General features: G+C 36.3%; 1 protein-coding gene, 1 long non-coding RNA gene and 1 pseudogene across 2 annotated transcripts; 2 read left to right on the top strand and 1 right to left on the bottom strand.

Moving 5' to 3' along the window:
* Nucleotides 1–27,721: 27,721 nt before the first annotated feature.
* Nucleotides 27,722–49,520, top strand: LOC149264255 (calcium-transporting ATPase, endoplasmic reticulum-type-like; annotated as a pseudogene).
* A 7,180-nt stretch (nucleotides 49,521–56,700) lies between these two features.
* LOC149264254 (uncharacterized) lies at nucleotides 56,701–57,561 on the bottom strand. The gene is made up of 2 exons (XR_016250063.1): nucleotides 57,136–57,561; nucleotides 56,701–57,010 (listed from the first exon to the last, which is right to left on the bottom strand). It is a non-coding gene; the product is annotated as an uncharacterized LOC149264254 (long non-coding RNA).
* A 1,697-nt stretch (nucleotides 57,562–59,258) lies between these two features.
* Nucleotides 59,259–60,964, top strand: LOC149264253 (uncharacterized). Its single transcript, XM_089397705.1, has 2 exons — nucleotides 59,259–60,249; nucleotides 60,699–60,964. Exons 1-2 carry the CDS (start codon nucleotides 59,259–59,261, stop codon nucleotides 60,962–60,964), a joined length of 1,257 nt encoding a protein of 418 aa, XP_089253831.1.
* The last annotated feature ends 11,125 nt before the right edge of the window (nucleotides 60,965–72,089 follow it).

The following is a 72,089-nucleotide window of genomic DNA, read 5'->3' as shown; positions in this document are numbered from 1 at the left end:
TTTGGCAAAATCGTAATGCTATCATTTTTGAGAATCACAGAGTCAATTGGCAGCTCCTTTCGGCATCCATCTGTGCTGCATACATAGAAATCCCATTCGAGCATAAAACCATTTCTCCTAGGAACATTCAGCCTGAACATATAAATAAGGATTTGCCTTGGGCCTACTTCGATGGGGCTGCTCCGCTGCAAGGATGTGGAGGGGGGATTGTTTTACATTTAACTGATTCACATTATTATCATCTGAGACTGGGTCTGGGTACAGGCTCAAACAATTTTGCCGAGCTTATCTCCTTGAGACATCTCCTTTATTTTGCCCTCACCAAACAATGCAGACAAATACAAATCTTTGGAGACTCAAAGATTGTGATTGATTGGGCAAACAATAAAACTACTTGTCATGCATATTCTTTGAAGCATATCTTGGAAGAAATTGTTTTTCTAAAAACACATTTTGACCAGATCACTGTTTCTCATATCTACAGGGAAAGAAATGCGCTTGCTGACCAGCTATCGAAAGAAGCGGCGGATCGCCCTTTAGGAGACTGGCTGATTGAAGAGTACACTCCAGAAGGGATGCACAGATACTATCACCGCCCATACATAGACGGCCAGATGCAGGGGGATATACCCCCTCCTTAGTTATTTTGCTGATTCACGGTTTCAAAATTTTGTATATAATAGTTTAGTTCTTCCGGGTTTACTACCCTGCCTGAGGATGTACATACCTCAACTCTGTATAATTTTGTGAACTTTTGGGTTTCTGGTATTATTGCTTCTACTTAATGGTGGTATACAACTCCTGTATACACTCATGGACATTTCAGGATGGCACTATGTAACTCTTTTTGAATCCGTGGTTCATACCACACTACTGCATATGCTTCGGCATCTACAACATGTAATATCTATTATCATCTTTTTAATAGAAATTACGAACTCTATTTTCCTCGGAAAAAAATGAATAAATATAATATAAATAATCATATAATTGATAAATAAAGGAATAAATACATTAAAGTAAAAGAAAATGACAATAGTACTTATATAGAATAATAAGAGACAATGAAAAAAAGAAGATTTTGGCCTTAGCTAAATAAATGAATAAAGAGAGAAAGGAGGGGGGGGACAATAAAGAGGAAAAATATAAAAACACATAGTCAAACCTCAAATAAAAACGACAAGGGAAAGGATTAGGAATTACTTCAAGAGGAAGCAAAGCTAGAAGCAAGCGCGGGAACCCGTTTTTGTTGATTTTCTATATGTCATCTCTATTTAGATTGCCTAAGCGCTTTTCAATTTCAATGGTTTCTTTGAACTTCCTATGATAACAATGTTATGTTTTGGCTAAGATCTTGAAGTTTTCAATGCAGATGTGGTGTTTGGTTTTCTTAGCGTGCTCAGCTAAAGCTGAAGAGTGGGACCAACGATATTTAATGCTTGCCACATGCTCTTGAATCCTTAACTTAATTGATCAAGAGAAAAAGATAGAAAATGATACTCGACACCTTTCAGTTTTTAATGAGTATGAGGATGACACAAAGGAAGCTTGTCCCATAGGAATGAGTGGTATAAAGGATAGCAACTAGTTCCAAGCCTATGGAACCATTCTAAGCATAAGGAAGTAGAGAGGCTAGCAAGTATGACCACTCATCGCACCAACAACCCCTCCAAGAAAGGTATGAACACCAAGAGAAAGCAAGCAATGGCTCAAGCATAATATAACAATGGTGAAATGAAACTAAGGCTTATCAGTATGCATGAGTAAGGCTAAAAATTTGTAGCAATTACAAGGTATAAAAGCGGTGGAATCCTCCTGAGGTAAAGCTATAAGATGACAAAGAAGAGTAAATGAGTCTTAGATTCTAAGTCATGGCGGGACAAAAGGATGGATTCTGAGATAAGAAAATATTACTGCTCGGAAACAAACATGAAAAGATGTGCTAATCTAGGGCATCCTTGTATTTAAAAGCTCTATGACCAAGTTATTGCATGCACAAAGAGACAGATTAATATCACAACTTGACAGGGCCAGACCTAAGGCACAATAAAGATGGTAATGACAGTAAAAAATGCAATATGAGTATATTGGAATCAAATGGAAAACCCATGAATGAATACAAATATGAGTATATTGTAATCAGATGAATAAATCATCAGTGGTTATGGGTATGACTATATATGGTTAACATAACAATCTACATATCTAGTTCGAATCGGTAACCAAATGGTAAGATCTATCTATTTGCCAAAAAACCAATACAACGCTTAGAGGTAACAAAAACTTAAATTCTTTATGTTAACCCCACAATTGATATTCTCATTAACTATGCATAGGCATTTTCTAAAACAGGTACAGCATGCAGATAAACTTGAAAATTTTGTGTAGTCTATGTTATTGTAAAACCGAAACTAAATATCATCGACCATCAAACTCTTTGCCCTGTAGGAAGCAGATTTAATCTCTTGCCCAATAATTAAAAATAAATCAATTGAAAAACAAAATGGGTGGTACTGGTAGCAAAATAATAATGCCGTGATGTCCATATGCAACCAATCTACCCTATTTTCCATCATATATTTGGCTTCCGAAGCCAGATTCGCAAAGTCTGATGACAACATCAATGGGACAATTTTTGGGTAGCCTCCTTCTCTGTGTTGCCTTCCTTTTTCACGGATCCCTCAATTGCTCACTGCCCCAAGATACACTCACGATTCAATTCACTCAAACCTCAAAATCAATAAATTAGGCCAACACAACAATTTAATCCGTATGAATGACAGAAATAAAATGCTTGCGCTACAGTAGACCACCGAAAGGAATTAGAGTAACTTTGTGTTGGCCAGGAATATCACCACTCATATTGTATGATAACCTAATAATGTGTTGTATGATGATGAGTGTTGCATCTTGGAGAATACTGCATGAATTTCATTTAACATTCATGTTGTAGCCATATTCTTTGAACCTGTTACTAAAATGATGATTAATAAATTTTATGTTCTCTAGTTCACACCATATATTATATGTTTGCCAGCGAAAACCATGATATTATTCCTTCCAATTTTGTAGTTCAATTTTCTGCCAACATTATTTATGCAAAGATATCTACACTATTAATAAATCATTCAATTACATAATTCATATCCTTGTTCAGTGAGCTAGTGCCCTTGTTGGTACATGTAAAGGGAGAAAGAGAAAACATGTTCATTTCTTTGCTTACTCCTCTAGTTTGTGTGTTTCCATTGTATTCTGAAATGGAAAGCATTCCGAGTAATTTTGAGGGTATTAATATTGCCCGGGCAATTTTATGTAGCTCTATTTTTGAATGAATTTATTATTGGACTCTCTGAATATCCAGAGCCTTGAGTTTGAATTGCTACCTACTTTCCTCTCTGAAGAAGTTATGCAATTTTTTTGAAAGTCTTATACAAAATCTGGGCTTTTCTTCCTTGCTCAAAACAGACTTGACATCTCTGACTTATTAGGTTGGCGTTGCTTGGCTAGCCATGCCATTATTAATGGCACAATGTTTGAGCCAACAGAAGAGTTGTTATGCAGAGTGGCAAAAGTCATGGATTACGTGGCGAACAACTAGAGGTAGATGAATCTAAGATGCAAGGTGTGTTAGCACCTAAATTTGCCTTAGGCTGAAGGAAGGCAAAATCAGCCTAAGGCAAAATTTAGGGTAACCACAAACCACACTTAGTTTGGTAGCTAGCCCTACCAGAACAGGAGAGGGCTCTCTCCGGGTCACACTCAAGAAAATAAATAATAGGGTCTGAGATGACTCAAAAATGAATATTGATTTTAGGCTAGGTAAATAAATATGATGGAGGTATTTTTATAAATGACTAAGTTTTCTGGGATGTGTGGGGCCAAGGAACAGCATGAGCAGAGAATTTAACTCAAAGACGCAGGTTATTTCGTGAGGCAAGACAGGCGGAAAGTCTAGCAATTAGATTTGAAATAATATGAAGTGGAGAGATTGTTTGAGAGTGTGAAAAGGGCATAAATACATGAATCATTTTCAACAGAAGAAAACATAGAACGTGAAAACTATCCCAAGGCAGAGCAGCACACTGAATTCTACCTTTTTTACTTAGAAAGCTTTCACTGGAAATGAATATGAATGAAAATATGAAACATAACAAAATACATATGAAACATAAAGAAGATACATTTGCTGAACTCACGCCACAGGAATCTCATTAACCAGAGCTGCAATCTTTCATTAATTCTCTGTCAAAATGTACAGTGGGTGACTGGGTTTCTCTCCCACAATTTCCCAGAAATTCCAACTCATTACAAAATTACTCTCAATACAATAAATAAGCTTTGCCATGAGAAGTTCGATCAACCCAGGAAGTGAAGAGCCAACCATCAGCAGTTACATTCAATTTTCTATGAGGACCAATTAGAAAAAGGCAAATATGAGCGCAAATTTTGTGGGTGGTCGTTGGCCTTCATTTGGCCACTTGGATAGAAGCCAAAAATGCTTTTTAAACTTTGCCTTTGATGCCGGGAAAAATGTATTGTAAATGAGCGGGCCCACTTGGAGAAAATTGTGAATCAAAATTTCGCGAAGCGGGAGCGATTTTGGCTTTTGAGTCTCTATGTGCTGTGCCAAAAATTGTATGCGTCGCACCACTTTGGAGCTGGTTTTGAGGTACTTTACGAAGTCCAAATTGAGCCCGTGTGCTTGTTGGAAAGCCCTACCTGTCTACTTTCCAACCCAAGTGAAATTTCTGAATTTGGTGCTCATTTTCCCCTCCAAAACCTCAATCTCCCAACACTGCTTCCTGTGTGTCAAAATAGGGGCAGAAAGGTCATTTTTTGGGTGTTTTTGACCTCATGAGGACTCAAAATTGGCCCAAACTTCTTGGCCATGCACCAACAGTCATGATTTTCCATGGAAAATCCAAAAATGCAAACCTTTTGTCATTTGGAGCTTCCTATTGTAAGCGCGCGCCACGTGGCGCAGCGCACAGGGAGAAAAACCCTGTTTTTTGCACAAAATTTCCAAAAATATAAAAAATGCCCCAAATTTCTTGAAATTTGGGCTGGAGCTTCCTTATCAAGTGTTATGCTAGGCCAAAGAGGCTTTGGCCAATATCTGAAGTCGATCGAGCTCCCTTTGCCTCTTTTGCTTCTTGATTGCCTTCCTCAATTTCACCTTCAAATTCCTAATTTGAGCCTTGCATACTTTGTTTTGCGCCATGTAGTGGAAAGCCATGTGTCTCAGCAATGCATGGTCCTTGTCGGACTTTTCCAACAGCCTCTCTAAGTGCATGTTAACTCTCTCGAGATTTGCCTCCCGATCCTCATTAATCTCTTGCTCCAATGACGTGAGCTCAACTCTTCTCCTTTGTGCAGCGTGGTGATGCTCAAGAATGTTTTGTAATTCCATGATCACTTGTTGATCCTCAAGCTGTTTGTTCCTCTGCTCCAGATATTTCATGTTCCATTTGGCTCTTTCCAAATCAAGGGACAAGGCTTAAATCTCTGCTTGCTGCTCCTAGATGATCTCTTTAAGCTGTGCACTTGGATCTGTATCTGTATCATCAACATGAAGGAGAATGAATTCGGTCTCTCGTTCACCTGATGGCTCACCTAAAGGCCCCTCATCCTGCATTGGCTCCTTGCCTTTGTCCTGTTCCTGTGATTCTAATGGAGGAAGCGAGGCCCCTTCCACCCCGGGTGGAGATAACACTCGCTTTGCCGCTACAAACAAACGTCTGGTGCCTTTCTGATATGTGATGAAAACCGGCACATTAGCAGTCTCATGGCACTCATACTGATGAGAAGGTTCACCCTCATGCTTAACCTCTGATACTCCTCGTGAAACTCTAAAGAAATCACACGAGATGAAATCATCCCAAGTGATGCCCTACAATCCAAGCTGATGAACCACCAAAATCTTCATAAGAGCAAAATGATAGACACTGTTAAGTTGCTGCTGAGGTGTTTTGCGCTGTATAAAGGTGGTCATCCTCTCTAGGTTCCTGCAAATGAAATACAGAATGTTCATCATCCGTACCCTGGTGAAATTCATGAGCAACCTGATGTGGTAAGCATAAAGACGAGAGAACCATCCCTCACAGCTGAAATATTTCATGATCAATCTCATTAGTGGAGCATATTCATCCTTTAGATATCGGAACGGGAACACTCTTTTGAGATGCCTTAAGAAACTGGTTTTGATGTATGGCTCATAATGCTGCCGATCAATCTTTTGTTTCTTGTGCCATGGTTCACCAATGTTCGGTATACCGGTTGCTAATGAGACAGATTCTGGTGTGAGTGTGAAGGTGACACCAGCCAAGATAGCTTGATCTCCGTGCAAGTGCAGCACAAAAAGACGAGCCAACTCATGATGAAATTGGACACTAGCCACATTTTGACAAAACTCATAGCATGACTGATGCTGAAAACATGACATAGCAAGAGGGCAAGCCTGCAATTCTGTAAGGGTGGTCGATTCCTCTCTCACATGTCTGCCACTTTTATGAGGCCTCCGGGGTGCCTGTTCTTCCAAGGGAGAGTCACTTTGGGTTTCCACCTCATAGTCTGATGAATGCTCAGATGCCATGACTGCTATACAAAATACCCTGAAGACAAGATGACTGTTGTGTATGAACTGTGCTTGAACTGCTCTTTTGATGTGTTGAAATCTTCCAACAAGGGGAAAATGCAACAAGGGAATGTTAGGAAGGGGAATAATATGAAGGAATTAGGGACTACGAGGAGGAATTTTATTTAGGGACATGTAGGGAGTTTAGGAGCTTTTATATGGGGTAGGGTTTTGGGGTTTTACCTTTGACAAATGTGAGGAGGGGATAGGGAATAGTATTTTAGTAGAATTTTAGGATAGGGATAAATGTAAAAATTGGAATAGGGAAGAAGGAAATGAGGGCAAGAAGGAAAAATGAAATGGAGGAAGAACCTTGGCACCAACACAATGACTTTGTAACCCTAACAACATTTGCTTTGATGATTTTAAGTGGTAGGGTTTAAGAGTTTTTGTGCAACCATAAGCCGCCATTTACTATCATCATACTAACATAAAAATGGATGAAACACTGAGAGATTGACCCCACCTGGAAAATTCAAGGGATTGAAGGTGATTGGTTGCAAATTCTGAGCAAAATCGGGCTTCTGTGTATATGCGCCGCGCAACATACCCAGTGTGCCACGCCCTCTATGTGCGTCGCGCCCGTGTTATTTAACACTGTGTGGAAATCCCCAGTGTGTCACGCGCTCTATGTGCGCCACGCTCCAATCCTTTGACACAGTCACGGCCTTTCAAGCTGCGGTTTGTTTTTCAACCTCCAAACTCGACTTTGCTATGAGATTTTATGAATGTAACTTGGTACAAATGATTTATATACTTGGAGAAATATCTTGCAAGAGTTGGATTTGATTTTTCCTTTCTCCAAAACCCATTTTGTAATGTTTTCACTTTGGCATTTTTCACAATTAATACAACTCTGCTTTTCACACTTCCTTTTGATTTCTTTGACTAAAATGATGAAATTTTTGGTGATTTTTTGCAGGGGTAGCCGACATGGAATTTGGCTCAGGAGACCATGGCTGCGCTTGAAGAAATCCACTGAGAAACTTTTGAAATTTTTTACAAATGACAAACTGTTGACTTTTCTTCAAAACAGAGTTTTGAAGAACAGTCGTAATCTATCAACATGACGATGAAAATCTTTGAATCACAACTTTATAAGAGCCTCCCTCTGGCCTTGCTGGCTTTATTGGACATTGTTTGAAGACCAAATGACTAATCCGTAGAATTAATGACCGAAATGACTCTTGTCCATTAAAAGATCAACATTGACTGTCATGGACTTTAATACACATTGATGAAAAGACCTAAGCCAGTAGGTACAAGACATGAGGGGAATGAATATTAAGGCCCTTCCGTCAGCTTATGGCATGCCCCTAGCGGAATGCAGCTGAGTGAACGGAGCGAGACACCTAAAAATGAAATGCAAAAAGAGTTTTGATCTCTGACGGAGGACTGACAAGACCGACTCTAACAAGGTGGATAAGGACAGCACAATGTGGATTTGATGATACACGTCATCATTGGATTCCTTATGGATAGCCAAGGTGGTGGGGAACTCTCACTTATAAAAAAAATCAATTTAAAAATTTAGAATGTATGATAATATAAATAATATAATTAGTACAATTATATAAAATAAATGTTTCCGATTAGGGTGTGAGCTGGATCTAATGGGTACGCTTTTGCCCATTGTTTAACATGTAAATCCCAGGGTAATTTTGTGCCACCCTTCACATGCACGAAGCACATGGAGAGGTGGTGGTGCACATTCAGGGTTTTAATGCTGATCTGGAAGGTGGCGGAACCATTAACAAGGTGGTGGCTTTCAGTTTTTCCCTTGCAAATTTTGGTAAGTTTGTTTGTGAGCCCAGTTTGTTGTGGATCTGGTCCAAGCTGCTCAACGTCATGGGGAAGGAGTCCATCGAGAAGCTTCACTGGGCGCTGGCTCAATGTTTTTTAGTTCAAGGTTCCTGTTGCGAGTGCCTTGGTCTGGAGCGACCCCCGAAAACCTCTTGCTTCTGAGTATAGACTTTGTTCGGGCCTACTTCCAGACATACAGTTAGTCAATCATTCGCCTTGCAGGTTCATCAGCGAAATGACTCATGTTGCCTCTAGTAAAGGAAAGATTGTTCGGGGAACCCACAGATGCGAAAACATAGGAAAGTGCCCCTTGTGACTAGTCATCCTATTTCATCAGGGGGGACGGTGCGTGGGTGTAAGTCAACCTCTCTGATCATTAACGAAGCGACCCAGGCTTACCACTCGGGCAATTCTACCTCGGTCAGACAGAGCATTGCAGAATGGGAAGAGGAGATCAAACATGAAGAGGAAAATCTGGAAATCGATTTGGACGATTGGCAAACTTTGGTACCAGACCCTAAACATACTCGAGGAAGATCCACCCAATACAAGCAAACAATTCACTTATATTGGACGATGAAGATCCTTCTAGCTAAAACTATGGAGCAGTTCCCAATAAGCATGCCTATGTCATCCCATCGGTACTTGTATTATAATAAGGAGTTTCAAAAGATCCAATTTCAATTGCAACAACAAAATGGCTGCCTCAGCCGCATCGAGCAGCATATCCCATGTATCCCTCACACTGAGCAGTCAAGCTCTAGTGTGAAGGACCCTGCTCTTGTTGATTCAGTTGAAGATGAATAGTGTGATGACACACCCCTTGTTTTAGTTTTTGTATACAATAGCCTCAAACTTTCAAGAATGTTGTTAGTTATGTTTATAGTTATCTAGATTGTAGGAAAGATATTTAGTGTGGCTAGCTAGATTCATTATATTTTGTTTTTGGATGGTTTATCAAGTTGTTAGGTGGCAAACAGACCTGTTTTCCCAATGGGCAGGTTGATGCCACATAATCATATGAAATGTGGATGTAACCTGCTTCTTTTTGAGAGAAAATTAATAGAAATGACCTACAAGCTTACAAAAAAAGGAATTATAAATATTGATAGACATCAAAAACACTTATTTCATAATACATCTCACTTTACCAAATTTAAAAAGAAATCATAAAAATAAACTAAATTATAACATTATTTTAAATTGTTATCACTATTATTAATTATAAAAATAATTAATATATGAATTAAACATATATACATTTATTCTGATTCAACTCCATTCTTAGAAAACCATAACTCATGTTCATATGACATTTTTGATTAATTAACGAATTTAATTAAAAAGACAAAAAAGCCTATAACCATTTTTGAAATAAATCTCAATCACTCATTTATAACTATTATTCTAAAATATTTTATGGATATTAAATCCCTACTATCCACCTAATAAATATTAATAATCAAATTAAAATTTTGAAAACTATTTCAAAATAGATATATTTATTCCAAAATAAACACATCTATCAACATAATTATTATTATTAAATCATTTTTATTTTATTTTATTTTTTATTAATAATAAATTATAAACATAATAAACATATACTTAAAATATTTAAGTTTATATATTAATATATTATTCAAATTCCAATGTTAATGGCTTAAGAACTTGGACTGTTAAATGAATAGAGATGGTGAGAAATTACTTAGTAGGGACATCATATTAATATATATTATTCAAATTCCAATGTTAAAATGGCCTAAGAATTTGGAATGTTAAATAAATAGAGATGGTGAGAAATTACTTAGTAGGGACATCATATGTAGGATTTTTATTTATTAGGAATAAGCATTGAGTTTATAGTTATTGTTAGCAGAGAAGCAACGAATTCACTATCCCCTTATGACATTGCAAATCGATCACTATGATAAGTAAACCTCAAACTAGCATAAGAGTTCAGAGTGCCAACAATTGAATTTGAACCTATGACCTCCCAAAGTCATAGAGCTGAAGAGGGTTGTGAAGCTAATCCACCTACAACATTGACACACAAATTTTATTTTTAAATGCAAAAAGTTCAAAAAACCATGTAACTTTATATTTTCATGAGCAATAACTAACTTTAATATTCCTCCAATGTATACATTGGCTAAGGGCATGACCACCCATAATAGGAGAGTTATTAAAATTGGAAACTAGGGCCAAATTCCACTTTGGGCAGCTCCTTTGAAGAAGATAATTATGGCATTAGATTCCTCTCTTTGATAGGACCAAAGTCGATCTAAAAATCATCAAATTTGGATAAGTAAAAGTGGTTTTTTGAATTTATTCTCTCACACGAAAATTACCAAGGGCGACCTTATCTCTATGTCGGCTCAACAGGTCAAATAGACACGTCTCTTGACCCCTACCGAATTGTATAAATAGGGGTGCCTCCACCCTCATTTCGGTACAGCCCTTTTATCTGAAATAACCACAAAAGAGGAAGTTCTCTAGCATGGATACCAAGGGCAAGATTAGGGTCTGTTTGGTCTTCTTCATGGGTTGAGTTCCTTAGGAAGGAGGCCGAGGTCAGTATGATGGAAGTCTGGGCTTGTTTTATACAGTAAACCCTTCCCTTCATCATGCCAAGTATCTCAGGGATAAGACCGAGGCTGGTTGTGGCATGTTTGAACTAGATCGATGGGTGTTTATGACAATTTTGGACCATATTCAACTTACCTTGTTGGCTACAAAATTTCTGTGGAGTATGACAGGTTTAGACCTCCGTTGAATGGAAGAAAAGAGGATAAGTGATTAGCCTGGCCTAAGATGCTTTCATTGCTAAGAAGATCGTATGCTTTTGAGGTCCATATCGTGAGTTTGATGTTGTAGGTTAAGGCAGATGTATGCCCTAGACAAATATGCATTCAGTCAAGGATCAATCTACTTTGGGTTCCTCATCTTTAGTAAAGAAGGCCGCATATATGTATCCATAATTGAGCTGCTTTGGAAGTCCGCTATGTGGCTACATTATCTGTTATGAACCACTGATGAGATCATGAAACAAAAAGTCCATACTTGACTGGGTTAGAGTCCTTGACATCTGGATAGTGGTATTTCTCAACATATTGGCAAGTCAATTTGACTTCAAGTGTACTCTCTCTCTTTCTCTGTTCAACATTTGATAATAATAATAAGATGAATTGATCAAGGGTTCTCCCTATCTTGGGGTTTTTCCTTGGCTTGTGCCATATCCATGTGTACTCTTGTCTTGGCTTGTCTTCTACATCTTTTGTCTATGTTCTTTCGTTAGTTACTATCATGATAATAATGCCTTATGTGATTGCTAACGAAAGTTGGGCTAATATAGATCTATGAAGTAACTGTACTATGCAAATAACATGTTAACTAAAAATTAACATGGTTTAAGAGCAAGGAGAAGTCAAGCCCAAGCAAGAGTTTCGAACGACAGATTCTTTGAGGTTCATATGGTATTGTTCTGAGGTAATGAGTTTGGGAATTTTGCATGGATCTCAGATTTAATCGACTTTGTCTCATATAGTGTTGTCAATCTGACTTTCAAGCTACACTGGTTTTGGCATGGAAACAATAGACAACAGGCAAGACACACTTGATTTGAGTTTCTACAACACTCTGTAAAAAGGATGCCTTGAGTTTAAAAGAAAGTGTTGAACCCCTTGTATACAAACATGTTCAGAGCAAAGGAGATGAAACCTATAAGTTTGAACACTTATTTGATGATGAGAGAGACCAGAAATCCCCAAAAGCTCGTAGGAAACACCTCAATTCAAAAAACATGGAAAAAAAATCTAATACTAAAGATTTCCATAGGAGTGATAGTTTCACAGAGGATGGAGATGTTATAGATTTCACTGTATGGCATCTTCACTTAGGTTAAAGTCTATGTTTGCATGACTTGGCTTAGGGGATTATCTTCACATGACAATATCACAAGATCTTACCTTCACTTATGGCACTATGGCACAAGTCTCATATCATTGCGTTTGGTCTCGTATCTCTCCATTTAGTAAGTCAACGATCATGCTCTGGAATGTCCTCACTATAATAGATATGTATGAGAGAGTATTACTATATGGTCTCACTTGTCTTTCCACATTACTATAATACATGATGACTTATGAATTTGCTTTGATATGTATAATATCACTACGACATTTTACACTCTATTTTGAAATCATGTTGTCTCTATGTCTCGTCTCACAATAATTGGTCTCACAACAATATTTCAGTCCATCTTAGATCAATAGTATGGTTTGTGTTGACACTACATTAATCTAATCATAGTCGTATGGATGGCCTTCATTGGCATTGTAGTTATGAATTCACTATCATCATAATTAAGACTTGATTGGCAATATAGTGATATGACATCTCAGTTGTATGGCATTACAATATGGAATTACATGTCTCAGTTTTGAGATTTTGAACTATCTAATTTTACGAAAAGATTCAGGGTTTCACATCTCTTCTTGGATCAAGAATTCACATCTCTTTCTGGCACAACCACTCGCATTTCTTATTACCTTAGACCTTTCGCCCTATGACATTTCTTAATGGATTTGGTCTTTATTGAATGAGGATTTAATTTTTGTCTTCAAATGTTGTTATCGCTCCTTGTATATCTTGCATATCTAAATTGTAAATGGTCTTGTTTTGGAACCATTGTATATGACACAGGTTTCCATTTATGGTCTTGCACTGATATAAGACACAATTGGCACAGTTCTCCACTATATGCATCATGATTCCTTTTCATGGCTCAGAACATTGTGAGATCTAAATGTTGTACACAAATATTATTATTGGTTCCTCATCTTGATACCTTTTTTAAGGCTCATATTAAAGAATCACATCTGTTATCTGAAGAATTGCACTGTCTCCATGGTTCAAATAAATTATATTATCACGTGGGTCTGTGGCTCAGTATCTTGCTCATTCTAAGTATTTTGATGACTTGTTTCAGTTCTCATGGTGTCATCGCTGCCTATTATGGTTTTATATACTCTAGGGAATCGCTTTTCTAGAAGGCTCGACATCCTATAGTAGCTCACTCATTCTTTATGACTTGTATTAAGATAAATATATAGTAACATGAGACTGTGATCTCTACTATGGTAATAAAACGTTAAGGATGATCTCGTTGCATTGATTATTGTTTCAATGGACGAAATAACCCTAATTCTGTAAGGGATTTTGTTAATGATATACATGTATGATGTTGTAATCTCTACTCCTTGATGTCAGTGACATGATTCTCTTATGATTGTGGTGACATGATTCTCATATGATTGTGGTGACAATGCTCTTGTGATAGAATTGACAGCATTAGGTGACATCAATATGAAAATGGTACAATGTGAAGTTATATATTCAGTTTTTAGATCAAGCAAAGATTTGTGAATCGATGTCTGCAATCAAATTGTATCCCTGTTATGGTCTCAGTAAATCTCCAGCTTGTCGCCTCAAGGCAACGCTTTTCCTAAATAACAGTATACATGATCTGAAAGGTATTATTGGAAGTAAACTAGCTTGACATCTCAGCATTCTTAGAGTATCAACAATAATAAGTGCATGGCATAACTTAGTACTTCTATGACAGAAATTTTGTGCATCATCTCCATGATTCAATATATCTTATCGATTAGCTAGAACTATGTTGAATTGAATTGAGGATGGTTAACAGTATGTCTGCACCCGTATACTCAGTTCTTATATGCAGTACCTTCGACTTTGGCATCTTGGGAGAAGTACCTTAGGAATATTATTTCTTGAAATCAAGAACTTGGTATCCCATTACAGGCCTTCAATCATGAAGTACAAAATCATATGTGATAACAAATATTTTCTTATGATATTGTTCACAATTATCTTTACAGGCTAAACCGAGAAAAGGAGATGGCTGCAGTGATCTTGTCCTTTCTCTATGATGATGCGATTGAACCTGAGCAATAGTTGATGATAGTATTCCTCCACCCTTTTTGACCATATCTTCAGGAGGATAAAAGGAAGTAGAAAAGCCATGTGTTAGCTCCTCTTCATGCAAAAATGGTTGAATGGATTAATAACTCATTGATTATTTCAAGAAGGTTTTCCATGTGGACTAATAACTAGTTGCATATGTCTCATTAGGAAAGTTCTCTTTTCAAATATTCAGAGGGAGCTATGATTCAGAGGGAGTTGATTTCTTCCTTAGCTTTAAGGTCTGACATAATGGAGAAGTTGTTGATTCAGACATCTTGTAAATTTGCTGAAGCACAGTATGGTGAACAGTAAGATGCTATAATTCACCTTATTTCATGAAGTCCAGAGCTTCGTTGTGGCTGAATGCATAAAGCAGTAAGCTGGGCTTACTATTAAGACATTTGAGTTAGCACTTCAGTGAGTTATTTGAGCACACCTTTGTTGTATATTTCAAAAGAAGATGTACTTCACATACCACTTTATATGGTACAACAAAGGACATTCCTATGGCATGCTTGAGTGGACAGATCTCATGATGAGCAGGTTGTCTAATGGACATTGTGCACTTTGGAAAAACAAGTTTAGGCTATGGTCTCCCTGAGTAAGAGGGAGCAGTTAAATATTATCTTCATCAAGATATGCAAGAAGCAGAGGATTGCTAAGTGCTATCGAGATCTCTGCTGTAAATCAATATGTTTACTATATACATCTATATGTTGCTAAATGAAGCTATGAGGCTCCCTTTGATCTAGTCTTGACTTTCAGAAAAAAACTTGGCACTATTCCCTATATGAAGGGATCCTTGGTTAAAATTTAACATTGAGCTCTAGGAGCTCCTAGGGGCTTGGGGTAATTATTGAGCTATGAGAAACCACGGGGTGAGTGGTTCACCTTCCCGTATTGGTGCACTGTGTATAGGGTGAGTGCTTCACCTTCCCTTGTGATACCCCATGGTGGTTGACATGTGTGTAGGGTGAGTGGCTCACATTCCCCTACGATTGCGGACACATGTATGTAGGGTGAGTGGTTCAGTTTCCCCTACTGTTGATAAAATATGCATAGGATGAGAGGTTCACCTTCTTCTCTGGCATATGAGCAGGATGAGTGGTTCACCTTCTCCTGCGGGTAACCCAGTGAGATATGCATATAGGCATCTATTGAAATGTCGGCGGGACGTGGTTCATCCTTTCCCCACATGTAAGATGTTTATTCCCTACGATATGTGGTTGACATGTCGATGGGATGTGGTTCATCCTTCCCCATGTGTAGGATAATTCCTACTATTTCTAATTTACATGCATGTAGGATGTGGTTCATCCTTTCCCTACAATTATTGTGACGTGTTTGTAGGATGTGATTTCTCCTTTCCCTACAAGTGGTTGTGAGCAGGATGTGATATATTCTTTCCCTGATGATGTTCTTGCATCATCTTACCCATGTAGTCCGAGACACATGGGAAGTACCTCTCATCTCGCCAATGAGTTGGGAAAAGTGGATAGGGACCATAACACTACCAATGGACGCATCGTGTACTGTCATATTCCCTATGTCTAGGATGAATGATGTTTCTTTAACTTGATCACTTGGGATCAAGTCCATTTGGTTCATGGTTACGTGGAATGACTTTTGTTAGTGGAGAGTGGCAAGGTCTTATGAATCACTCTCGATTGATTCTTCTTTATTATTCATATCACTATTCAGCAGAGCAGAGCAGAGATGTGATGGGATGCAGAGATGGATCATGATGATAGGATGGCATGGATTGGCAGGTGGAATTCTCCCTAGTTGAGAGGGAGTGTTAAAATTAGAAACTAGGGCCAAATTCCACTTTGGAAGCTCCTTTGAATAATATAATTATGGCATTAGATTCCTCTCTTCGATAGGACCAAAATAAATCTAAAGATTGTCAAATTTAGATAAGTAAAAGTGGGCTTTTGAATTTATTGTCTCACACAAAAAATTCCAAGGTCGGCCTTACCTCTATGTCAGCTCAACATGTCCAATAGACACGTCTCTTGACCCCTACCAAATTGTATAAATAAGGGTGCCTCCACTCTCATTTCGACACATCCATTTTCTCTGAAATAGCCGCAAAAGAGGAAGTTCTCCATCATGGATATCAAGGGCAAGATTAGGGTTTGTTTGGTCTTCTTCATGGGTTGATTTCCTCAGGTAGGAGGTCGAGGTTAGTACGATGGAAGTATGGGCTTGTTTTATATGGTAAACCCTTCCCTTCATCAGGCTGAGTATCTTAGGCAGAAGACCAAGGCTGGTTGTGGCATGTCTGAACTAGATTGATGGGTGTTTATGACAGTTCTGGACCGTATTCATCTTACCTTGTTGGCTGCAGACCTTCTATGGAGTATGGCAGGTTCAAACCTCCGTTGAATGGAAGAAAAGAGGCTAAGTGATTAGCCTAGCCTAAGCCGCTTTCACTGCTAAGAATATCGTATCGTTTTGAGGTCTATATCGTGAGTTTTCTGTTGTAGGTTAGGGTAGATGTATGCCCTAGCCATACCTTCATTCATTCCAGGATCAATCTACTTTGGGTTCCTCATCTTCAGTAAAGAAGGCCGCATATATGTATCCATAATCGAGTTGCTTTGGAAGTCCGCTATCTGGCTACATTATCTATTATGAACCACTGATGAGATCATGAAACAAAAAGTCCATACTTGACTGGGTTAAGTCCTTGACATCTGGATAGTGGTATTGCTCAACATATTGGCAAGTCAATTTGACTTCAAGTGTACTCTCACTCTCTTTCTCTGCTGAATATTTGATAATAATAATAAGATGAATTGATCAAGGGTTGTCCCTGTCTTGGGGCTTTCCCCTGGGTTGTGCCATATCCATGAGTACTCTTGCCTTGGCTTATCTTCTGCACCTTTTGTCTATGTTCTTTCGTTAGTTAATATTATGATAATAATGTCTTATGTGATTGCTAATGAAAATTGGGCTAATATGGATCCCTGAAGTAACTATGCTATGAAAATAACATGTTAACTAAAAATTATCAAGAGTAGACTTGCATATTAACAACCAACCTACCATTCTCTCCAATTTGTAGATTTCAGCAATGTATACTTCAGTTAAGGGAATGACCATTCATAATTAAAGAGTTTGTTTCCATATTAACGACCAACCTACCATTTTTTCTTAATGTTACACACACATACTAAAAGAGTAATATCTTCAAGGATCAATTTGTTATTCGTATCAAAGATGGATTTAGTTGAAACTTCACATTCACATTGTGGTTTATTTAAATGTTCCACATGTTAGGCTCAATGACTCCATGTTAGTAGAATGTGTAAAGACCTTATTCTTAATTCATTTTCATCGACACACTCAAAAAGAAAATTGTATAACATAATGTTTTTAAGTGGAAAGTTTTAGACACGATGATAAAATACATTAAATGCGCTTCTAAAAGCACAAGGAACGTGGAAGATATTTTCCCAATGTTGCCTACGAGTGAATGCACTCATATATAAATTAGTTTGATAATGATTCAATAGGAAATCTTGTGAAAGGTTAAAACCTACTATTCATCTAAAAGGGTTGTTTGGTCCAAAGTTGACCATATAATATCATTCAACTCTATTGATCTTATGACATATTACACACATTTTCACCATAATCAGATCTACTTTAACACAAATATTTTGTTTCTTTTACTTGAAGAAAATGTGATACCTAGAAGAAACATTCAAAAATTTATCCTTCATAGCTTTTTAATGGGTTCAAACATGTCCTAGATAGGTAATTCAAAAAGAACGTTTAAAAAAATTAAAATTTTTGAAATCACTTGTCATTTATGAAGGATAAGAAATATGACACATTTCAAAAGAAGTATCTCATTTTCAACAACCTATCAATCTCATTTCCAACTCTTGGATGCTTAATACCCATTATACCCATTATATTATATGAGGATGAATGTCAGTCATGAGAAATAATCATGATTCAACATTTATTACATACCTTTGGCATATAAAGTAAATCACTTCTTTTCTTGTTGGTTCTCATATATTCCTTGATATGGTGGACTTTTCGACAACATAAAATCAATCATAAATAACATGTCTATAAATTATATTATTGTGTTGGTATATAAAACATTTTAAAGCTTCAAAGAGAAGCTTCAACACTTTATCTGTTGAAAATGCAACAAGAAAATCCTAATTTAATTTTGTCCCTGAATTAAATTAGGTATAAAATTGTAATTACCCATCACAAGACAACTTGTAGGAGTTAACTAAGTTAATTTGACTTATTTGTGTTAGTTAATTCGAGTTGAGGGTCTAACTTAAGTCATTTAGAGTGTCTCCTACATCATAGGAGCCCTGGTTGAGTTTATTTTGAGTTGTAATTAATTAATTCAGTTTAACTGAGTTAAAGTAAGTTAAACTAGTTCCAACTGATAGAGGAACTAGTATGATGTCAGACAGTGGGGTGTTGTTTCATGTGTTCCACCAGTTAACTAATGATTCAATCATAAATAACTCATGCATGTCAAATCTGAGAGTTACCTAGTTGATACTGGAGTTCAGGGACAATGTACTATCAGTTGTATAATCATCTGAATTGTACGGGTGGTGCATACAGTCAGAGGAAGGCCTCTGAGGATTGTGCAATTCGTATTGAGGAATTTCCCTAATTATTAGGGGGCTAATTCGCAAGGAAACAACACAAGGAAATAGGGACTTGGGCAAGCCAAAATTTGGTTTAAGTATTGGCCTAGGCTTGTCTAGGAAGCTGTGAGACAGATAGATATAGTGCAGAGGTTGCTCGAGCTTGAGAAAATCATTTTAATATTCTCATATTTTATGACTAATTCAATATACAAATAGCATGGGTTTTTAGTTGTGGCTTTCCCTAGGAAATCATTGTGCAATGTGTTGATTGAATTCTTTCTCTTGTATGCTTTGTGATTTCACAATCATTTAATTGTTTCCGCTAATGAGTAGAGTAGATTCAAGTCTATTGTTTTAGTAAATTACAATTAGTAGTTTGAATCTAAAAGGAATTTCTACATGGTATCATAGCAGAAATCACTCTAGAAGAGGAGAATACAAGTTTTTCTTTTGCAGGTGAAATCGAATTTGCAGTATCATTCTTCAGAGCTAGCAGGATGTCGTTCTACGGATTGAGACTCGAATATGCCCTTGAGGGTAGTTCGAACTATATTGCTTGGAAGGATAGGATGGAGGCAATGTTGGAAGACAATGGGCTTAAGGAATTCATAGAAAAATATATTTCTAAGCCTCCAACAACTTATGCTCAAGATCTAACAGAGTGGAGGAAAAGTGTTGCAAAGGCGAGAAGAATCATACGAGGAAGAGTTAGAGACCATATTGTCTCGAACCTCCATGGGAAGGCTACTCCATATGCAATGTGGAAGGCCTTAATAGACCTATTTTAGAACAACAATGACCATAGGAAGTTAACACTGAAATATAAGCTCATGAAAATCAAGATGGAGAAGGGTGACACAATACCAAAGTACTTGACCAAGTTCACCCAATGTCGGGATGAGATTGGAAGTGTTGGTGTTATAATTGCTGAAGATGATTTGGTCATCCTAGCACTTATAGGCCTTCCCAAGAGCTGGCATAAGTACCAGGATTTGGTAAATGGGAGGGAGAAGATACCAAAGTAGGAGCGTTTGTGGTCCAACTTGGTGCAAGAAGAGATTTGACGGAACACCAGAGATGGATCCTCATCCAAGCATGATGATGAGGAGAACTGTGCCTTGGCTGGAAAGGCAAAGAAAGGGAAAGGGAAGTCATCCCATTCCAAATCATATTCTAGTCAGGCAGGAAAGAAGAAGGACTTGTCGAGGATTAAATGTTTTCACTGTCATGAGCTAGGGAACTATGCCACGAATTGTTTGCACAAGAAGGCCGACAAGAAGCTCTCAGGAGGAACGATAGGTCAAGCTCACAATTCAAGTTGGATTTCACCCTCATTTCTTGCATGGTGACATCAGTGATGGGTAGTTTATGGTATCTAGATAGTGGAGACTCATTCCATATGACTGGAAACATAGAATTCTTCAGTGACTTGGAGGAGAAGGACCTCTATATGCACATCAAAATGGGAGATGATGGAAGGTATAACACGATTGAAAACTATACTGTTACTTTTTAGAGGGAGTTTGGTTCTCCTCTCACATTAAAAGATGTCATGTATGTTTTGGGTTTGAATAAGAATTTGGTTTTAGTTTCTATGTTTGAGGACCGTGGCTGTGATGTGATATTTAGGAAAGGAAAGGCTTTCCTTTGTCACATAGCCTCAAGACAAGTAAAGCGGATCAGGTTTTTGGTGAAGAACCTCTAAAAATTGGATGTAGAAGATTGTGTTGCTTTGAGCACAAAGCAGAGAAGGTGCAGAGCCAAAACATCGGTTAATTGTGGCATAGAAGACTGGGTCACTTGCACCACAGAGCTTTGAAAATCACACAAAAAATTTCTATAGGACTTCCCAATGGTGCACTAGAGAAGATATTTACATGCAAAGGGTGTACATTGGGGAAGTACGCCAAAGCCACCTTTCATGATAAGGATAGTCAAGTGCAAGCGATCTTTGAAAGAGTTCACTCAGATGTGTGTGGACCATTCTCGACAGCCTCCACGTTCAAGCACATGTATTATGTAATATTTGTAGATTATTTCTCATGTAAGTGCTATATTTTATTCATGCAGAAGAAAGATTAGACATTCTCTAAAATTTGTGAATTTAAAGCGCTTGCTGAGAAAGACACTGGCAGGAAAGTGAAGTCTCTAAGGAGAGATAAAGATGGAGAATATGTGTCAAATGAATTCAAGAACTTATGTCCATGAGAAGGAATTTGATGGAAGTTAATAGCACCCCATAATCCACAACAAAATGGGGTGGCTGAAAGGAAAAATAGAAGTATTGTGGGAGTTGCACGGGAATTGTTACATGATCAGGGCCTACCGTTTCACTTGTGAGATGAAGCATGCAAAAAAGATGTATATGTGAAAAACATGAGTCCACTACATATTGTTTCTTACTCATCCAACTGACTGCACATCCAAATAGGTTAAACACATACCCACTTGTAGATATTCTCTGATCCAGATCTCCACCTCAGTCTGCATCAACAAAGCCACGAATATCCAACACTTTGTCCAATCCTGGTCTTCCTTGGTAGCACAAACTATAATCACTAGTGCCACGCAAATATCTGAAAACCCGCTTCACTGCTGTCCAGTGCTCCTTCCCTGGTGTTGACATAAACCTCCTCAATACTCCCACTGCATGTGCAATGTCTGGTCTAGAACAGATCATTGCATACATCAGGCTACAGACTGCACTTTCATATGGAACACGGGACATATCCTCTTCCTCTTCTTGTGTCTTGGGACACTGTTCAGCAGATAACTTTACACCTACAGGAATAGGAACCTTCACCGGTTTACTGTCCTGCATATTAAACCTCTGCAGTATTATCTCGACATACTTCCTCTAGTTTAACCAGAGCTTCCTCTTTGCCCGATCTCTTTTAATTTCCATCCCAAAATATAGTTTGCAGTGCCAAGATCTTTCATGTCGAATTTGGAGGACAATTGGGTCTTCAAATCATGGATAATTTCTTTGTCATTTCCAACCAGCAACATATCATCCACATACAAGACCAGATAAATAACACGGTCAATTTAAAAGACACACAGTGATTTTCTTTGCTTCTAGTGAAGCCAAGTCCCCGTATAAATGTATCAAATTTCTGATACCACATCCTTGGTGATTGTTTTAACCCATATAGAGACTTCTTTAACTTTTACACTACTTCTTTCTTACCCTTCACTGCAAAGCCTTCAGGTTGCTTCATGTAGATCTCCTCTTTCAGATCCTCATGAAGAAATGTTGTAAGCCGGAGACGGAAGAAAGCCATCGAGCCAAACCTGAAAACAAGCAAACGTTGAGTTGCCAACCAGCAAGAGCAATATCAGTGCGTGAGTTGACATACGGCGGCCTGTAGAACCCACGGCAGAAGGAACCTGAAACACAACAGAGGTCACTTACCCAGGCAACCACCGGACGAACCACAACTGTCAACGAACCAAGGATTAAAGACCAACACATTCATAGCAAAGAGAAACCAGAAGCACACCTAGGACTTGCAGCATAGCTGCCTACTAAACCTTGCAGAGCATTGTGGAGTAAACCCTCGACGGGCAACAACAAATGACCGAAAAGACCAACGAACAAAGGGAACAAGCATAGGGTTGAGCGTGAAACGCAAACTCCAAGGCAAGTACCTTTCATTATCGCCTAATTGAATGCCACATAAACCAAAACCCAAAATATCTGATTTGCATTTCATCCATGTGTAGTCACTACCATATGATTTAATCAACCAAATAAACATTACAAAATCATTCCCATACGACAGTTCATAAAAGTGTTGGGCTGGTCCCATCACCAACTCTCTCTATATCCTACGAGGAATTTTCTTGGCTTGGGCTCCTTCGCTGTCTTTGTCTAATCATCTCCTAAGACGATTCTTAGAATTTTTGTTTTATTGCTCGACTCTTCTGGATATAGCCTGGTATCCATTTTCGTAGGATGTTTAATCTCATGGATATGGCTGCCCTCTAGCTTCAATCTTGAGTTGACTATAGATGTTGACTGGATACAACATGGGACCACCTTTTACTAATTCTGGTTTTCTTGGAATTGATGAATCTTTAAGTACAAATTAACTGATCAATCTAGATGGGACCCCTCAGCATAATGTCTTGAAGATTCTCTAGTGGCACTATTTTCAGTTTTTCGTGGCGTTTCCATGGAGGGTATTTGGATGGTGTATCTTCTACGAATATTTTTATTGTCCCTATATTTATTGTTATGGTACAGAGTCTACATATTATATTGGTTATCTCAGTATTATCTCCTGCAGAAAGGAAAATTTGTCTCTAGAAGTGTAACTGTTACATGGTACTACCCTAGATTTATTGCACCTCTACGACTAGCCTTTTCTTATTCTAGCCATAATGGTAGCATATCTAGATATTGTGGTCCAGTATCGGCATGTCATCATTTGACTCATATCCAAATCCTTTTTCACTATTATCTTTATTAGTCGTGGCCATTCCAATTGTTTGCGTGGTTCTCTCAGGGGATTATAGGTACGGTGTAGTGTGGACAGATCCGGTGGCCACATGGGAGGCATGTAGGACTACATGTCTCCGACTCCTGAAGAACTGATAGCGCACTATCTAGGCGAAGTGAGAACCATTATTGGTTTCTAGTTTCAGGTCAAACACCAGTGAACCATTTCTGCAGGTTTCTTCATTTAGTGACGCACAAAACCATATCAATCTCTTTAATTTGCATCTCGATGTGATTGAAAGGGTCCCTAAGTCTAAGGGGAAACCACTTAAGATGGTGATAGGATACCCTCCATTATTTTTGGGTGTGGGAGCATATTGGGAGAGTATTGAGAGACTAAAGAAAAAAGCACTGGTGGGCCAGTGGTATCACCTGAAAATGTCTGGCGAGTAGGTGAAGAAGTGGGTTGAGGATGGGTGGAATCTGATTTTGAAATATAGGCCAAAGGTTAGTAATATGTTTAGTGGGTATTTATGCTTCCATTTCCTTAGTTATGATTGATAAACCATGATTTATGTTTTTATCATTTCACCATTTTTAATTTTTAGTTTTTACATTGCATAATGATGAATTTACAATGGATGAATTGTTACATTTGGATTTTTTTTTATTTCTTTTAAGATGCCCCCCCCCCCCCCCCCCCACCCCACCCAACATGGGGGCATCTACATACATTGTCCATGTATGTTACCCCACTCCTGTGCTCCAACATCCCAGAAACATCATGGAACATTGGTAACTCTCTATTGCTTGATGAAAAAACATTCAATATCTTATTTCAGGGAGTATCTGCCTCCAATAAAAATTCTATACAACACAAATAGAGTCCCAAACCCTCCAAGAAAAAAATGTTATTTACAAAATAATCAAATCTCTCTTTTGCAAGTACAGAATGATCCCAAACATGAGCTTTTATATTGGGAAAGATTTGAGATTTTGTTTTCCATTTTAGTTAATTTTTCCCTTTCTTGGATTTTCTCTTATTGCTTCTCAACAAGAAACAACTAAAAACATTGAGATGCAATCATTTATGAGGCTCAAACAACTAAATTTCTCAATTGGTTCTCATGGGAGAAACATGTTTCTCCTAAAAAATGGACATGAAACATCACTAGAAACATCAACCCATTTTGTATAGTCCAAAAACCAAATGGGATCAATTCTGGACACCTTTTTCAGTACAATTTCTGGGAAAGATATTATTATAGTACCCAGGTAAGAATATGCATAAGCATACTCCATTTTGAATCAGAGCCCTTCTTTTTATCTAAAATCAAGCAAGTTTAGAAAGGAGTGCTAATTTGTAAAAGGTTACCTAAAAGTTCTGATACACTATACCAAGATATTTTCAACTTGTTGAAAATGGAAAAAATTGATTGGAATCGTATCCAAGAGCTTGTGACAATTTGTGTCTTGAATTCTAGATTTTTTTCTTGTGGGAAGTTGTCTTTCCAAAAGTTGGTCCTATTGGTTAGTTTTTCTTGATTATTTTCTGGGTATTAACTTTTGGTCCTAGGGCATGTTTTGTTACAATATTATCATAGGGGTTTGCTTTTATAAAGCTTCTTATTTATGACTGAACAAATATGAGTGTGATCATCCCTTGATAGTCTGGCTTTTAGTTGCTTGTTGTTTGCATTGAAATAATTAGTGTGATGATTGATGAGCCCCAAAAATGGACAATTATTTGGGCTCATCCAACCTCCTAATTTGACTTAATCCACCATTCTCATTGGTTTATTGCATGTTTTTTATTATTTTTATGTTAATAGAGTGAATTTGGTTAGTCATTATGCCAACAAGTCTAATGGGTGCTTTGTGTAGCCTTTTTGGTCAACTTGGAGACAAAATTGAAGGTCTTAATGAGCACTTGGCAGCCAAATTCGTGGGAGAACAAGCTAGAGGATTTGTAGGAAGGTGTCCCCCTCATTTATGGGCCCTTACCTCGAATTCTCCACCATTAGCTCGGAATTCAAAGGCCACCAAATCAATGAGCACAAGGGCAGCCAAGCAAGTCAAGTAGGACTGCTGTTAACTACAAGTCTTGGGCAGCCAAGTCCCTAAATTTTAGGAGGACTGTTGGGTCCTCAAATTGTATAAATAAGAGGGCTTAAGGCCTCATTTCAGTTAGTCAATTTGGTTAGCCAGTTAGTCATTTTGTTTTAGCCATTAGTTAGCTAGTTTGTAGTTCGATTTTTATGCAATAGATTAGCTTTGCTTTCAGCTCATGTTCAAGTTCTTCTTGTGGACAGTTTTGATGTAACTCTTCATTTCTTGATCAATAAAGATGAATCCAGCTTTGTACCAGCTCTAAATCTCTCTTAGGAGGCTACAGCTCTTGGGGTTGGGCCCATCTCAAGCGCCCAATACCTCCTTTGATTATCGTTATGTGTTTTTGCTGCATTCTCAGAATAAAATCTGCTATTTAGATCTAGATCTTGTTTTTATTTCGTTTGTCTTTTTGATGAGTAAAATAGCTTCTTATGCTCAGATTTATTTGATAGTTTGTTAACAGAAAAAGCTTCAAAAAAAGGGCCAACAAACATCTGTGGTTTCACCTCTCCCTCAGTGGGATCAGGAGCTGTGACTAAGATGACTTTGCTGCCCACAAAAACACTGACTTTGCTTTGCCATGCAATCATTAGTGTTTGGTTTTCATTTGCAGAAGTTGGTTACATGTTCAGATCTTTGAATGCTTCATTGCATAGTTAATATACATGGTTTCCTTGCAAATAAAGCTGTTGTCCATTCTTGTTACTATTAGCTAGATCATATTAGGGTAGCATAACTAGATCTTTGTTTTCTTGCATGTCTTTGTTGGTTCAGATTGGAAAAATGACTTGCAGAGCACCTGTACCACTCCTTCATCTGCTTATTCTCCATCAGCACCATCCACTCCACCCTCTACTTAGAACCCTTGCTTCACGTTTGCCATTCGCTCCCAAAACCCTAATTTTTGTGCAACATTGCTTCACTTTCCCTTGAACAAATCCAATCGCTCCTTAGCCTCATCCACCAAGTCCTAGACCTCTTCACACCCCTATGTCACCTCCATACTCGTTCCTCCACTTGTTTCCCTCCATCCATCCTCCAAAATCCTCGTTTCATAACATCCTGTAGAAATCCAAGAACATCCTGTAGAAGCCCCTGCAGACTTCCTGTAGAAGCTTGTAAACACGGTTGCCAAGCATCTGAACTTTATGAACTTCTCTGAAAGGATGCTAGGGATCCCTTAGACCCTCTCTTAGCCTTCCTGACCTTCCCCAAGCATTTCCCTCCTTGATCTATCCCTGCACAGTCAAGACCCAGTTAAAAGCACATGCATGATAATTCTAATAACTTAATCAAAAATACAAAAAGATGTTTTCTTCAGATAGTGATAACTTAGACACATGCATTTTACCTTCCTAGAAGTAATGGCATCTCTTCTCGTAGTTTGCATTCTCATTTTTTGCATCAGTAGGACTAGTTGGTAGAATTAGGGTTTGCTAGGGTTTGCTAGGGTTTGTGTTTCTTTTTGGCTTTCAATTTCTTTTCGCAAGTAGATTAGCTTCCTTTGAGTTAGCTTTCGTCCATCAGTTAAAAAGCTTCTTCTAAGAGCTCATAGAAGTTGGCTTGAGCCCCTAGCGGACTTGTGCCAGCTGACCAAGTGACAGCTGTGGCAAGAGCTAGTACTTGTGCATACAGCACCGTCGCTTCCAAGTTTGTTACGAACTACCGGGTTGATAAAATTAAAGAAGGGAGTTCCAGGAGTTGTAGCATTATTGCTACAATACTGGGGCCCACCAATGATCTTCTTATCCACATTGTATTATGACTTGTTTTATCGGAAACATTTTATCTATGAGCCAAAATTTTGTTTAATTTGAATATTAAGGTCTGTTGTTGGTTGAGATTTTAGCTTATTAATGTTAGAAATGGAATTCATTGGTATGTCGACAGTAAGAGAAGTTTCTTCAAGTTGCGTACATTGATATCAAATTTGAACTTTGTTTTCACCCTAACAACCTTGTCATGTAAAACCTTAGTTGAAGCTTATGTCAAAGGTTATCAACTTATCAGGATTCTTGAAAGTTTTTCAAGCACATTATAGATCTGTTAATGCTAGAACATTTTGTTTGAAATCAAATCATGATCATTTGTTCATAATCCATGGAGGAAAAACCATTCGCTGCTTGGTCCAAAACTGTGGAACAATGCATGAAAGAATATGATGTGCCCTTAGAAAAGGGTTTAAGTTCTCATGAAGTGGAGAAACAACATCAAAGGTATGGATGGAATGAGCTACAAAAAGAAAATGGAAAACCTTTATGAACACTGGTTTTCGAGAAATTTGATGATACACTCGTCAAAATACTTCTAGTGGCAACTAGAATCTCATTTGTTCTTGATTACTTTCATGATGATGAGTCATCTAAGGTAGTTATAACAGCCTATGTAGAGCCCCTCATCATTCTCTTGATTCTCATCCTTAATTCCATTGTTGGAGTACAGAAGGAGAGTAAAGATGAGAAGGATTTGGAAGCTCTCAAAGAAATGCAATCTGAACAAGAAAAGGTCTTGAGAGATAAATGTTATGTTCTAGATTTTCTTGCCCAAGAGTTTGTTCCAGGAGATCTAGTTTAAATGAGGTTGGGAGACAAGGTTCCTACAGACATGCGAATTTCATCCCTCAAGACATCGACTTGTAGGATGGAGCAAAGCTCCCTAACTAGAGAGATCATTCATGTGCTTAAAAGAACATATCCAGTTCCCATGAGTGACTGCGAGTTGTAGTCAAAAGATTGCATGGTGTTTTCAGGGACTGCAGTTCTCAATGGTTGATGTACTTTCATTGTTGCGAGCATTGGCATGTCTACAGAAATAGGTAAAATTCAAACACAAATTTAGGAAGCTTCTATGGAAGGTGTTGATATGCCTTTGAAAAGGAAATTAGATGAATTGGTGAAAGACTGACAACATTGATTGCTATTTTTTTTCTTGTTTGGATCATCAACAACAAACATTTTCTCTAATGGGATGTCATAGATGGCTAGCCAAAAAATGTCAGATTCTTATTTAAGAAATGTAGATACTATTTTAAAATTGTTGTAGCTCTGGTAGTTTGCTACTATACTAGAGGGCTTGTCTGTTGTCATTACTACATGTTTGTCTCTTTGGACTTGTAAGATGGCAAAAAAGAATTCTAATGTGCGCAATCTTCCTAGTGTGGAGACATTGGGCTACACAACAATAAGTTGCTCTGATAAGACAGGGACACTTACGACTAATCAGATGTCAGGCATTGAATTTATAGCCTCAGGGAGCAGTGCTGGTTCACTTAAAGAGTTTCATGTTGAAGGAAAAACATATAATCTCAAGGATGGTAGCATATTAAATTGGTTTGCACATAATATGGTTGCAAATTTGGAAACTCTAGCAGGAATTGTTGCAGTTTGCAATGATGCAGGGATATCTTATCAAGATCACCAGTTCCATGCTACTAGAATGCCAACCGAGGTAGCTTTGAAGGTTAGTAATTAGATAATTTATTGATTTGTATATTGGTTTTCATGTCATCTTCTACCATTTGAAACTCTTAGGGTCAATTTGGAAGTACTAAAATAGGTATCGAAGAGAATTCTACAGAGGATTAATGGGCTAATGAATTCTCTATTTTGTAGTAACGATAAGGGCATACTAAAAGCACCCTAAAGTTTGGATGACACTTGATTGAGATATAGAATTTTGATTTATAATGATTCGTGGATTCTTGAAGAAAAAAAACATGTAATTTGTTCTTCCATTTGTTGTTCTAGCATAACCTACCTGTTTCTTTCTCGCGACTTGTATGAAGGTCTTGATTGAAAATATGGGAGTTCCATATCCAAAGGTAGGCAATCAAAGTGCCATTGCCAAAAATAGTGAAGTAAAATTACGCGAGTGCTTATGCCCATGTTTTGATTTAATCATGTGATTTAGAATTTATCATTCTCATCTTTCTACAGTAATGAATTGTATACTAGAGTTATATTCTCTAACTTGTTGAGCCTCATTTTTGGTTTTGTATAGGTAATTGTGATTGGTGGATACATAGATCAAAGAGGTCGTCTTTTTTTTAGTTTGATTGCTATCAGAAATCATTGAGTGCTATTGTTAGGGAACCTTATGGAAAAAATCATGTCTTAGCAAAGTTTGCAATTTTCTAAAAATGTTTTGTTATTGTCCTTTTCAATCCAACATTAAACTCTGTTTATCCAGCATGTGGCATGCTTCTATAATTTCTTGATCTTCATTATATATATATATATATATATATATATATATATATACTAAAAATTGCTCAATTTTGTTGATATATCTTAATTTTTTTGTTTTCCCTACATGTCAATCTTAATTTGAAGCATTTGTTTTGTGTTACTTTTTATTATCTCTTACTTGTAAGTTGTACCAAGTACCTTTCTAATGTTAAGGCTTCAGATATCTTGTTAAAGGTTAACAATAAAATTTGTGACTTGAAGCAATCCACAGAGCCTCAAACCATCCTTGAGCTTACATTTGTCAAGAAGAATGCAGTTACCCAAAGTATTACCAACTACCATGCCAAATATGTAAGGGAAGTTTGGGAAGCCTTCCCCACACAAGGGTTGTGTATATGACATGGAGATTGGATCAAAGTCTGGAGGTGGTGGTTTCATAAAACGACCAGCTCTAATTTAGACCCATGGTGGTGGTTTCATAAAACGACCAGCTCTAATTGCAAAGAGAAAAGTTGTTGAATTGGACCAAGCATCGAGGGAATTATTCTTGATGCTCCATGAAATGAGTTCAAAGGCTCTACGTTGTTTGGTTCTGGCATACAAGGATGAATTTGGAGAGCTCAATGATTATGTTGGAGAGAAGCATCTCGCTCATATGAAATTGTTGGACCCAACGAATTATTCCAGTATCAAAAGTGACCTTCTCTTTGTTGGTCTGGTTGGATTAAGAGTAATTTCTGCCATGTTGGATTAGTGTGCCTAACTTTTTGTCTCTTACCTTTAACTTGATGTGATATTTGAATGATGGCCTATATTGGGCCTTATTATATTTATTTCTCCCCAGTTTATTCCCCTACGTCTATGTTAGGCTTCTTGTTGTCATGAAGATGTATTATTTTCAGGGATTCTCTTGACATTGACTTACTTGAAACTAACAAGATCCTCCTCGTGAAGAAGTTCACAAGGCAATATAGGATTATCGAGACACAGGTATTCAAGTAATGGTGATTACTGGTGATAACAAGTCCATAGTTGAAGCCATATGTCAGGAAATTGGTGTCTTCTATGAAGGAGAGGATCTAAGTGATAAAAGTGTTACCAGAAGAAAATTCATGGCATTATCTATGGATAAGCATGTTGAAATCTTTGCAAAACCTGGTGGTCGAGTTTTCTATTGAGTAGAACCAAAGCATAAATAGGATATAGTTTGAATGCTCGAAGAAGGTGGAAAAGTGGTGGCAATGATTGGAGATGGTGTCAATGATGCACCTACCTTGAATCTTGCAGACATTGGAATTGCCATGGGAATTGTTGGAACAAAGGTATGCTAGTGTTCTCTTTTAGAGGATTTTCTATTTATTTCATTTTGTCTTTAGCCATTCACCCACTGCTTTATTAGAATTTAGAGCAAAATGAGGAGAAGGAAGATTCTCCTACATAGGATGATCCTTCCACTTTCGTGAAGAGAAGGCCAAGATGGATTAAAAAGACCTTTAGATATGTTCAGGGCTATGTGGATGCTCCTAAGATGACCTTCAGGGAGAGTAGGTCACAACAAAAATTTTCCAACTATATGGTACTCATGGGTGATCTCATTGATTTTGAGACTTTTGGCTTCAAGGATGTGACATACCAACATGTGTGATGAGATTTTATGGTGGAACAATATTATTCAATCGTGAATAATGATGTTTGGTATGTGAGGGGCAGTTAGTGGTAAGATCAAGGTGGATCTACAAGATCAAACATGTTGTAGATGGTAGTGTGGAGTAATTCAAGGCCAACATTATAGTGAGGGTGTTCTCCTGGAAAGAAGGCGTGGATTATGACGAAATTTTTTTGCCAACAACTAGATATACTTCAATAAGGGCTATGATATCTCTTTCCTCATAGGTGGGCTGGAAGATACACCATATGTACATCAATGTACAACATTCCTTAATGGCGTTATTCAAAAGGAAATATTCATTAAGTAACCAAAAGGTTTTGAAGTGCATGAGAAAGATTCTTATGTATGAAAGTTAAAAAGGGCACTATATGGAATCAAGTATGCACCATGAGCTTGGTACTTCTGGAGCAAAAAATACTTACAGGAGATGACATTTATCGACAGTGAGGTAGACTCCAACCTATAGTTCATTCTGCACAAAAATGATCCTCTCATTCTTGTGTTTTATGTGTATGACCTATTTCTTACAAGATCATAAAAGGTCATTATTAGGTGTAAGAAGGATCTTTCTTTGGAGTTTGAAATGAAGGAAACTAGGTTGATGCATTATTTTGTGGAGTTAGAGGTGAGGTATTCATGGTACAATGGAATTAGTATGGAATGGAAATATTGAAGAGATCTAAGATCTAGGGTTGCAAGTTGATATATACACCAAAGTAAACCAATAAGAGGAAGCTTGACGCTTCTTGATGTAAGTTGGTTGATCCCACATTGTATCAATAGTTGATTCGTTCCTTAATGTATGTAGTCAATTCTAGGCTAAATATCTATTTTTCTATCAACACTCTTAGCCAATTCATGGTTGAGCTGAGGAGAGTGCATTAGGTTACATTGAAACATGTGCTCATATACCTACAAGGTACTATGGAGTATGATTTGAGTTATGTTAAGATGCACAGAGTTGAATTGATAGGGTACACATATTAAAACTAGGTAGGCAACACAATTTATAGGAAGAGAAATTCAATGTTTTGTTTTAGCTTGGGATCAAGGGTTGTTTCATGGTTCAATAGGAAACAACAGTCAGTTGCATTGAGCTCTACAAAAGCAAAGTATATAGAAGCCAATTTGACAACATGTGAAACTATATGGCTTTGAAAATCACTCATTAGGCTATTTGGTCAAAATATGGAACCAAGAGTTATGCACCGTGATAATAAAAGTTGCATTAAACACTAAAAAAATCTAGTGTTCCATGACAAGTCAAAACACATTTAAATCAAGGACCACTTCATCCTAGGCTGCATTTAGAAAGGAGCTAGAAAACTTCAACATATTTCCATATATTAACAATTTATGGGAATCATCATGAAAGCTTTAATGAAGTTAAAATTCATATTCTATGGAGATTAGTTGGGGGTGGTGCGAAACATGTTCCTCACTAAGAGAAGATGTTAAATGTGGTAGCTCAAATAGGTACTTTTACATTGGCATTATGTCTAGTATGTGGAAGTGTCCAACAGACACTCTAGATATTAACTCTACTTCGATAAAGTTAATTTTTTTTTTTAAATAATGACTAAAAGGTGACATAAGTTGTTCCAATGAGAAATTAATTCATGACCATTTATCTCAAGTGATCAATATTATTTCTTGACCATTAATCACTTTGGAGATATGGTTTTAATCATTTTAACGTTATAAAAGGAGATCTAATGAGAGGAAAAGACACAACACTTGGACAAGTAATCATTTATTGTGTTGAAGAGGAAGGAAATTGATTTGCAGGGAAGAGGATTCACTAAGGGAAAGAGAGGCCGATATTTCAGGGATGTTTGCATCTTAAGGGAGAAACTCAAGGGGATTGTATTATTGCATGCATACCAATGTTTTTGGGCGCAATTGTAGAGGCCTTACATGCTATGTAGGTTGTCATAGGGTAGCGTGGATATTCATATCTATTCCATGCAAGTCTAGATTTGTTTAGTGCATATTGAGGTAGCTTTTGGCATGATTTTTGAAGTGGCATGAATGTCGAGGTGGTTGTACAATGCTGGGAAAAGATTGGACTAAATTCTAGGCATGATTTCGAAGAAATTTATGAGTTGTACAGGTTCATTCTATGAGTTGAAATAATAAATTACCTATTTGTTGGGTTTTCCCTTCATTTTTTTTCTAGGTGAAAAAATATTATGTCAATTTTGTGTCATTAGTTTCTTTTTTCTATTGTGTGTTTCTTTTTTAGCAAGCTTAGTGTAATTTGTTCATAAAAATCGAGTATAGAAATTACTTTTTTTTTGCATGCATTTAAGTATAAAATATTTTGATCGTTGGTAAAAATAAGATTTGGACTTTAAGAAACTAACAGTTGCCCTTTTTCACATTATCTCTATCTCCAACCCAATCTTAGATACATAGACCACCTAATCAATTTACGAGTTGAGCTCTAGATGCTCTGTAAAATTTGCCTTTGTCTTCAATTTTCTTGTAGCACATATATCCATTTGGCCAATCTAACTTATATTTTGTGTTGTCAATCAAGGAATATAGATATTCTCCATGATTTGGTATGTGGGGTTTGTGGTTTTTTCTAATTCAAAATTATAGTCATTAAGAGAGTTAAGAGAATGAACATGAGGGTGTTAACAAGAGACAAATAAGAGGAGAAATATTTGAATCCACTTGATAATTGTAATAAGATTCCACATTATATAGTTATGTATTGTAGTAAGTTTAATTGAGTTGGAATTTGTAAGTGATTTACACCTGGGTAGCTTGAACTATGGTATGATTATGGAGAAATGCAAAGTTCTAAGTGGGAGACTGGTATGATACCTCCTTTAGACTTAAAATAAGTCAGAAATTTTCTATCTAGTAGCATTGGCCTCCTAATTAGAAATCTCAACTACCTTCTAATGAACATTGATTAAGGTTTTCAAATTTTCTAATATTTGTAGGTGTCAATTAAACTAACCTAACTAACCTGAAGTAAACATTAAATTTGGTCTCTAAAAAATTTAACCACCTTTTAAATAATATCCATTATTTTAAATGCAATGGTAATTGGGCAATAGAGAATAAGGACTATATTCTTATATTTAGAAAAAATCATTAACAAATTTAAATTAATGAATTGAGGCTTCTGTGATCCAAATTTTCTAATATTTGTAGGTGTCAACTAAACTAACCTAACTAACGTGAAGTAAACATTAAATTTGGTCTCTAAAAATTTAACTACCTTTTAAATAATATCCATTATTTTAAATGCAATGGTAATTAGGCAATAGAGAATAAGGACTATATTCTTATATTTAGAAAAAATCATAAACAAATTTGAATTGAGGCTTCTATGATCCATATCAAGTTTACTAGAGATTTTTTGGCATAAATCACATGATATATCATTTGTCGACGCGTTTAGAACCAACCAGTGTGGTTCATCATCAGGACAAGTTGAAGAATCAAATCCAGCTTTGCACGTTAAATAGTTTGAGCAGAGCCTCCAACAGCTAACTTGACCAACAGCTAAATTTGACTTGGGACCAAGGTCCTAAAAATCAATTACTTAGTTATATTAAGAGACCTTACCATTAAATATATATATATATATATATATATATATATATATATATAGATATATATATATATAAAGAATTTTAATTTTAATTGGTTGTTAAGTTAGTAGATAGATAAAATGTATTTAAATATTTAATAAATATATAGAAAATATAAATATTAGAATAAAAATATTAAGTTAAATGAATGTCTAAATGTTAAAAAAATAAAATAAAAATTAATTATCTAAATTAAATTAACTATATATGAATATACCTAAAGGATTAAACCACCTTTTATATATATATATATATATATATATATATATATATAATCAATTAATTAAGATAATAGTTAGTTATAAAAGCTACTACTAATACCAAAAAAAAGACAAGGGGTGGAAAGAATAAAAATATTAAAACTAATCAGATAAAATAATTGTATATGTTAAGATAAAATAATTGTATATGTTAATATGAAAAGAATCAATTATGCATATTTTTTTAAAATTTAATTTATTAATTTATTTTTAGTAAAAAAAACATTTTTAATTCACACTAACACTTAAAAGAGTTAGTTATATTAAGTTGAAAAGAGTCAGTTATATTAAGTTGAAAAGAGTCGAGCCATATTTAATTCACACTAACACTTATAAGTGATGGTTTAATTTTATTTTATTTTTTTTTAATTTTTAAAATGTTAAATTTGGGATCTGCATGCAGACCAAAAATAAAAAGAAGGCCGAATTCGCATCCGGGACCAATGCATTAGGACTGTTCGGGCCCAATACAAGGTGGGAGTGGGAGTGTTCGGAGTGTTGGGCTATAATTCTCTTCAAATTTTTTTCCTTTTCGATATGGTCGGGCTGTAATGACCCGACAGAGTAAAGCTTTAATAGAAGTACATTAAACTGGGTGAGAACTCTGACTGTGAGGACATTAAACTGGGAGAGAACTCTGACTGTGAGGACATTAAACTGGGAGAGAACTCTGACTGTGATGATTGAGACATTAAACTGGGAGAGAACTCTGACTGTAATGACACCACAGATTATTTGGCTTGCGGTGCAATTTTGGTTGACTTGGGATCGAATTCCGTTTATGATGTTATTAAAACATATATATAAACTTTATGTATTACGAAATAGCACACAGCATTGATATTTTTAGCAGAGTAAAGCTTTAATAGAAGTGCTTCTTTGGGATTTTGTGTTTGAGACATTAAAGTGGGAGAGAACTCTGAGGAAAAGAAGCAAGATAGTGAAACTTAGTTTTAAAGCAAAGCAATTTCAACTAGAGAATATCTTGAACTGGAGACGGGAATACTTACGATTAATCAGATTTCGGCCACTGAATTTATAGCCTTAGGGAGCAGTGCTGGTTCACTTCAAGAGTTTCATGTTGAAGGAACAACATATAATCCTGAGGATGGTAGCATATTAAATTGGTTTGCACATAATTTGATTGCAAATTTGGAAACTCTAGCAAGAATTGTTGCAGTTTGCAATGATGCAGGGATATCTTATCAAGGTCACTAGTTTTATGCTACTAGAATGCCAACCGAGGTAGCTCTGAAGGTTAGTACTCATATAATTTATTGATTTGTATATTGGTTTTCATGTCATCTTCTACCATTTGAAACTCTCGGGGTCAATCTGGAAGTACTAAAACAAGTACCGAAGAGCATTCTGTAGAGGATTAATGCGCTAAATGAATTCCCTAGTTTGTAGTAACGAGAAGGGCATACTAAAATCACCCTAAAGTTTGGATGACACCTGATTGAGATACAGAATTTTGATTTATAATGATTCATGGATTCTTGAAGAAAACAAACATGTAATTTGTTCTGCCATTTGTTGTTCTAGCATAACTTTTTTTTTATCAGAAAGAAAAGCTTTGATATTTATATTAAGGAAATATATTTAAAAAACATAAAACTGATGGGACTTTTTAAACAAGACCGCAATAGGGAAAGTCTTTGATACGGAGATAAACAGCATAGCCTCGATATTAGAAGCATTACATATAAAGATAATGGGGCATAAAAACTCATTGCTGGAAAAAAGCATATCAATAATGGGACATATAGCATCTCATATCAGAGTCTACAAAAACAAAATTGAAAACTTTATACGCCGCAGACAGGACGCTGTTTTGTAGGAGGAGGATAGAGAGCCAATACTGAAGATAGGACAAAATTGGAAGAGATGTTCGAATCTTCTTGTGACTTGTATGAAGGTCTTGATTGAAAATATGGGAGTTCCATATCCAAACGCAGGTGATCAAAGTGCCATTGTCAAAAATAGTGAAGTAAAATTACGTGAGTGCTTATGCCCATGTTTTGATTTAATCATGTGATTTAGAATTTATCGTTCTCATCTTTCTACAATAATGAATTGTATACTAAAGTTATATTCTCTAACTTGTTGACCCTGATTTTTGGTTTTGTATAAGTAATTGTGATGGGTGGATACATAGATCAAAGAGGTTGTCTTTTTTGTAGTTTGATTGCTATAAGAAATCATTGAGTGTTATTGTTAGGGAACCTTCTAGACAAATCATCTCTTAACCAAGGTTGTTATTTGCTAAAAATGTTTTGTTATTGTCCTTTTCAATCCAACGTTAAACTCTGTTTATCCAGCATGTGGCATGTTTATGTAATCTCTTAATTTTCATTATATATATATACTAAAAATTTCTCAATTTTGTTGATATATCTTAATTTTTTTGTTTTCCCTACATGTCAATCTTAATTTGAAGCATTTGTTTTGTGTTACTTTTTTATTATATCTTACTTGTGAGTTGTACCATGTACCATTCTAATGTTAAGGCTTCAGATATCTTGTTAAAGGTTAACAATAAAATTTGTGACTTGAAGCAATCCACAGAGCCTCAAACCGTCCTTGAGCTTACATTTGTCAGGAAGAATGCAATTACCCAGAGTATTACCAACTACTATGCCAAAGATGTAAGGGAAGTCTGGGAAGCCTTACCCACACAAGGGTTGTGTATATGACATGGAAATTGGATCAAAATCTGGAAATGCTAGTTTCATAAAAACGACCAGCTTTAATTTAGACCCATGGTTCTTCCATGATTAGCTTTCTACCTTTTGGGCTCTGAAAATAATCTATGAAGAAAACCTTTGGCACATAAATTTACCACAAGTCTACATATCAGTTTGCAACAATTTAGACCACAAGTGTTGAACAACTTGTTTAGGATACATTGAAACCACAGATCAAGACTCTTTCCTTGTAGTAATTGTTCTTGTCTTAGGTCATCTTGGAATAAACTTGCGCCACTGGAGAGAGTTTATTAGTTAGTGACATGAGGATTAGTCCAAGGACCAAGACTCCTAGAATTTTAATACGCACACAGACCATGGACACACAAACATGATTTTTTCATATTTTCATGAACCAGAGGTTTGGATGGCATTATGCACGTGGAACATTACCCTAAAATTGAAACATCTCTAAAATGGAAAATGTCTACGAAGTGGTTCAGGTGATAGGTCTTATAGATGCTATACTACGAAATGGGTGAATGCCACATGAATCACAACAAAAAATAGGTCACACAGCTGAAGGAAACAGCAATATCACCTCCTTAATCAATGGATCCAGCACATTGAAATGTTTGGGATGCTAGTAAAACTTTGACAAAAGACAATTAGTTGTAACCAACTCTTCTTTGTAGCATGTAGGTTAAGGAAAATTTTAAACACTTAATTAGGCTGACTTAATAAGGTCTCCTGCATGTAATTCCAATCTCAGACTGGAGACAAAAGTGGTCAACATGCAACTTATTCTCTGAAACCACAAATAAAAGGTTCTTTCTCAGAAAAACAAGAACTATTGGATCTAAAGAAGGCTTCCCCTCATGAAGAACCTTAGGAGCTAAAGAGTGGATGTCATTTAATAATAATATTCAAAATTAAGGACCATCTACTTGTACATTAAAGTGTTCACATTATTCATGCAACTTGGCATGCTTCAAGAAGAAAATTTCATGTTTGGCCTTTTGAAGGTCATATTTGTACCCTTTGATCTTTGAGGCCAATTCAGTAAGAATTTTGTGAGAATTTTGTTTCTACTGACTGAGCAAGCTACAGAACTATTGGTGTTTTCTTGGCCTCAACCTTAGTGAAAGGTTACTATGTAGTTAGGCCGAGTTATCCAAATATGCAACTCTAACAAAAAATGCATATTGTTTGTTTAAGCCTGCCCCTGAAGAACTTTTAGGTTCCTTTTCAAGTCATTACATTTGACTTGGTCAATTAAAATTTTCCTTTCCAAAACCAAAATGTAATAATGTTTCATTTGGTATATCATTTTGTGCACTTGAAGTTTAATTTTCGACTGCTTTTAGTATGAATTATATGGAATGGCAACAATGGCTTAAGCAGTTCAATTCCTTTTATCACTTGAATGTCAAGTTTAGCCTTTAGGAGACTTCTTATTGGGTTTTTCATGGATCCTGTAAAATATACAAGGATATTAAAACTTTACATTACTCATATGCAACATGTTGAGGGTGTTATATATTTTCTCCCTTTTAAAAGTTTATCTTTAGAAATATAGAAATGAGATGCACTAAATTTATATAGTTTATAAGCTTTTTTTATCCATAAGAATATGCATTTTTCATAGCAGAGGAATTGTGTATGCTTTACCAAAATATGGATCAAGAAAATGCATATAAAATATCCTAATTTCAATGTTTAAGTTGTTCAAGCACCCAAATTGGCTACAACCATGAATTTCAATCCTTCTGCAAGCCTTTAAGCTTTAGGAATAGGGGACTTGTGAAAACAGTTCAATAGATTCTGCACAAAATATATTTTAATAGACATTGCATGATATATGTCTTATGATTTATCTAAAACTTTGAAATTGTGCATTGATCTCCTGTGATGTTCAAGCATATATAATTTAGTCAGTATAGAGTTCCCTTCAACTTTACCATAGTACACATTTTTTCAAACAAAGATAATCACAAATCTACAAATTTCTGACTAGGGACAGGATGCAATGAAATACTATGACTTACGAGAGAGAAATTGGCAAATAATAAATTCTTTTTAAACTCAAAAAGGGAGAATTTGTGGTTCATATCCTTAGTATTCCTTGTAAAATTCAAATTTTAAGCAAGAAATTTTGACTTGCCTCCATGTTGTCAACACTTATGACTTTGTCTTTGAAAAATTGGGAGCATTTTGTGACTAATAACACAACAATATTTATATTTATTTATTTGTTTCTAAGACTAGCTACTTTTGTTCAGGGGCAACAAGTTCTTCTTGCTCCAATCTGGGAGTATTACAATTTTGTAGCCAAACTTTAATATTCAAATCAGAATTGCATATTCCCCTTACTCCTAGGTGCAATATATCTTATATCTAGACGTATCAGTGTTACTTAATATGAATAACTTTAATGCTTGGATACTATTGCTATGGGAATGATCATAGAAAAACTATTATGATACAGACATGGGAAACAATATTCAAAAGATATCAAGATCGTTGATATCAAGTGGGTTGATATTTTTCATTTCATTTCTTAATTTGTATGTTTCACCGAAAAAACAGTTCAGGATACCTTTGTTTGGTGATATCAATGTCTAGCTTTTTTGCAGGGTGTTGTGGAAAATCTACTGGAAATGAGCGCTTTCATCGAATTGTAGATAGAACAATTGTTGAATTGGACCATGAATCGAGAGAATTATTCTTGATGAAGCTTCATGAAATGAGTTCGAAGGCTCTATGTTGTTTGAGCTTAGCATACAAGGATGATATGGGAATGATTATAGAAAAACTTTTATGATATAGACATGGGAAACAATATTCAAAAGATATGAAGACCATGTATATCGAGTGGGTTGATATTTTTGCATTTACTTTCTTAACTTGTATGTTTCACCAGCAAAAAAATTCAGGATACCTTTGTTTGGTGATATCAATGTCTAGATTTTTTGTAGGGTGTTGTGGAAAATTTACTGGAAATGAGCACTTTTCAACAACTTGCAGATAGAAAAATTGCTGAATTGGACCAAGCATCGAGGGAATTATTCTTGATGCTCCATGAAATGAGTTCGAAGGCTCTACGTTGTTTGGTTCTGACATACAAGGATGAATTGGGAGAGCTCACTGACTATGTTGGAGAGAAGCATCCTGCTCATATGAAATTGTTGGACCCAACGAATTATTCCAGTATCGAAAGTGACATTCTCTTTGTTTGTTAAGTGACACTTAATGTGCTAATGGAGATTGTGAGATATCTTCCAAATTCCAGTACAAGGCAATAGGGTGTGTGCATAGTGTGCATAATTGGGAATAATACAACTATTAGGGGATTTTTGAGGTATACAATGGGCGTCATAAGGAAAATAATAAAATAATAGTTAAAATAATGAAATAAAAGTTATGGATTTAAAAATAATAATAATAATCTTTTTATTATTATTGTTTTCTGGTTTATCTCCTTATAACTTTACTGAAATGTTAAGTGTAAACACCCATTGGATGCATAATTAAATTACACATCCAATAAGTACCCATGCTATTTACTTCCAAGTAGGCCCATGTAAAAAATTTGAAAATATATAAAAAAAAGTGTGTTGAACACACTTCTTCTTCTTCTTCTTCTTCTTTTTTAATGTGGGTCTACTTATAAGTATGCAAAGTGGGTCCTTGTGATGTGGAATTTAATCATGCATCCAATGAGCATCTACACTTGACATTTGAGTAAACATATAAGGAGACAAATTGAAAATATAATAAAAGAATGAAAGTAGTTTTCATCTTTTCCCTCCAAAATGTTTATCCCTGGGTATAACATCGTCATCTTGGATCTTATTGGTTCTTTTAAAATTAATTTTGTTAGTAAATTTTTTAATCCCATTTTGGCCCTAAAATTCCCCTAAATATAGTCTTCCCAAGTGGGGACAACATGTCCAAGGGGATCTTGGATTTGGTACACTCAAATGCATTTTCTTTTATGTCAACAATGTATTTGATGGATTACAATTATTTCGTTACATTCATAGTGGACTTCTCCAAGAAAACCTAGATCTACTTTATGAAGACCGACAATGAGGTCTTTAGTTGATTCCAAGAGTTGAAATCTCTTGTGGAGAATTAGACAGAAAGGAAGATCAAAGTATTAATATTTGATAATGGAGGTGAGTACATCCCCAACAATTTCAAAGGTTTTTGTGAAGGTGCAAGGATCAAGAAGAAGCTGATAGTTTTGTGTAATCCACAACAAAATTAGGTTGCAAAATTGAAAAATAGCACCATTTTCGTCGAGGTTGCAAAGGTGATGATACGTGACCAAGACCTATCTGTGTTCCCATGGGTGGAGGCATGCAACACAACAATATACATTCAAAACAAGAGTTCTCATAAGGTGTTGGAGAGGAAGACTCCTAAATTTCACAGGAAAGAAGCTGAGATTGAGCACTTTCACAATTTTGGGTGCCTAGTATCTTGTCATGTTCATTCTATGAAAAGGATAAATATCGATCCCGTGATAGAGAAGTGAATATCTATTGGCTAAAATGAAACTTCAAAGGCATATCATGTTCACATTCCTCCATTAGGAAAAGCATTAGTAAGGAAAGATGTGAATTTTGATGAAGAAAAAGCCTTTAGAATGTCTCACACATAGTTCTAGTTGTAGCAGGGGTTCAGAACTAGGAATATTCAAAGTTTGAGGAGATATAAAGGTTCACAGTGTATAAGTACTTAGAATTAGAGAAAAATGAGGAGAAGGAAGCTTCTCTTACATAGGATGATCCTTCCACTTTCGTGAAGAGGAGGCCAAGACGGATTTAAAAAACATTTAGATATGTTAAGGAGTATGTGTATTCTCCTAAGATGACCTTTAGGGAGAGAAGGTCACAACAAAATTTTTCCAACTATATCGTACTCATGGGTGATCTCATTGATTCTTAGACTTTTGGCTTCAAGGATGTGACATACCAACATGTGTGATGAGATTCTATGGCGGACAAGTACTATTCAATCATGAACAATGATGTGTGGTATGTGAGGAGCAGTCAATGGTAAGATCAAGGTGGATCTACAAGATCAAACATGTTGCAGATGGTAGTGTGGAGAATTTCAAGGCCAACATTGTGGTGAGGGTGTTCTCCTAGAAAGAAGGTGTGGATTATGAAGAAATTTTTTTGCCAACAACTAGATATACTTCAATAAGGACCATGATATCTCTTTCCTCATAGGTGGGGTGGAAGATACACCATATGTACATCAATGTGCAAAATTCCTTAATGGCGTTATTCAAGAGGAAATATTCATTGAGTAACCAAAAGGTTTTGAAGTGCATGAGAAAGATTCTTATGTATGAAAGTTAAAAAGGGAACCATATGGAATCAAGTATGCACCATGAGCTTGGTACTTATGGAGCAAAAAATACTTACAGGAGATGGGATTTATCGAGAGTGAGGTAGACTCCAACCTATATTTCATTCTGCACAAAAATGATCCTCTCATTCTTGCATTTTATGTGTATGACCTATTTCTTACAAGATCATAAAGGTCATTATTAGGTGTAAGAAGGATCTTTCTTTGGAGTTTGAAATGAAGGAAACTAGGTTGATGCATTATTTTGTGGAGTTAGAGGTGAGGTATTCATGGTACAATGGAATTAGTATGGTATGGAAATCTTGAAGAGATTTAAGATCTAGGATTGCAGAGTGATATATGCTCCAATGGAAACCAATAGGAGGAAGCTTGACGCTTCTTGATGTAATTTGGTTGATCCCACATTGTATCAATAGTTGATTGGTTCCTTAATGTATGTAGTTAATGCTAGGCTAAATATCTATTTTGCTATCAACACTCTTAGCCAATTCTTGGTTGAGCTGCGGAGAGTGCATTGGGTGGCATTGAAACATGCGCTCATATACCTACGAGGTACTGTGGAGTATGATTTGAGTTATGTTAAGGGGCATGGAGTTGAATTGATAGGGTACACATATTAAAACTAGGTAGGCACCACAGTTGATAGGAAGAGAAATGTTTTGTTTTAGCTTGGGATCAAGGGTTGTTTCATGATTCAATAAGAAACAAAATTCAGTTGCATTAAGCAAAGTATATGGAAGCCAATTTGGCAACGTGTGAAACTATATGGCTTCAGAAATCGATCATTAGGCTATTTGGTCAAAAGATGGAACCAATAGTTATGCACTGTGATAATAAAAGTTGCATTAAACAATAAAAAACTCTAGTGTTCCATGACAAGTTGAAACACATTTAAATCAGGTACCACTTCATCCTAGAATGCATTTAGAAAGGAGCTAGAAAACTTCAACATATTTCCGTATATTAACAATTTATGGGAATCATCATGAAAGCTTTAATTAAGGTAAAATTCATATTCTTTGGAGATTAGTTGAGGGTGGTGCAAAACACCTTCCTCACTAAGAGAAGGTGTTAGGTACTTTTACATTGCTATTATGTCTAGTATGTCGAAGTGTCCAAAAGACACTCTAGATATTAACTCTACTTCTATAAAGTTAAAAAGTCCTCCTTTTTTTTTAATAATGACTAAAAAGTGACATAAGTTGTGCCAATGAGAGATTAAGTCATGACCATTTATCTCAAGTGATCAATATTATTTCTTGACCATTAATCACTTTGGAGATAGGGATTTAATCATTTTAATGTTATAAAAGGAGATCTAATGAGAGGAAAAGACACAACACTTGAACAAGTAATCATTTATTGAGTTGAAGAGGAAGGAAATTGATTTGCAGGGAAGAGGATTCACTAAGGGAAAGAGAGGCCGATAATTCAGGGATGTCTGCATCTTAAAGGAGAAAACTCAAGAGGATTGTATTATTGCATGCATCCCAATGTTTTTGGGCGCAATTGCAGAGGCCTTACATGCTATGTAGGTTGTCATAGGGTAGCGTGGATGTTCATATCTATTCCATGCAAGTATAGATTTGTTGTGTGGAGATTGAGGTAGCTTCTGGCATGATTTTTGAGGTGGCATGAATGTCGAGGTGGTTCTACAATGCTGGGAAAAGACTAAATTCTAGGCATGATTTCCAAGAAATTTATGAGTTGTACAAGTTCATTCTATGGGCTGAAATAATAAATTACCTATTTGTTGGTTTTTCCCTTCATTTTTTTCTAGGTGAAAAAATATTATTTCAACTTCATGTCATTAGTTTCTTGTTTGTATTGTGCATTTCCTTGTTAGCAAACTTATAAAAATTGTTTATGGAAATTACTTTTTTTTTTGCATGCATTTGAGTATAAAAGATTTTTATTGTAGATTTGGATTTTAAGAAACTAACAATCACCCTTTTTCACATTATCTCTATCTTCAACCCAATCTTTTCACATTATCTCTATCTTCAACCCAATCTTAGATACATAGACCACCTAATCATTTTACGAGTTGAGTTGTAGATGGTGTGTAAAATTTGCCGTTGTCTTTTCCTTTCTTGTAGCACATATATCCATTTGGACAATCTAACTTATATTTTGTGTTGTCAATCAAGGAATATTATAGATATTCTCCATGATTTGGTAAGTGGGGTTTGTGGGTTTTTCTAATTCAAAACCATAGTCATTAAGAGATTCAAGAGAATGAACATGAGGGTGTTAACAAGAGACAACTAAGAGAAGAGAGATATTTGAATCCACTTGATAATTGTAATAAGATTCCACATTATATAGTTATGTATTCTAGTAAGTTTAATTGAGTTGCAATTTGCAAGTGATTTAGACCTGGGTAGCTTGAACTATGGTATGATTATGGAGAAATGCAAAGTTCTAAGTGGGAGATTGGTATGATACCTCCTTTAGACTTAAAATAATTCAAAATTTTTCCATCTAGTAGCATTGGCCTCCTACTTAGAAATCTCAAGTACCTTGTAATGAACATTCATTAAGGTTTTCAAATTTCTAATATTTGTAGGTGTAAACTAAACTAACCTGAAGTAAACATTAAATTTGGTCTCTAAAAAATTTAACCACCTTTTAAATGATATCCATTATTTTAAATGCAATGATAATTAGGGAATAGAGAATATGGATGATATTCTTATATTTAGAAAAAATCATAAACAATTTAAATTAAATTATATTTATTTAATTTAAAATTTTGTAAATCTGATTTTAACTCTATATAAATTAATATAGGTAAATTTACTATAACTATATAAATAATTTATTAAAAAATAAATAAGTTTATTTTCAATCTCATTTATATTTTAGATATAAAAAATAAATATAATAATTTGTTTCCTAAGCTAGCTTTAAATTCTAACCAAAACCACCTAAGGCTCAAACGAGGTAGGTATAAAGACACCACGACCTGGTTAAACCATTGGGAGATCGACGAGAATGTTGCATTGAAAAACATTAATAACATTAAAAATATTGTTACTTCTAATTCAAAGAAAAAATGTGGTGTGAGAAAAATTTAGCAGCTAAAAGAAAATTAAGATATTATAAGGAGGTCGTCAACCCACCCTAGAAGATCAAAAGTATCTCTATATTTTAACTAGCTCAAAGAAGAAAATTAATATAGCCAAGATTAGAACAAACTCTATGAGCTCCATAGTGAAACAGGTCATTGGGCAATTACTAAAACACCATGAATGGAAAGGTTCTGCTATCTCTGTGAGAATATGAACATTGATGATGAAAATCACTTCCTCTCATTGGGCAATTCCTAAAACACCATGGATGGAAAGGTTCTGCTATCTCTATGACAATATGAACATTGAAGATGAAAATCACTTCCTCTTAGAGTGTGCCGCGTACAACCACATTAGATCTCAGTGTCAAAATCTTTGTTGCAACACTGACCTTCCTAGCCTTTTACATTGTCAAAATTACAATGAGCTCCAAGATTTTTGAGCATAGGAATAAAATCTTAAATCAAACTAAATAATTCGTTTCTTTAAGCCCATTGGTCTCAGTGGACATTAACCACCGTCATCATCATCATCATATATAGATAGATATACGTATATCTTTTTCTACCTTAATTAAAAATTATCTTAATTTAAATCTTTTTAAATTTAACTTATAAATTTATTTTTAATAAAAAGATCATTTCTAATCTACACTAACAATTAAAAGCGTTAGTCTTGTTAAATTGAAAAGAATCAATTGTCCATCTTTTTTTAGTTTTTTGTTTTTAATTTAATTTATTAATTTATTTTTAGTAAAAAACATTTTTAATTCACATTAACACTTACAAGAGTTAGTCATATTAAATTGAAAAGAATTAATTGTGCATATTTCATATTAAATTGAAAATAATCAATTGTGTATGTTTCTTTATCAAATCATGAGAAAACAAAAATTAATACATTTATCCACAAATAAAGATTACTATTTTGAAATTTATTTCTTATTTTGAAATTGTAATATAAAAATACATGTAAACTGGTGGATGTTCAATATACTTGACGCTCATATATCTTTTAAGTTGTTTTTTTATTTGTGAATTGTGATGTATAAAAAACCGTGTATATTTACAATGTTTTTAAAAAATAAAATTATTTATAATAATTATCCTAACTATGAACCACACTGGTTGATTCGAAACGCGTCGACAAATGGTGTTTCATGTGATCTTCGCCAAAAAAAATTTGTAAAAAATAATTATCTTTTTATAAAATAATATATATATATAAAATTTTAAGATATATTTTTTTTAATTATAAATAATAATAATAATTAATTTAAAAATCATAAATTTTAATAATCATATTTAATAAAAAAATATTATAAAAATTAAAAACTTTTTACATCTATGAAAAGTGACTCAATTATAAGTGACTGTTAAATTTTATTTTTTATTTTTAAACCATTAAATTTGGGATTTGTATGTTTATGTAAAACAAAAACAAAATAAAGCAAGGTAAATATAAAATTCAAACTGTTAAAATTCTAATATATTTTCAAATTATTAAATTTAAGATTTGCATGTTCATGCAAAACAAAAATAAGAATACGCAAAGTAAATATAAAAAATAAAAATAAAAATATGCAAGGTAAATATAAAATTCAAGTATAAGTGATGGTTAAATTTCTTTTTTATTTTTATAATATAAAATTTGGGATCTGCATGCAAAACAAAAATAAAAATAGACCAAATAAATATAAAATTCAATTTATGTTATTAAAACATATATATTATGGGATAGGACATAAAATTTTAATATATTTTTAAATTATTAAATTTAGGATTTGCATGTTCATGCACAATAAAAATAACAATAGATAAAGTAAATATAAAATTCAATTATAAGTGATGGTTAAATTTCTTTTTAATTTTTAAAATATTAAATTTGGGATCTGCATGACAAATAAAAATAGACAAGATAAATATAAAATTCAATTTAGGTTTATTAAAATATATATATGTATAGACTTTATGTATCATGGGATAGGACATAGCATTGATATCAGTTTTCCTAGCAAAGTTTTAATAGAAGTGCTTCTTTGGGATTTTGTGTTTGAGACATTAAACGGGGAGAACTCTGAGGAAAAGAAGCAAGATGGTGAAATTTAAAACTGAAATTTAGTTTTAAAGCAAAGCAATTTCAACTAGAGAATATCTTGAACTTGAGAATATTTTGAAAAGATGAGCCGAATGCATTCAGCAGGTATATAATTCTGGCGAGTTTCAGCATTTCTTAGAATAAGTTTATAATGTTAGAAAAATGGTGAAACTCTGCAATTGAATCTTCAATTGCCGATCATCTTGTCGATGTTTAATGCATTATGGACAATATGCTGTTGATTTCGTTCTAGAAGCTCAAGTAAGTTTTAAATGTTTTGGATTGCAGAAACCATCGAAGAAGTATTTGATAGAACACATGAATTTATTGATTTAGGTTATGGAGGGCCTTCCTCTCCATTTCCAGGCATAGATGTATTTATCGAAGGTTTTGGAGAGCCTTCCTCTCCATTTCCAGGCATAGATGTATTTATCGAAGGTTTTGGAGAGCCTGTACTTATTGAAGGTTTTGGAGGGCCTTCCTCTCCATTTCCAGGCATAGAAGAACAATTCCCAGGGACAGCGGGGAACAAAGGACAATTGCCAAAGGCTCCTGGTGGCGACGGATGGCCAGAGGCGGCGGGCGGCAACGGCAACGGCAACGGAGGACAATTGCCAGAGGCGGCGGGCGGCAACGGACAAAGAGACACAGGCGGCGGAGATGCGGAGACTTCAGCAGGGAAGGCGGAAGAGGAGCACATGTCTTGGAGATCATTGCCTCCAACCAATGTCGCTCCAACCGCTCAAGGCTCGCATAACACAGCGGCCATCCCGGAAATTCCAACCAATGTTGCTCCCCCTGCTGCTCACTTGCCCTGCTTTGACGCCTCACATAACACAGCAGCAGCCACCCGGAAAATGCCAAGTATGTTCGGATTTTTAGACTGCCTCATGGTGGGCAATAGTATTTTTTATTTAAAAAGTTAATAGTATATTTTTTTTTCCTTTTTCTTTTTTAAAATTTGGATTTCTGCAATATTAATGCGCTAAAATATTTATTTTTGTGAAAATATTATAAATGTGGGTTTACAGTGATAGGTTGATCTATGTTTACAGATAAAGGAAAGCGACCTTTTGAGGGTGAAGGTTTATTCCCGTGCAGGTTTTGTGATAAAATCTTTTCCAAATCACAAGGGCTCGGAGGACATATGAACTGCCATCGCAGAGGTAAAACACCACTTCTATAAATCATATTTTTGGAAAATTATGAGTTTACCGGAATTATAAATTTAACGGGATTTAATTAGATTATAAATTTTTAAAATATTTTTTTGAAACGTGCAAAATTATTAAATGGCCGACATGGACAGTCATGATTCCCGCTAAAAAGGGAACGAATTGTGCTCATTACACGCGTTTTAATTTTAGGGGCAACTCCTATTTCGTAGACCATAGCAATATTAATGCAGTCTCACATGGAGCCTATATAAGACAATACAACACGCCGCTATTTTTTTTCCTCTCTAATCACTGCGCGGCGTGTTGTGTCGGCTTATATCGGCCTATGTCATAATTGGTTCCAAGATATGGATAAAAATCACGGACCTCAAGGAAGGTTGGTCAAGTCCCTCACCCTTGCATGAAAATCAACACCTATGATGAGAAGTATCAGCGAAAGTCGTGGACTTGGGCAACGCCTAACCAGCGATCCCCAGGGTATTTAATGCCCGGGGATATGCACGCAGCTTAGCCCGATAAAACGCGAAAGCCAAAATATTAGTTAATGCCGAAACTTGGCTTTCGCGTGTTATCGCGTTAACCAGCGTGCATATCCCCGGGCATTAAATACCCTAGGGATCGCTGGTTACGCGTTGCCGTAGACTCGAGCCGCACTGTAACAGTTGAATACGAAAGGTCAAGGATTTCGATTAATCAAGGGCAAAGCCTTGACCCTCCGTATTCATACTGCTACAGCGCGGCTCGAGTCCACGACTTTGGCCGGTACTTCTCATCATAGGTGTCGATTTTCATGCAGGGGTGAGGGACTTGACCGACCTTCCTTGAGGTCCGTGATTTACAACGGCGGGGCGGAGGCCGTGAATTATTTTCGGAGTAGTCTACCTAGGCGGAGGAATGGGCCGGTTTCCGTCACCGCCCGGAAAAACCTCCGGCTCCGGTGGCCGGAAATTCCTCCGCCCATCTCCGCCACCCGCCGCGAGCTCCGCCCAGCGCTGCCGCGAACTCCGCTTAGTTCAATTTCGTAGACTTCCACGTACTAATAAACATAGATGCGTGGCGCAATGGTAGCGCGTCTGACTCCAGATTACAAGGTTACGTGTTCGATTCACATCAGGTTCGATGTTGTGAGTTCGTTTATTTTTGGTCCAGATGTTCTATGGAAAATAATTACCAGGCTGTTCCAGACAGGGGGCAACGAAACAAATTAGACTACTCCCTCAAGCAAAGGCTTTGATTAAGAGAATTCCCACTTCTGTTTGCTGGCATTTCTGAGATTCATAGCTGTAGAGATTAAGTCTTTGAGAGTATAAACACTAAGGTGATGGCAAACACTGGAATAAGCACTTCGGCCATGAAGGGCGCTGGTGGGCCACTACAACTTGTGTGCGTTTCTGAGATTCATAGCCGTAGAGATTAAGTCTTTGAGAGTATAAACACTAAGGTGATGGCAAACACTGGAATAAGCACTTCGGCCATGAAGGGAGCTGGTGGGCCACTACAGCGTGTGTCGATGAACCATATGTCCCTCGTCTGCCGATCTGTTTCGTTGCCGCCTGTCTGGAACAGCCTGGTAATTATTTTCCATAGAACATCTGGACCAAAAATAAACGAACTCACAACATCAAACCTGATGTGAATCGAACACGTAACCTTGTAATCTGGAGTCAGACGCGCTACCATTGCGCCACGCATCCATGTTTATTAGTATGTGGAAGTCTACAAAATTGAACTGGGCGGAGTTCGCGGCGGCGCTGGGCGGAGCTCGCGGCGGGTGGCGGAGCTGGGCGGAGGAATTTCCGGCGGCCGGCGCCGGAGGTTTTTCCAGGCGGTGACGGAAACTGGCCCATTCCTCCGCCTAGGTAGACTACTCCATTATTTTCTTTCCACACCAACTGACCTATCTGCCTGAAATACCTGCTCTCTCGAAACTCAGAAGTTCATACTGGCCTACTTACATAACGCCGTAGTTTAATTAGTGGGAGGAATTGCCCGTAAAATTATGGAAATTCATAGTATATCTAAAGAAAATCCAGCAAATTTTTTTGTAAATCTAAATTACAACCATTAAACTTCAAAATTTTAAGTGTCCTAAACATTTTTGATGGTGTTGAATCCATTTACACCATCAAAAACACAATTCAAACAATCTCTACAAAATTTTCACTTACATAAATCCTTCCCATAAAACTGAAAGACCAGAAACCAAAGCCTTCCCGTAGCTCCTGCTCCTGTGGCTCCATTCCCCGCTTGTACTCTGTTCCTTATTTATTAAAATATTCTCAAAATTTACCATTACAACTTTTATCGCAGTACAATGTAGAATTCAAATTTTCGTGTTACATGTATCATATGAAAATTTAAATATTCAAATAAAAAAATTATATTATATGTATTTTTTTGGAATTTAAATATTCAAATAAAATAGTGCATTTTGATGTGATGCTTTGCTCACTTTTACATAAGAAATAGAGTACGCGTTGAAGGTTAATTTTACCGTAAAAAAACATATTTTTACACTATATTTTTAATAATATATTAAGTTTTTAAAAATGGTAATTAATTATAATTTTATTTTATTTATTTAAAATTAACTTAAAAATTTATAGGAATTTATAACAATATTTTTAAACTTTAACCTTAATAATTTATAATTTAATGTGTGATTTTTTAAAAATATTTTAGTCAAGAATTTTTTTGAATTCCAATATATTTCCAAAATGTCATATTGATAATGGAAGTTTAAATATGTAAAATATAATTGTATTTTTGATAAAAAATTAATGCATATGGATTCACAATAACCATGCAGAAAAAGACGCTGAGGAATACGTCAAGTCATATAATATTCTACTCTCAAGAGGAAATACATTTCCAACCAGGTTGTAAGCCATCAACCCTTTCGAATTCCTCGTAAATATTTTGCATAGTCGATTTAAAGTTTGTAAATATTTTGCATTGTCGATTTCAAGTTCGGCTTACAAGTCAATAAATTATTGTTGTTGAAGATTTCTAAAATAGAATTCTTTAATATTTATTTTCAAGTCAATAAATTGTTATTGTTGAAGATTTCAGAAATAGAATGGTGTAATATTTGTTTCCAAGTCAATAAAAATTTAATCTGATAGAAAATTGTTTTTGTTTTTTTGAAAATGAACACAGATACAACATTGATTCCCGGGCATCTTCATCTCAAATTCAACCACAATTTACTGGAGCTCCTCAGTTAATTCAATCTCAGTTTGGAGGAAGTCATGCTGGGCAACGCCTCTATAATCATACCCCTTCTCAATTGGAGTTGACTCCAGGGTACCCACGAAGAAATTTGTGTGGATCCTTAACAGACGTGAATGCAAATAGCATGAATACACCATACCTCTCTCAGGGGTCGAACCAGTCAAATATGATACCAATGAATATGGCCATTGAAAGAAACCAAAAACCTCAACCTCATCATCAGTCTCATCCTTTTCATTATGATGTAAACACATGTACATCCCAACATTTCACTTTGCCTCCTCTTCCGATTTCTGCCACAACCCCTTTTTCTTCATCTTCTATTTCTGCAGCTATCCCCAGCTCATTGCCGGATCACCGAACCTTGGATTCTCTGCCTTATCCCTTTAATTTCCCACAATAAATTCCAACTCTAGCCAACTTGAAGAGTGTGTCATATGTTTGAGTCTGGACAAACTGTTTTCTTACTTATTGCCTATTTGAGGAGTGTGTCATATGTTTGAGTCTGGACAAACTGTTTTCTTACTTATCTTTATTGTGAAGGTCACCAAAAATTTGTATCCATGATATTCAAAGTAAAAAAAATAATTTTTTAATATTCATATACATCTTTCAAATTATATATTTTTATTATTTTATATATATATGTATGTTTTGTTTTATTTTTTTAATATTCAATATTAATATTTTTCACTGGTTGTAATTTTTTTGACTTATTTACCTACTGAAAAGTTTTCATATAAATTTTAAAGTGAATTCACATATAAATTTTAAAATATAATTTTATTTTTAATTTTTTTCCACAAAATTAATATTCAAATCAGTTGCCATATTTGATTAACTATAAATGAAAAAAAGATAATCCACTCAAAACAACTCACTTAATATGGTTATGAACTCACCTAACTCACCAGGCTTAAGCTGCGGATTCTTAACCATCGTAACCAACACCTTCCATATATGTAACTGCTTTCAACTAACTTAGTGATAAATATGATAATTATTAACCTAACAGATGCGCCCACCATCAAATAACATTGCAAAACAACTGGCCATCTGATGCACATATAATTGCCATAGTTGAAGCATTTTAGTAAGTTGAGGATGAGTATCCATACCATACAGGGTTGGAATTAGGTATTTTGATCGTATTTTAGGTTTAAAAATTAAAAGAAATCGTTTTTTGCGATGGGTTTTGAAAGTTATAAAACGTATTTTTGACGGTTTATTTTTTAACGAAAACTTTATTACTACTCTCTCAAATCGCTGAAAACATGCATTGCAGCAGTTGAAAGTTATAAAATGTATTTTTGACGGTTCACTTTTTAACGAAAACTTTATTACTACTCTCTCAAATCGCTGAAAACATGCATGTCAGCAGTTCTGGAATTTGATCGCACATATTTACTCGTAATATATTTTATTGACTTATCAATAATTAAGCCTTGTAATATGTGGTATTTGGAATTTGTGCCATAATATTTGTTTTTATGGAAATAAATTAAGTTCATATTATTTAAAGTTATATGTGAATATTTGATGATCAATAATTAAGTGTTGTAATATTTGGAATTTACATTAATATATTTGTTTTTATTTAAATAAATTAAGTTTATGTTATTTATATTTAAATAAAATAAGTTCATGTATTGTGTTGATTTTATTAAAAATTCAGCTTTTAGGTTAATTCCATGTGATTATGATGGTGGAGATGAATGTCAAAAATAGTTTTGGTCAATTTCAAAGTCTTTGAGATGGAAATTTATTTTTGGGAAGTTTTATTGGTTCATATTGGTGAAAGAAATCCATTTGTTTTTACTGAAATTGCAACATTTGAATTATCTAATAGAAATCCAAAGTGAGAATATTGAAATAGGAATGATTGCAATAACAATTAGTTGGGCATGAGTAAAATAGATTTCCAGATATCCCATAATTTTTGTATTATGTCTTTGGAAGAATAACTCATAAGTGGAATCTGGATGATATGGGATTTGTGGATCTCATCTATGAGTAAAACAACCTTCATGATTCAACAAATCATTTAGTTATGGTTATGTTTTTTTCTTTTCTTATTATAAATCTGTGAGAAAAATTAACACAGTTGTGTGATTGAAAAGTATTTTTTTAATTAAAGGTTTATTAATGAAGGGTCAATTTTTTTATCAAAACATTATGATTGAAGGGCAAAATTTTAAACATAACGTTCCTTGACGGGTAACATAAAGACCCAAAACGTCAAAAAAAATTTGTTCAATGAGTAATAAAGAATCCAAATTCCAACCCTGATACCATATAATTTCGCACATGTATTATAGTCAACCGAAAAACCAGTACACAGAAAAACCAATTGAAATATAATCAACCTTCACACATGTATCATAGTCAACCGAAAAACCAGTGCACAGAAAAACCAATTGAAATATAATCAACCTAAAAACCTAGAAATATAGTCAACCTGCACAGAAAAACAATTGAACCTTTATACACAGTGTCCCACCTAAGTCTAGAAAACCCTGATAACCATGGTTATCGTAACACTACTAAATATTAGCATAAATATACACTGTCATATATATATATATTAAAAGATAAAGAATTAAATATATACTGTCATATATATATATTAAAAGATAAAGAATTTTATGTATGTATGTTTTTTACTTGTTAAAAAAAGTATTGATGAATATTTTAATGTAAAGAATGTATAGATGAATATTTTAATGTAAAGAATGAATCATAAATAAAATATATTTTAAAGTCAAAGCTGCATGTATTGTATATACTATAAAGACCTGCAAAGAAAGGGGCGGGGACTGTTACAGTCTTGGTATACGCGGAGGGGATAGCTAGACTCTCGTGGGGCAAACACGTTACCAGGTCTAACTGATCTGTGAACTTCTCTGAAACATTGAGGCATGTACTCGAGCCCGGATTGCCCGACAGTTTCCAAAATAAAATACCGGAATGCGTGAAAATCACTTTCTTAATACAAGTAATAAGGATCTGTTGAACTCATGGATACAGAAACCAAGCATAGGTAATAAACCGTTTAGGAGTAGATAACAAGGCAACCAAGAAAGGGGTAGCTCGGGCCTAGGGTAAGGGTTCGAGCTATTTTCGAAGCCAGTAGTCCCTGCGGGCAGAGTGCTCGACAGCCGAACCCCACGGCCATAACCAACCATGCAAAGAAGAAAAACCTCCTGGGGGTGAAACCCTGGAGGTTGGGAATGGAGTACAAGCTCCCGAGAGAAACTTGGAATCTGGGGATCTGGGGAGGCCAGGTTATAATGACATGGGGTAGCAGAGACTGCAAGCAATAAAATGGAAAGAACATACAGTGGATAATGTCAACCCTAAGTAACTGGTAAACAAGTTGCACTTATTAAACGGGATCAGGATGGCCGAGACCACATATCCAAATCGAAGACTTATAACTCTTTATAATGCAAACAACTTCTGGAAAATTTGTAAACGATATAACATACGGCGAATACAAGAGTAAGCAACGAACTGAATATACATCACATTAGTTTCTAAAGACATAACCGAAGACGCGAACCCAGTGCTGGGTATACATATTTAGCAAGGATTCAGAAACAAATTTAAACAAAAATATGCCTTCGACTGCGGGCCATGGTAGCCATATCAATACCAGAATCATTATCCTGTGCAATTCTATAAACCCTTGTCGTCACAAAAGAGAATAACAGGAGACTACATAATTTCAAGCAGAATAAACTCTGGTTAATATCTGAAATGATAATCACATCGTGCTTAAGAAAATATATTTACATTTGGGGAAAAACCCATTAAAAGCTCTAACCCTCTTTTAAATTGAGGATTTTGGCTAAGAAACAAGCATCCCATAGATGCAGAGAGATATAACCACGCTTTAGGATTCCCTTCCAACCAGGGCAAGTTCTTACCCGTGACTGGAAGCTCCGCCACTGTAGATACGTCGCCCTACCAAGCAAGTCGAGCCAGCTCCGTGTCCCTACGTCCTGCGTTGCATTTCAAATACAGGAAAACTGATTAGGGTATCTGATAGGGCTTGAACGACTGCAATCATGAAGAATAAGGAAATAAGAGCAGAGAACCAGCTGAAAGGAAAACCAAAGCTTTTTACCTGTAAACATTTCTGGTCCTCTGCCAGACCATGAAACCGGACCCAAACAGAGTTACCAACCACCGAAAACAGCACTGCGGAAGCAATGCCCGCATCAGAGCAACCTTCGCGCGGAAGGATTGCAAATCAAATGAGGTCAATCTGTCCACAGTTGGGGTTGAGGAAACCTGGCATAGGCTCCACCGTTGGATCGCATTGGAGTGTGCAACACCGTTGATCTGGATGAGGATCCGGACGGTCCACCAAACCATGTACATGACAGCGCAGACAACAATTAACTTCACCCTTATCCGGCAAGGCTCGCCATACCAAACTACAACGTAAATACAAGCTGTGTAGTTCATAAACCAAAACCAACTTCCTGAAAATTAACTGCGCTATTAATTGACACCATATAACCGTAGAGCTAGTAAATTCTGCAGTGCTGAAGGATCAAATCAAAGGTACTGTAGACCTGCATGGTAAAATGCTGCGACACCCTTTTACGCGGTAGTAAGTGAAATAAAAAACGGAGTTGTCTATAATGCGACTTTTTGAGATTCCGGTGACGGAATCCGGCGGAAGAAATTGAGATGAAATCATGATTTGTTGCAGTTAAAATGGTTTTTTAACTGCATATTCGGATTCAGCACCCTGAAAAACCCCTGGGACGGTTTCATTGTGCAGAAATTAGCTATCAAACTTGGATTCCAATAAATCACTGCCGGATTTTCACCGGAAAAAATCGCCGGAAAGGCTTTCAAAAAGTCGCGTTAAAGACTACGTCATAAAAAACATTTTGGATGGAGACAATACAGATTTAGATGTACTCAAAGTTCAGAAAAATCAAATTTAGATGTACTAAAAGTTCAGAAAAATCAAATTTAAGTACACACTTTTATTAGAATGTTACACTAAAAATCAAATTATTAAAATGTTACACTAAAAAATTTACATGTTGAGAAATTTGATTCTTCTAAATTTAGTATATCGTAAATTAAAATAAACCTATACCAATTGCACTGTTTGTAAAATTTCTTTTAATTTTTATACCAATAAGTCAGACATCAGCATACCTACATAAAAATGAAAAAAATAAATATAAAAATCTGGTCATGTTTAATAATGCTAAAACGGTCTCCTGGATATATATATTATAAGATGAGGACATAACACTGGTATAACTATTTATTGGGTTGAGTAAAACTTTACAGAGTTTGAAAGCCTGTTTTTTTGGATTTTTTTTTGTTGCACTAGGAAGCAAGGTTGTGAAATTTGGTCTGTGATGTGTTTTAAAGAAAAACAAAAAACATCTCACGTTAGAGAGTAGTTTGACAAAATAAGCCGAATGAACTGAGAGGTACATAACAGTCGCAAGCTTTAGTTTATTTTCAAAACTTTTTCCAGTAAACTTAAAATGTTAAGAAAAATGAATTGCCATTGCCAAGGTAAAACGTTGCTTTTATGAACGATATTTTTGCAGTTAGATTTACCAACAATTCTAACTATTTGTCAGATTAAGAATACATGCCTGGGTTTTGATTTTATAATAGTAATAATAAGATTTTATTAAAGCAGGTAAAATTATGAGTTTAGTTGAATTTAATTAAATTATTAAATTATAAATTTTTGAAATAATTTTAATATTTTTTTAAGATACAGAATTATAAATTAAATTTAATTAGATGGTAAATAAATATGACAGCGATATTGATTTTTTGCTAAGCAAAAAATCTCTTGAGTTGGAGCCTCTAACAATTCATAAACCTAATAGTCCTGCCTCTCTATTTATAAGCCCAAACTCAGCAAAGAATATAACAGTCAGAAAGAAACACAATGGGGGAAGCCGCCACTTTAGGGGGAGAACGATTGTTTATGAGCATGGAGTGTGGAACCTATCTCTCATTGATGTGCCTATTCTGGACTCGACTATATTCAGCCTCTTAGAGCATGTGTGGTTGGCGAGCCATCCAAATGACTTTATTGTTTCAATGAATATCAGGGGTTTAGGCGCAAACCCTAAATATCTTGCGCTAAAAGAAATCTTCTATTCAGCCTGTCCAAAAATCATCCTTATACAGGAAACCATGCACTCCAGCCGGGTGTCTATAACATACTTTAGGAGAATGTTTCCCTCTTGGTTTATGGTTGCATCAGAGGCTTGTGGGCAATCAGGTGGACTCGCAGTCCTGTGGGATCCCGTCTGGATCAAGGCAAAGGCCTTTAAATGTTTTGCGGGGATTCTAATTTCGGTCTCTGTTAGAGGTCAAGGCCTAAATATCAATATTCTCAATGCCTATGCGCCCTATAAGAATAGACTCCCTTTCTGGGAAAGGCTGTTTGCCTCGGAAATACTTGAAATTGGAGCTCTGATGATAGCAGGTGATTTAAATATGACTTTAAGCTCTGATGAATGTTGGGGCAAATGCAGGACAAAGGACCCGCTTGCTGATAGACTCAAGAAGGAATTTTTAAATAGGAACTTTGTTGACATCGTGCCTATCAAACTGATGCCTACATGGGATAACAGCAGGACCGGTGAGGCATATATCGCCAAGAGGATTGATCGATTCATTCTACATTCTAGCATTATCGATAAAATGGGTATGCCTGTATCTTCTATAGGAAACGACTTCACATCTGATCATAGGCCTATTTTCCTTGGATGGCAAAGGAATGGTTTCAGGCTCGGCTATTCTTTTAAATTTAACAAAATCCACTTAGAGGACCCAAAATTCAATGAAATCATTACAAACAAGTGGAAGGAGTTATTGAAGTCAGATCTGTCCCCTTTCATGACCTTCCGGGAAAAGCTGGCATCTCTGAGGAAGGTGGCAAAGGATTGGCAACATCAAAAAAGGAAGATGGACAAACAGGAGCTTGCAGAAATTCAAAAGGAGCTGGACAACATATTAAATGCTGCAGATCCCAATAATCTGTCTCTCGACATCAAAGGTCTTATAAGGAATTTGGAAAAAAGAAAACAAATCATCCTGGAAAAGGAGGAGGCTTCATGGAGGCTCAAAAGCAGAGCTATTTGGCTTAAGGATGGAGATAGAAATACGAGATTTTTTCACAATTTTGCGAGCGCCAGACGAGAGAAAAATTCCATTTGGAGGATTAGCAATGGTGAAGGTGGGTTCTTCTATTCACAACGGGATATCTTGAATGAAGCTACGAGATTTTTCCAGAACCAATACAAAAGAAAAGAAGCAAATAATTTTCAAGATACCCTCTAGGGTATTGAACTGGTTCCGTTAATGTTTGATGAGGCAGCAAACGAAAGTTTCTTCCACCCGATCTCTGAAGAGGAACTTCAAAATGTCATAAAAGCTTTTAAAAGAGATAAAAGCCTTGGCCCGGATGGATGGCCCATAGAGTTTTTCTCTCACTTTTATGACCTCTTCAAAAATGACCTACTGCGGATGGTGGAGGCATCCCGGATGTCCGGAAGTATTCACAACATTATTTCTTCTACTCTGATTGCCCTAATTCCCAAAAAGGCTAAGTCGGACACCTTCCAAGATTTCAGACCAATATCGCTGTGCAATATCTGTTCAAAATTATCTCTAAAATTATTGCAGAAAGGTTGAAGCCTACTCTGGCCTCCTTCATCTCTAAGGATCAACATGCATTCTTAAAGGGTCGCAACATATTGGATGCAGTTGCCATGACCCAGGAAAGTCTGTTTTCTATGATCTCTAACAAGATGGATGCGGCTATTCTCAAAATAGATCTGCAAAAGGCCTACGATTGCTTAGACTGGGGATTTCTAAGAGTCATGCTGGCAAAAATTGGATTAAAATCTCATTCCATCGACTGGATAATGTCTTTTGTAGAGAATGTTTGATATTCGATCATCATAAATGGAATGCCCTCCTCTTTCTTTTCAGCGGAAAGGGGACTTCGACAAGGTTGTCCCCTCTCCCCACTGTTATTTATCTTGGTGATGAATTCCCTCAGCGTACAGATTAATAAGGAAGTAAATGAAAAGAGATGTAGTCCAGTCAAGATATGCAAGGACATTTCTTTATCACACAATCTGTTTGTCGATGATGTTCTCATTTTTGCCATGCTCTATAGGGCTTCCTGGATCTGCATCAAAGAAATTCTTGACAGATTCCAGAAAGCCTCGGGGTTAGTCATAAATAAGGTAAAATCTACTCTGTTTCATAATGATTCAAACATGGAAATGATCTTATGGATTGCTGAGTTGTTGGGCATTGCTCCGAGTTCGATCGGGGATGGGATGAAATATTTGGGATTTCAACTAAAGGCTAAGGGCTACTCGAAAGCATACTGGCAATGGTTATTGGACAGATTCTATAAAAAGATATCAGGCCAGGAGTTCAAGTCTCTATCTTTGGCAGGCAGGCTTATTCTAGTTCAGGCAGTGTTATCTCAATTAGCGGTCTACTGGGCTCATATTTTCTATCTCCCCTCAAGCATCATAAACAAAATGAACAATCTTATGGCTAATTTCCTTTGGGGCGGAAAATCATTTCAGAACAAGTTTCATTTAGTAAAGCTGGAAAAAATTTCTAGGCCTAGGAAGCTAGGCGGATGGGGCCTTCTAGATATGCGCTCCTTTGGAAATGCGCTCTTATGTAAATCTCTATATAGAGGTATTTTTGGAGATGGGCTATGGAGTATAGCTATAAGAAAGAAATATATGAAAGGAAGGAATTTAGAATTTTGGTACAGAAGAAGATCTATTGGCGTCAGCAAAGGCTCAGCCATATGGCTCAGCTTCAGGAAAATCCAGCATTTCTTTTTGGAGAATTTAGTATGGAACCTATTCTCTGGATCCAGAATTCTAATTGGTATAGATCCTATTTTAAATGGCCGTGAAAATTTCTTTCCTCAATCTTTGTTATGCTTCCTTCACAGAAGAGGTTGCTTTACTTGGGACAAGTTGATTGATTCATGGAGAGGTCCCATTCCATTATGGAAAGAAGGCTGTGATCTGAACATGCCGGCCACTTTGCTCCCGCTATGGAATTCAGTTAAAGAAGACCTTTGCAGCTTAGGAATTTTCCGTTCGGGGACCTGTGACCATCTGATATGGACAGTTCCTAAGGCAAAGTCTCCTGCTCGTGTAAAGGACATTTATATGATCATGATATCTCCTCCTTCTCCAAGCTCCAACCCGTTTTTTCCTCCATGCTTTTGGAAGTTGGGATGCCCTCTCAAAATGATCCTTTTTTCATGGTTTGTGTTTTATAACAGGAATCTATCATGGGAAAACCTTCGAAGGCAAAGCTGGCATGGACCGAGTAGATGTGCCATGTGTCAAGCTGCTGAGGAATCAAACCTTCATATGTTCTTCCATTGTGCCTCGTCTCTCCAGATCTGGTATGAACTTTCTCTGTTTTATGGTTTTCCTTGCGTTATTTTTCCTACGATACAGGTTGCCTTTAAATGGTGGAGCGAGCAGAATCTCTCTTGGTGATCCTTGTTTATCATAACCTGTTGGTTCCTCTGGAAGTGAAGAAATGCTCAAATCTTCCAAGACTCAAAGGAACCTCTCAAGTCATCCCTGCATCGCAATTTGGCTTGTCATGACACGATCCATTTGGAAAATGTTAAGACAAACAAAGTCTGTAAAAATTTGTCGGATGTCTTTTCTTTCCAAGTGCCTGGCACTTTCTTTGATGGAGCTGAGCAAAACAATATTTGTGGTTACGGATTTCATATCGTCATGGAGGACAACTTACAATATTTCCTATCTTGGCATGGAGGGCAGGGCTCAAACAGTATGGCCAAGGCTAGGGCCCTATCAAGTCTACTTGCTTTTTGTGACTTTCTTGACATCCAAGGTATTTCAGTATATGGCAATTCAAAATCTTTGATAGATCATGTTAATGGGGATGGCCTCATTAGCAGTCCTCATCTTCTCGGATGGCTAAGCAGAACTATGCACTTTCAAAACTCTATGAAGCAGTTTTCAATCCAGCATATCCCTCGTTCCAGGAATGTCCAGGCTGCCTTCTCTCCAAGGAAGGCCTTGAGATGGAGCCAGGATCTTGGTCATTGAGAGTTCTTCATGATGGATCTTCCTTTCTTATTCAAGATTTCAGTATCAAGGGAATGTGATTTCTTTCAATTTTCGGCTTATGCAGTTCTTATATAGATCTTCAGCATCACGGGATTGTGACTTCTTTCAATCTGGTTCATATGACTTGCATTTTAGTTTTTTTAATATATGTCCATGATGTGTAGCTGCTCAAACTTTTGAATACTTGTGTATAATTTTGAGTTTTTGGTTCTGATCTCTTAGGGATCTTTCAATTCTGTTCTATATGCTGTTATAGCCGGACAGTTCCCACTGTCATATGACAATGTATTGTGATCTTTATATTATCTTAATATAAATCTATGTTGATTTTTCTATCTAAAAAAATATTGAAATCAAAAGCAAAGTTCACTGTAAGTTTAGTTAACTATTTGACACAATATTTGTTAATTAAATTCCAAAATAATCTCAATATTCACAATTATAATTCTTTTAACACACTTCAATACAATGGGTATCGAATTTAAATTTTTGGGCTCAATGAGTTTGTTTTATATGTGTTTTCTAGAATTTAAATATTATATTTAAAAAAAAAAAAATATTTTACACTTTAAATTAATTTTGTACTAAAAATTAATATAAAAATCACATTATTATTTGAATAGATATTAGATATAAATATTTAATAACATAAAAATATTTTTAAAATTTTTAATAATTTTAATTTCGCTTTAATAATTTAAAATTAAATTTAAATTCCCTGATTAAAAAAAAATCTAATTAATCTAATCTTTGATTAGAATTCTAATTCTTAATACAACAAGAAATTTTTTTTAAAGCTTTTTCAAAATAATTTATATAAAATAAATTTAAATTATTATATATTAATATTGATATTGATAAACAATAAATAATAAAAATCTATAATATTATTTTATTATTTATAATTTTTTTTAGTTTAATTCATCACATTAAATGTCAAGATCTATTATTCCTCTTCAAAATAATGGGTTTTATTTGAAACTTTTATAGAATTAATTTAACATATGTGAAAATTTTGAAATTATATAAATAGTGACTATACATAATTTGCACTAAATCATTAATTGGTTTGACAATAAAAATAAATATAGTTAAATAAATTTAATTTTTATGTGCCAAATACATTTTAAAAAAAATATAAATTTTTTGCCAATAAAATTTATATCTTATGTACAAGCTACCATTTCTCTTTCCTTCTATTTATAGAGACTAAAAATACAAGTTCCTGAAATCTAGAAAGATAAATTATCACTTTACAATTTTTGACTTATCCTTTCAACCTTCACTATAAACTCAATAATCAACAAAAAGTCCAGCCTTGATTTGTTTATGGTGCTTTCACATGCTTAACTCTGCAGTATCAAACACAACTTGCAACAAGAATTAACTCCCATCATGTGAATGCAGTTGCAGGGGAAATGCATAGAGACACACATTATTAATGCACATTCGTGGGAATCGTTACAACACAAAAACAATAGTACAAAGATTAAAAGCAAAGGAATGCCCAGATAAGTCATATTATTGAATTCATTCTCTGGTTTAATTCTGGAGTAGTGAAGTATAACCCTGGATTAGTGAAGTATAACCGAGTGCATGATCATTATGATAAAATCTCACAGGGCATGAGTAATCTTTTTTTTCTTTTTCTTTTTTTAATATGGCAAACACCAATTAAATTGCAATTATTATTATTTTTTTTAATTTCAAATTTCTCTCTGAATTATAATTTAATTTCAATTTATAGAAAATATAACAATAATATTATATTTTTTTAAAACATTATATAGATTCAGTGACTTTCCATTAAAAATAACAGAAACTCAACTAATTAAATTAATTCTCAAAACTATATTTAACGCATCTATTTAAAATAAATATATTTTGAATATATATATTCCATTTATTAAAAAAAATCTAATAATCTTTAAAACCAGTCCCATATTAATTACATGAACTAACATGCTACTATATAAGACCAGTGCCATACTAATTACATAAACCAACATGCTATTATATAAGTCATTCCAATTAAATTTAGAACCAGTGGCATATTAATTACATGCTACTATATAAGACCAATATTAATAACATGAACCAACATGCTATTATATAAGTCATTCCAATTGAATTTAATATGTTATTGTATGCTGAATCCATAAATACAATAATGGAGATTTGGTGATATGCCTTTGTCATTTTAGATATGAAGGGAGATTACATGGGTTGGTTTGAAATTTTAATATTTAAAATTAAATGAAATCATAAAAAAGATAAATTTTATTTTACAAATGAAATAATAAAAACTTGAGCAAATTTGATCAATATTTCACACTTATATAATTTAGCATTTTGTAAATAAAATATAATATATTATCTACCCTAAATTCTATGTTCACATAAATGGAGTGAATGTATTTGGTTTATAACTCTAAGTTATTAGGGATATGATATCCAATTCAAATATATCACATAATACTTAATGCTTAACAATGGTGATATAAATAGAGAAAAAAATCTTAATTAAGAGATTGGCGTTGCATCTCGGTCCCTGCTCGGCCTTCCCTTGAGATCCGCTCCCCGCGCGTCCTGTAGACAGCGTGCGAGCCCGCACTCCGCCGCCTAGATCCCTGCGGGCGTGTCCGCGTGGGGCTCTTCTCCTCCCTGCAGTCGCCCTGGCCATGGGGGATTGAGCTGCCCCTGCTCGCTTCTGGCAGGATCCCTTTTGGACTTGCGCTCATGGAGGTGCTGGGCACCCCCTAGGTGCCTTCTTCTCCTCCCCCTCCGTCGATCTCTTCAGTTGAGGCTTTCAGCCAGCTTTTGGAAGGACTCCCAAAGAAGAAGAATGTTGAAGCGGCGAAATTCGTCAAGAAACTTGATGATATTCCAGAGATCTCTCTTCCTCCGGAAACCCCGATTCAGGTTGCTCTGTCTTTGTTCGAGCGAGCTCTCATAGGCCAGTTCACTGGTCTTTGGCCATCCCCCAAATCCATAGAGAGCTGGGTCAAAAGAAACTGGTCGCTGCTGATCAAAGAAAGTGTGACCTCTTACTTTCTGGGCCGAGGATTCTTCCTCTTCGAATTCACCTCAAAGGACGACAAAGATCTGATTTTTAGAAATGGCCCCTACTTCATGGGCCCCCAGGGTTTGTACCTGAATAAATGGACTCCGGACTTCGATCCAGCAGTAGATGTACCCAAAGCTGTCCCGATGTGGGTTAGGCTTCCAAATATCCTAGTTCATTGTTGGAACTGGGATTCTTTGATGCACATTGGAAATGCCTTGGGGAAATTCATAGATCGAGCGAATAACAAGGACCAATATGATTGTGCCAGGATCTGTGTTGAGGTAGATCTGGAGGTGGGGCTTCCAGAGGCCATCAAAATCAAGGTAGGAAGCTAGACGCATATGCAGAAACTAGACTATGAACAGTTGCCCTTCAAATGCCGGAAATGCCATGTTTATGGACACTTCGCCAGAAACTGCCCATCTGCCAATGAAGCTGCGCAAGGGAAGGAGGTCGACTGGAATCAAGTTAGACGATCCAAAATTTCTTCCAAGATCCAGAAGTCGGGAGGCACTAATGGCAAAGGTCCTCATCAGGACCCTGCTTAGCAGATCCCGCCCAAGTCCGCCCCAGAGAACAGGTTCGACCCTCTTAGCTCTCAGCCAGAGGACACCCATGAAGTCGTAGTCCAAAAACCAGTGTCCCCAGATAAAGGTATCCTGCCTACCTTTTCCAAGGACACGGGTGTTGCAGAAAGCTCAAAAGGAATCCACGTTGAAGTTGAGGAGGAGGATCAAGAATCAGAAGACTCAGAGGAGGAAGGAGAAATATGAGATTCCCAAACCTCTGTAAGGAGATCTACAAGAGGGCACAAAACAGATCGGGAGAAAAGAGAGCATGAAACGTACAAGGACAAATTACAAGGCAGCCAACCAACTCTGGAGAAGTTGTTAGCAAAAAAGCCGAAGATGGCAAGAAACCAGCATCAAGGCTCCAAGGGAGTCTAGCAAAGCAAAGGTAAATAATGAAAATAATCTCCTGAAATTGTAGGGGTATGGGGAGCAAAATCAAAGAAGAGGCTATAAGAAATTTAATAAGAATAGAGGCCCCAGATATACTCCTTCTCCAGGAGACTAAGATGGAGGAGTCAGACTTCCTTCATTTAAGTAAAAAACGTTGGAATAAGAGTAAAGCAACAGCTGTCTCAGCCCGAGGAGCCTCCAGAGGGTTGGGTACTCTTTGGAATGATAGCAGGCTTTCGCTAGTGTCTGAGACTTCAAATACCCACTGGTTGATGCTAAAGATGGAGCATCTAATTACTAAAGAAACTTTTTGCCTCTTCAACATTTATGTGCCGGTTAATGCTGGAGAAAAAAAGATCTGCTGGGATTCAATAAGACAACAAGCAGACCTGGGCAATCTAGAAAATGTCATCATTGCAGGAGACCTAAACATCACGCTACACTCTTCAGAAAAGCGAGGAGGCTGCATTGTGTGAGATCCGGCAAGGGAATGGGCGGAGGATCTCCTCCAAGATTGGGATATGTTAGATATCAAGTCTGTCTCAGGTAAGTTCACATGGTCAAATAAAAGAATAGGCCCTAGACACATTGCAGCAAGGCTGGATAGATTCTTTGCGCAAAGCTCCTTTCTTTTGCTTGGTTTAGACGCTAGTATGCATATTCTATCAAGTAGCACCTCTGATCACAAGCCTATGAAGCTCGATCTCCGGGCTCACACTGATCTTGGCCCCATCCCCTTCAATTTTAGCCCTTTGTGGATCAAGGAACCTAGCTTCTTGCAGATAGTCAAAGAAAGTTGGTCCCAGCCTGTCAACGGATCTCCATTCTACATATGGGAAGAAAAACTCAGAAGATTGAAATTTGCCCTAAAGTGTTGGGCCAAAACTCTGCCTAACCCAACAGCTGAAATAAAAAAGCTCCAAAGTCAGCTAGACGCCCATCATTTACTCTCGGAAGAGGCATATGTGTCTAGAGAAACTCTAGATAAAGAGGTCCAACTCCAACAGCAATACCATAAAGCCTGCCTGGCCGAAGAGGAAACGTGAAGTATTAAATCTCGCTGCCTTTGGCTCAAAGCAGGAGACAGAAATTCTTCATTTTTCCACAAGCGAGCTCAAGCTAGAAAATGTTTCAACTCCATAGCTGAAATTAAAGAAGAATCTACCATCCACAAAGACTTTTCAAGCATCAAACAAGCAACCTTTCTTCATTTCAAATATCTGTACAGCGAAGAGGTGAATACGTCTCAGAACTCTTGTCTGCTGGACGGGGTTCCCTCTTCAATCTCTGTTGGGATGAATCACCATCTAGAAGCCAAAGTCACAATGGACGAGGTTAAAAGCGCTCTCTTTTCCATGGACCCAGATAAAGCCCCAGGTCCTGATGGTTTCTCCGCCAGATTTCTCCAAACCTGCTGGCACATCGTGGGAAAATATCTCTATAAAATGGTCCAAAAATCGCAAGCCTGTCAGAAAATAGGAGGAAGTACAAATTCCTCGTTTCTTGCTCTCATCCCCAAGGAAAAGGGTGCCAACTCCTTTAATAGATTTCGTCCCATCTCCCTTTGTAACACTGGTTACAAACTGATCACCAAAATTATTGCTAGCAGGTTGAAGCATATTCTCCCTAAAATCATTCCAGAGAACCAAGGGGGCTTCATCCATGGAAGACAACTGGTGGACAACTTCATTTTATTTCAAGAGGCAATCCTTTCAAGTCATCAGCGCAAGGAAAAAGGTATGGCTATCAAGCTGGATTTAGCAAATGCTTTTGATCGTGTTAGACATAGCTTTCTCTTGAATGTTTTGAAAAAATTTGGTTTTGGGGAGAGCTTTACAAATTGGATCCAGGCTTGCATCTCAGAACCATGGATTGCTCCTCTAGTCAACGGTAGAGCTGTTGGATTCTTTAAAGCTTCAAGAGGACTAAGACATGGTTGCCCCCTGTCTCCTCTTCTGTTTGTTATTCAAGCTTCCGTTCTCAGTTTCCACCTAAATAAAAAAATGCAAGATCGGGAGATTTCAGGGATTTCCATTGCGAGGGGGGTCCAAAACATCAACCACGCCCTGTTTGCAGACGATACCCTGCTTCTTGGGGCTGCTTCGATCCACTCTGCCAACAGATTCAAAGAGGCTCTTGATGAGTTTTGTATGGAGTCCGGAAGCAGTCTTAACAAGGGAAAGTGCCACACTTACTGCTGGAATACAACACCCATTCTGCTTAATTCCATCACCAGATGCTTAGGATTTGTTGCCTCCTCAAAATGGACCTCGTTCAAGTATCTGGGGCTGCCTATCTTTCTCAAGCGTGCCTATAGCAGGGATTGGCTTCCTCAGGTAGAAAAATTAAAGATCAAACTCCAGGCATGGGGATTTAACTGGCTAAATATGGCGGGCAAGTCAGTCCCTATCAAATCCGTTCTCAGCAGTCTCCCATTATTTCAGTTCTCAGTGCTTCTAGCTCCAATTGGCATTCTTCAGAAAATGGACCAGCATATTCGAAATTTCTTTTGGAAGGGAGGTAAACAAAATGAGAGGAGAATCCCTCTTGTTAATTGGGAGACTGTCCTCAAGCCTCAGATGGAGGGAGGGCTTAACTTCAAGAAACTTCCCCTGCAGAACATTGCTATGGGAGCCAAGCTCCTCTGGAGAATTATCGCGCCCAAGCCTGGCTGGGCTCAGCTAGCGCTTTGGAGAAAATACTTCAAAGGCGAGCGGATTAGATGTCTGGATGGGCCTCTCCCCCAAGGTGTTTCGCCTTTTGCTAGTCTCTGCTCCAAAGCTGCCCCGTTGATCCGATCCAAGGCTTATTGGATCCTTGGAAATGGGAAAAAAATTAATATCTGGACCGACCGCATCATGGACCACGATCCAATTGGCCACTGTCCATCCGTGAAGGCGCTGAGAGATTGGTTGACGGCTTCTGGAAAAACCACATTGTGGGATATATCCTCGTGGGATGGGACGCATTGGGCTGGCTGGAGCTTAATCGATCTGCCTTCGGATCTCCTCCAGGACTCCATCCACCTCCGCGATTTGCTGAATGGGATTGCCCCCTCGCACATCCGCAGAAAAGACAGGCATGGCTGGGGCACTCTTTCGGCAGGTTTCACAGTTGCCCAAGGATACGCGAATCTCGCCTTAATTCCAAACATACCTCCTGATCCGGCTCCGTGGAAGGCTGTTTGGGGCATCCCCTCGCTGCCCAAAATCGACATTTTCTGTTGGCTCCTATGCCACAGAAAAATTCTAACCGATGACAATCTTCAGAGGCGTGGATTCTATGGCCCGTCCAGGTGTTCCCTGTGCAAAGAGTATGTGGAATGTGCCACGCATCTCGTCTTAAAATGCAACTTCACTGTGCAGGTCTGGAGAGAGCTGATGGACCATTGGAACCCCAAATTCGAGCTCCCTGCCTCCATAACAGATCTGTTCGCTAATTGGCAAAATAGCTATCCCAGTTCCTCCCCCCCCCAAACAAAAAAAACAAAGTGATTAAAGCGGCTTGGTCTTCTCTCCTCAAAATTTGTTGCTGGCAGATCTGGCTAGAGCGAAACAACAGAACTTTCAGAATCATCCAGCATGATGCCAAGGTGGTTGTGGCCAAGCTAAAGGTCCAGTTAAAAGAATCCATGGGAGATCAAAAAGACGACTCGAATCTCAGTCAGCTACACATTGATTGGGGGACCTCCTTGAACCTGCAATTTCATCAAGCCGTCAGAAGCATGTTCTCTCCCAAGGAATGGAAAATAAGGGGAAAAAATAAGGAGGATTTTCAAGGCTGGATCTCCAATCAAAAGGTGCACTCTCTCTTCTTTGACGGGGCAGCAAAAGGAAATCCTAGCAAGGCCGGGGCAGGAGGAACTATTAAAAACACTGAAGGCATATCGATACACAACTTTGCCTAGGGTCTGGGGATCAACTCCAGCATTCAAGCTGAAGCATTAGCCCTCTACCAAGGTCTCAAGTTGCTCTTGAATATGGAAATCAAGGAGGCAAATATTTTTGGGGACTCCCAAGTGATCATAAAACTCATGGTGACCAATTCTACACCTCGGGACTTAAGATTAGCAAGGCTGATACAAAGAATCAGAAGCGTGGCAAAGCTGTTCCAAAAACTGAATTACTTTCATGTTCTGAGAGATAACAACAAAGAAGCACGCCTTGAAGCTAATAAAGTTGCACTTCTCTCTGCTGGGGCAATGATAAGAGACGGGGATGAAACATGGGATCCAATTCCATAACTCAACTCAGCTGATATGTTTTATTGTTTGATTTTAAATCAGTTTGTTTGTATATTCAAGCTTGGGCAAATTGCAGAAATAAACTACATTGTTGAACCCAAAAAGCATTGGAAGGGGAATACAAGCCCCATAGTACCTCAGAAGGTCGATTCTATTTTGATTGGGCTCACCCCCATTGTAATCAGAAGTCTGGTATTTAGGCCATTCAATTAATACAATCCATAACCGTTCTTGTGAAAAAAAGAAGCATTGGTGATATAAATAATACTTAGATGTGATATGTTTTATTTGGATTGAGTGTAATAAGTTTAAGATTTGGTATATGAATGAAAATGATAAAGATTATTGTTTTTTAATATTTTTAATATTAAATTATAAATGTATGAATGAAAATTAATTTGAATGAGGAATTTGTTATTTGAAAATAAAAATAAATCACTTTTTATTTACATAAATGTAAGATATGTTTGTTTCATATATATAAAAATTTGTGATTACTTTTGACATACCACTAATCCTTGTGTCAAAAATGTTGTATTCATAGTTATGCAACCTAATAATTTAGGCACTCTAATAAAAAAATAATAATTAAGGTATATAATTGTTTTAAAAAATGTTGTAGCCATACCTATGTAACCTAGTAAC

This window comes from Pinus tabuliformis, chromosome 6 (assembly GCF_031772625.1).
Source record: "Pinus tabuliformis cultivar Carrire ecotype Pingquan chromosome 6, CPIR1, whole genome shotgun sequence".
Lineage (NCBI taxonomy): Eukaryota > Viridiplantae > Streptophyta > Pinopsida > Pinales > Pinaceae > Pinus > Pinus tabuliformis.
Note: the sequence above shows the minus strand (reverse complement) of the source record. Positions and strands in the feature narration are given on the sequence as shown.

Coding starts and splice junctions, on each gene's coding strand:
- LOC149264253 (XM_089397705.1), top strand. CDS start 59,259: ATGGTTGCATCAGAGGCTTGTGGGCAATCAGGTGGACTCGCAGTCCTG. Junction 60,250..60,698: donor GAGGATTAGCAATGGTGAAG/GTGGGTTCTTCT, acceptor AAATTATTGCAG/AAAGGTTGAAGCCTACTCTG.